This window comes from Silene latifolia, chromosome X, assembly GCF_048544455.1.
Source record: "Silene latifolia isolate original U9 population chromosome X, ASM4854445v1, whole genome shotgun sequence".
In the NCBI taxonomy this organism is placed as follows: Eukaryota; Viridiplantae; Streptophyta; class Magnoliopsida; order Caryophyllales; family Caryophyllaceae; genus Silene; species Silene latifolia.
In genome coordinates this window covers 271,809,558-271,881,646 of record NC_133537.1, presented here as the reverse complement: position 1 = coordinate 271,881,646, position 72,089 = coordinate 271,809,558, and the positions used below count along the sequence as shown (strand labels likewise).

At 37.7% G+C, this 72,089-nt stretch overlaps 2 protein-coding genes and 3 non-coding genes across 7 annotated transcripts; 3 read left to right on the top strand and 2 right to left on the bottom strand.

Moving 5' to 3' along the window:
- The first annotated feature begins 4,304 nt into the window (after nt 1–4,304).
- On the top strand, nt 4,305–4,411 carry LOC141624052 (small nucleolar RNA R71). Its single transcript, XR_012533863.1, has one exon. It is a non-coding gene; the product is annotated as a small nucleolar RNA R71 (small nucleolar RNA).
- A 12,011-nt stretch (nt 4,412–16,422) lies between these two features.
- On the top strand, nt 16,423–27,211 carry LOC141616767 (acyl-coenzyme A oxidase 3, peroxisomal-like). 3 transcript variants are annotated; one of them, XM_074433899.1, is made up of 14 exons: nt 16,445–16,624; nt 18,710–19,072; nt 22,341–22,458; nt 22,607–22,714; nt 22,816–22,988; nt 23,074–23,173; nt 23,329–23,403; nt 23,516–23,646; nt 23,957–24,092; nt 24,177–24,296; nt 24,578–24,724; nt 24,810–24,914; nt 25,722–25,823; nt 26,820–27,211. In XM_074433899.1, exons 1-14 carry the CDS (start codon nt 16,524–16,526, stop codon nt 27,066–27,068), a joined length of 2,028 nt encoding a protein of 675 aa, XP_074290000.1. In that variant the 5' UTR covers nt 16,445–16,523; the 3' UTR covers nt 27,069–27,211. The 3 variants fall into 3 exon arrangements, with proteins under 3 accessions (XP_074289998.1, XP_074290000.1, XP_074289999.1); XM_074433897.1 differs by lacking the exon at nt 18,710–19,072 and having other exon boundaries at nt 16,423–16,996; XM_074433898.1 differs by lacking the exon at nt 16,445–16,624 and having other exon boundaries at nt 18,312–19,072.
- A 2,326-nt stretch (nt 27,212–29,537) lies between these two features.
- On the top strand, nt 29,538–58,963 carry LOC141620104 (uncharacterized). The gene is made up of 10 exons (XM_074437060.1): nt 29,538–29,584; nt 29,683–29,845; nt 29,935–30,008; nt 31,975–32,088; nt 32,167–32,291; nt 32,374–32,455; nt 32,535–32,816; nt 32,903–33,023; nt 33,113–33,192; nt 58,684–58,963. Exons 1-10 carry the CDS (start codon nt 29,538–29,540, stop codon nt 58,961–58,963), a joined length of 1,368 nt encoding a protein of 455 aa, XP_074293161.1.
- LOC141624569 (small nucleolar RNA R71) lies at nt 38,111–38,217 on the bottom strand. Its single transcript, XR_012534375.1, has one exon. It is a non-coding gene; the product is annotated as a small nucleolar RNA R71 (small nucleolar RNA).
- LOC141625081 (small nucleolar RNA R71) lies at nt 52,193–52,301 on the bottom strand. The gene has a single exon (XR_012534877.1). It is a non-coding gene; the product is annotated as a small nucleolar RNA R71 (small nucleolar RNA).
- Nucleotides 58,964–72,089: the final 13,126 nt, after the last annotated feature.

Genomic DNA, 72,089 nt, shown 5'->3' with positions numbered 1-72,089 from the left:
CCTCTTTGTTGTTGAATAATATACTCGGTCTCCTCGGAGAGTGGAAGAAGGTAGTTCGGTCGGTGAACATTCAATCGGCAAATATTTGAAGGCAAGGTGAAGGATCTAGCTTCATTGGTTAACCACCCATATTTGGTGTCAATAGAATCCTGCTTGACCCACTTAAACTTGTGAATCATGGTGTCCATATCAATGAGATGGCCTCCTTTAATCGCCACATAAGTGTTGTCTTTGTTGAAATCCGGGTTAAAGTGTTTGGCCAAATGGCTAACTAGTCCTCCATTTACAATAAAAGCGGTGCCCTCTTTACCACAATCGACATTAAGCCATCTTTCAACCAAAAGTCTTAGAGCATTATATGGCTTGGTAAATTCCCTTCCTATGTTCAAGGCCGACTCAAGAAGAATACAATCGAGTTTGGTAAGATGATTAGTGCCATTTCTTGCTATCAAAGTATTCCCAATGACCTTATACCACACTCTAATGCCCGGATGGTGGAGTATAGAGCACGACAATCATGAAAACGCACAAATTTCTTTCCGGAAATTGCCTCCCAAAGAGGAGCGGGGTCATACTTTTCGGGGATCTTTGCATAATACGGGGTATCGCTAAGGCCTAAAATCTTGCCAAAAACATCATAAGTGATGCGTCTATTAACATTTGCAAGACGAAACTCGATGTGGGTTCTAGTCTCCACCCTTGTGACTTTCAAGGAACTCAAAAATTCCAAGGTGAGGTAGGGGTATGTCAATTCTTTCATGGTAAACAATTTACCCAATCCCATAGACTCAAAGAAGGTTTTGGTTTGTTCAAGAACACCCAACTTTGACAATGCATCTTCACAAATAAATTTTGTAGGCATAATGGTCTTCTTAGCAAAGTGAATGAATTTCTCCCTATGAGAGTCGGAAGTGAAAATTACCTCCGGATAATTGGATAATTGCTCAATGACCGGAGTTGTTGATGTTGTAGCTTCCATAGGGGGACCTTGTTGAACCTCCAACCTTGCCTTATGGACTACCAATGCCTTTGACACTTGTTTTTCTTGAAGAGCTAGTTGCCTTTTTGAAAGTGTCTTCTTTTGGGGTGCCTTGTTGCCTCCTTTAATTCTTGCCATTCTCCTTTACTTGAATACACCAAGGAAAGATTGAAATCTTCAATTTCTAAGGATTCCCAAATCGATTTAAGATGAAAGAATGTTATTTTGTATCTTAAAAATCGACTCAAAAGTTGAATATTTTGGTGTTTGAATCAATTGTTGTTGCAAAAGGAGTGATTGATTTTTGTTGTGAGGAAGTTTGGATTTGATTTTGTTGAATTTGGTTGAGGAAATTTGGTTTTTGGTGATGGAGAGGATGAGAGTTTTGGGGTTTTTGTGTTGTGGGTAGTGTTTGAATGTAGAATAGATGAAAATGAATAAGGGAATAGGGTTTAAGAGACCCGTTAATTTTGAAACAGCAGGGGAAGACGAGCGGCAGGGAGATCAGGACGCTCGGATTCTTCGCAAATAGGCTTCAGGAAAGGACGCCACAGGACGAGCGTCTTTCTGCGGAGACAAGCGGATTCTCTAATGTGAGACGAGGGTCTTTCTGGACGGACGCTCGGATTCTGTTCCAGGAGAAATTCTTAAAATGTTGCAGCAAAAAGACGAGCGGATTTTCCCAAAGACGAGCGTCCAGAGCCAGACGAGCGGCTTCTATGCTGAGACGCTCGGATTCCGTTACAGACCAGATTTTTGGAATTTTCAGCTCTACCAGACGAGCGGATTTCGCCTTAGACGCCCGGATTCCCTGAAGACGAACGGATTACCCTTTGAGCCGCTCGAATTCTTCCTTGACCACACGGATTCAGGTCCATCCGTGAGTACTGCATAACCCGTGTCATTTTCATTCTTCAAATTCCATGTTCTTCATTATAGGGGCACTACAAAGGCATGAATAGCCTAGGCAATTGCTATCCCCACACTAAGTTAAAGCACTACACATCAATAAAATCATAAGTCCCTCCCTCACTTCTCTCAAAAATGATGAATATCTTGATCAAGGCACAAAAATATAAATCCAAAAACGACAAAAATGCAATGTAAAAATTGAAATGCAAGCTAGGGAGTTAGGATATTTACAAATGGTGGTTTAGGGAGGACTCCACCAAACTCTCATCCTTAGTGAGATATCATGGGGGCATGTCCAAGGTGTTGTTGATGTTACTCAACACCTTGAAGAAGTAGTCGAAAACTTGCTCATTATCATGATAAAGATCTTGAATAGACCTTTGCACTTGTTGCTCTTCATGATGGTCTTGATCCGTAACATTACCAATATAGGGATTTAAAATCCCTTCGAACTCATCGTCCCAAAGACCGCAAACCTCGTCTACTTGGTCACTAAAAATCTCTTGAGTTGATAGAGACAACTATCCTTCTTTCTTGTTTTGGCCAATGAGGCCATCCTCTTCATTGTTGGATTTTGGTGAGCTTTTCAAGCTCTCTTTGTTGCTATTCCCTTGCTCATTGAATGGAGCATCATCAACTTTCTTTTTCCATTGGAATTCCGACTTCTTCCTATCATCCTTCCGGCTATAGTGATCAACCATAAAGCATGGTTCATGCAAACGGGGAGCTCTCATGGTCTTGTCAAGGTTGAAAGTTATGGTCTCATCTCCTACCTCTAGAGTAAGCTCTCCATGATTCACATCTATCACCGCACCCGCGGTGTGCAAGAAAGGACTTCCTAGGATGATCGGAATATTGGAGTCTTCTTCCCTGTCAACAATGACAAAGTCCACCGGGATGAAGAATTTGCCAATTGCCAATTCTCACGGGAACATCTTCCCATATCCCTAACGGTGTCTTCGTCGATCTATCGGCCATTTGGAGTGTGAAGTTGGTACATTTAAGCTCTCCCATCTCTAGTCTTTTACTAACCGAATACGGCATAACCCTCACACTAGCTCCTAGATCACATAAGGCCTTGTTAATCGTAGTGTCGCCAATGGTACACGGTATTGAGAAGTTTCCCGGATCTTTAAGTTTCGGAGGTGAACTCCCTTGAAGGATTGCACTACTCACCTTAGTGAAGGCGATAGTTTCAAGCTTCCGGATTGACTTCTTTTTCGTAAGGATATCCTTCATATACTTTGCATAGGCCGGCACGTGATTGATTAATTCCGTGAAAGGAATCGAGACTTCCAAATTCTTCAAAATTTCCATGAATTTTCCAAGTTGGTCATCAAACTTAGGCTTAGCTTGACGACTTGGAAAAGGAAGTCTAATCACAATGGGCTCCTTCTCCTTGGCCTTTTCTTCACTTTTCTTTGAAACTTCTTCTTGAATGAGGGGTTCTTTTTCCTTGGAGTTTTGCACAACTCCTTCTTTGTCACTAGCTTCCACAACTTCATCCTCAACTTGCTTCTTTGGTGCTTCATATCTTGTACCACTCCTCAAGTGAATGACACTAACCGTTTCATGTCTTGGGGGATTACCTTGAGGTGGTAATTGCCCCTTTTGTCTTTGAGAGTTTGAAGATGTTAGTTGGGTCAATTGAGTTTCCAACATTTTTGTGTGGGCTAGGATGTTGTTGATGATGATGTTTTTTGCTTGGCTATCTTTTTGCATTTGAGTGAAAAATTCTTGTTGATTCTTTTTCATTTGAAGGACCGCTTTTTGAACATCAAAACCTTGGTCATTTTGTTGATTGTATGGAGTTTGATTTTGGTAACCTTGGTTTTGGTTGTAAAAGGGTCTTTGATTTTGGTTTCTCGTGGGTGGTGGGGTGTATGTTGAAGGATTTTGAACATTTTGGCTTTTGTATGAGAGATTTGGGTGGAATTTGGTATTTTCATTGTAATAATTGGAATAAGGGGTACCACTCTTGTATGCTTGAAAAGCATTCACTTGCACACTAGTGCTCCGACATTCACTTTCGTCATGTCCCAAGGTTCCACAATTCTCACATATCCCACTTGGGGTTGATGAAGATGCCGTCATGGCATTGACATGTTGCTTTGGAGATTTTGAGGCTTCTTCAAGTTTAGCCATAGCCTTTTCAAACTTCAAGTTAATTGTATCAATGTGAGCACTAAGTTGAGCACCCAATTGAGTAATAGAGTCCACTTCATGCTTTCCTCCTCTAGTAGCCTTGCGAGGTCTACTATATTGTGAATTATGGACCGCCATTTCCTCAATCTTGTTCCAAGTTTGATTGTCGTCAACTTCGGTGAACATACCATTTGATCCCATGTTGAGAATGTTTCTTGAGTCTTCATAAAGACCGTTCCAAAATTGTTGAACCAAGAACCACTCGCTAAGTCCATGATGAGGACATGAGCGACAAGTTCCTTTAAATCGCTCCCAAGCTTCATACAAATATTCTTCATCTCTTTGCTTAAAACCCGTAATTTGAGCTCTTAGCATGTTATTCTTTTCCGGAGGGTAGAATTTTTTGTAGAAAGCTAGAGCCAACTTCTTCCAAGAGTCAATTCTAAGAGTAGCCTTATCGAGGCTCTTCAACCATTGTTTTGCGGTACCAATTAGAGAAAAAGGGAATAAGACCCATCGAATTTGGTCTTGAGTTACTCCGGTTTGTGAAATCGCATCGCAATAGTCACAAAAAGTCTCCATGTGAGAGTGAGGGTCTTCACTAGGCATCCCCCCAAATTGGCTTCTTTCGACTAATTGGATAAATGCGGATTTAGCAATGAAATTTCCGGTTAAGTGTTGTGGTGTAGGAGTACCATTGGGTAGGTTCTCCTCGGTTGGTACATAATGTGATGAAAATTTAGGCATTGTGGGTTGATTTTGTGGTTGATTTGGTGTTGGGTTCTCCTCACCTTCTCTTGCAAAAGGGTTGACGAACTCAAGAGAATGAATATATACAACCTCACCAATACCTCTCAAAGTGTTTTTAGCAAGTCTTCTATTGGTTGTCAAAGTCCTTTCAATTTCGTGATCAATGGGTAACAAGTTACCTTGTGATCTTCTAGACATGCAAAATATCAAACAACTTGAAAACAATTAGAACAAACCTTGAGGAGTTTTATTTCCCCAAGGCAAAGAAAGACACAACTAATAACAATCTAAGAAAATCAAATCAAGTTAACACCGTTCCCGGCAACGGCGCCATTTTTGGTCGGACTCACTTGGAGTTAATTTCGGTTACTTGTCGTTAGGAGCACCTAGACCAAAACAATATTTATATCTCCACAAACAACTCTACTATTAGTAAAGAGGTAAGTAAAGGTCGGATCCCAAGGGACGGGTATTGATGTAGGATTTTCGATTGTAAGTAGCGGTGTCTAGGGGTGTCACGATTTGGGTTAAGATAAGAAGATCACTAAACTAAATAGCAATAAAAGTAAACAAGCAAGATGATTAAAATAAGATGTAAATAATTGATTAAAAGCACTAGGGTGTCATGGGGTCATAGGGGATTCATGGGAATTGATCATACAAACATATTCTCAAATTATAAGCAAGCAATTATTGTTGTGATAGATCGAGTTGGTTTATATCTTACAATCCTAGGAAGGTTTGGGTCCCGGAGCCGAATCGATTTGATTGTACAACACCTACAAGTTGACTTAATCCTCCCTACTCAACTATATGCATGGTCTAATGAGACTCGAGTTGGTTTATATCTTACAAGTCTCATTGAAAAGGTAAGTGATGGGTAAAAAATGCAAGGATTCATAGGCTCGCATTTCATCAAACATAACATGTGCATAAGTTGAGATCACAACAAGCAAGCAAATAAATTATGAAAACATATTAAATTAAGCATGAATCATCCCCCATGTTGGTTTCCCCTAATTACCCATTAACCCTAGTTAAGGAAACTACTCACTCATTATCAAGTTTAACATGTTAACAAGGTTGTCAATCATATTAACAAAGCAAAACATGATGAATAAATGAAGATGATTAACAATAATTAAAAAGGGATTAAGAGAATTATACCTAATAATGATTCCAAAATAAAGCAAAGAATAATAGAAATACTTGATGAATGATTGGAAGGTTGTCAATCTCCCAATAATAACCCAAATAATCTTCAATTACCCAAGATAAAAGATGAACAAAAGAGAAATTAAGGAAATGAGATTTTGTATTAAGACTTGATTAGAAGTTGATTACAATATTAAAGAGAGATTAGAATGATATATTAACTACACTAAAGATTGATAAGAAGAACATGATAATATAATTAGACTAATGGGGTATTTATAGTGGGGATTAGGTGCACAAGTTAGGGTTTACTAAGGGCTTAAATGACGATTAAGTCCTTGAGGAATCGCTCCTCTCAGAAAAAGATGCGGGTCTACTTTTTGCCGGTCTTTCTAAAATATGCGCATCTTCATGGAGGGAGAAGAACACGTTGGGGCCTGTAACACAATCCGAGCGTCCAAGGTATCGGGACGAGCGGATTGCTGGGTGGCTGGACGAGCGAATTGGGGACTTGGACGCTCGGATTCTGGCAGCGGTTGGACGGGCGTCCCGAGGGTCAAGACGCTCGGATTCTGCCTCAGCTTCCTTTTTTTCTTCTTTTCTTCTTCCTTCTTCCAACAATCCTCCGGGATCTTGTCGGAGATGCAAAGATCTTTCCTCATCATTGCCCATCTACTACAATATGTACAAAGGCCTTCTAGTCTTGTCCTCTCTTTGATGCTTGGTCATTAGATTTGATCAATTTAGCTCTATTTTGCCATGCAAATGCAAGGTTTGCACTCCTTTCCTACCAAGGGAACAAAACCTCAAAGAATATGCAAAACAAAGGACTAAAGATAGTAAATGACTCAAATATGCACTAAAAAGCATGGGAACGAGGCTAATTCGGGGACTAAATATGCTCAAATATTGGTCACATCAGTTTCCAAAAATTAAGTTCCTCCTGGATATCCCCCAAATCAATATCAATCTCAGCAGTATGCTTACTATTCTCATAAAAGAAGAGACTCATCCCCAGTTGATTTTTAGATTTGGCAACATCTGCCCATTTCTTAGGTTTTTGCACATCAACACACCCAGAATGGTGCGCATGATCATCCAAGAAACCAGACCCTGGGTCTAGGGTATTGAGAGGCTTATCACAGATAGTAACAGCATTCATGCCCGGGGACAGTGGAGCATTGGGAGTTTTCTGGACATCAATGGTATCGTGAAATGAAAAAAAAATTACAGTGTAACGGCAATTTCAAGAAAATCACAGTGTAACAAGAATTTCAAAGAAATCACGCTTTAGCAACAGGTTCATCAGGAACCATACTAGTTCCAGAAAGAGCTACACTACTTGACTGAACGGGGCTACATGAAGCAGATTGATCACGTAGTGAAGGCGCTAAAGTACAAGTAGTAGCAGAGACAGAGGCAATTGGTACACCATTGTATTACCCGAAGTCCCTATCGAAGATACTCGTATTGTTTTAGATTGCGAACAAGAACAAGTTAATTTTCGATTAGAGGAATTAATGGCGTCGACAATTAAATCATTTAAGAGCAAAGAATTTCGACGCGGAGAATCTGGGTTTTTAGTAAGAGAATCAGGAATACACACCAATTCAGCATCATTAGAAGCGCCAGAAGCTGAGGAATCGAACGATGTCCTTGCTTTTGGAGGTCGTCCCCTACCCCGAGCCATAAAGCTTCGAGTTGCACAGTAATGGCGGTGGAATTTCAGAGAAAACGGTTATAGAGAGAGAAGCTTCTTCTCTCTAAACGGTTATTATTATTATTATTATTATTATTATTATTATTATTATTATTTTTATTATTTTTATTTTTATTATTATTATTATTATTATCGTTATTATTATTTTTATTATTGTTATTATTATTATTTCGTCTCAAGCCCAACTTGCTAAATACAATAAAATATTATTATTATATAATTATTAAATACAGAGTATTACAGTATTAAGGGGATTTATGGGATTTATGGCTAAAATATGAAAATAAAATAAGTAAAACATATAGTCTTACAGTTTATGATATTTATCGTAGAATATGTTACACATAAGAATATGGTAATCAAACTATTTTAGTAGATATATTTCTCTACAAAATATTGATGAATAACAATTATAAAGTAGTACCATCATTTCTATAGAATAAATAATAATTAATTTTAATCCCAATATTTAAGAATAACTAAACCTGTGGGGCCCAGTTTGCAGGTAGAGTAATTTGAGCTGTAAAATTTTGAGATTTCACCTACTTTTTTAAATTAGAGGAATGCTTTTAAATATAAAAGGTTTGTATGCAATTTTTTATGGTGGTGATTTTCGCAGTACACATCTTACTCATCATAGTATACTGTTGACAGTTATATCCTCTCATTTTCTTCCCCATTTTCCCTCTCTAACTTCTCTCTAAGTTATTCTCTCTAATTTCACACACTCCTCATTCTCCTCTAATACACCAACATTTAAATATATACTGCATCGATAAATTATGTTCCTCATTAAATCAATTACGTAAATTATATACAAACACATACTACTACATTAATTGAATATTTTTACAAAAACATCTATTTTATTGATAAACGTACTATGATGAGGAGAGTGGTTGGGTTCCTCAAAATAAATTGGCAGACTTTGTATGGGTGATTAATCCAATCAAGCTTCAAAAATAGGGTTCCTTTGTTCGGCACCTCGTTGCTCTCTCTGCAGAAGTAATCTCATTATTGTACTCTTCTAGCCCCTTGCAGTTCACCAACGAGGAATACAAAGCATTCGTTCGTGTGACGGAAAGGTAAGATACAAAAGTAATTTAAAAAAAATCAATTTGATTAGTAATAATGAATTAAATACATGCTTTTTAGTGGTTTAATCATTCATAATTAAGAAATCTGAATGATGTTGAAGGAGGTTAAGGATTGAAGAATTGAGAATTAAATCTGATGTTTTTTAGAGAAGGGTAGACAAATGGAAAGTATGGTGCAAAAAGTATTGTAATGAGTAAAAATTGTACTGCGAAAATAAATCACGATTTTTTAATGTATAAGTTATTTAGTCATTTGTTTATGCCAAAGATTGTTACTATAAATATTTAAATTACATTTGTGTACAAATTAGAATGTGGTATTCCCCCCTACTACTAAGAGAATTTTTAAAAATTCTCTTAATTTTCCCGCCTAAATAAAATATCCTCTTAATTGGCCCTTTTTTAGATACTCTAATTACTTTGATAAATGGGCTATAAATTGACAATCTTAAATAATATTTCCTTCCCTATTTTAAAACTACCTCAAATAACATTTTCTTTTCTATTCAATTTTATTATACTATCAAATTTTCTCTCTTTTTTTACTTACTGAAAATAACCGTGTCTTTTACAATTTCCCCACAAACAGAAAAGATGAAATACGTTCAATGTGAATATTAATTACGGAGTTGAAAAGATTTAACTTTATCACATTATAACGATTATAACCCTAATTAAATATATTGCGTTTCTAGAGTTCTATTTGCTCGATTGAAAAATTCAATACCTTTTGTTTTAAGAAAGTTGTCTGTTTCAAGACCGTTATTGTTCATGATTAAAGATTCGAACTTTCGACCACCTTAAATATTTGTTTGCCCTCTTTAAAATTATAATTTGTCCATACTCTTTTGTTGCGTTGCAAAAATAAATGTGTGAAGAATATGAATTTTCTAAACTTTTATTGTTCCTATTACTCCCGAGCTATCATTATTTGAATTCTCCGCATTATAATTGCAGTAATTCCTTTAACAGTGTCTTAACGTTAAATACAATTATGTAACTTTTATATTTTATTTTACTCTATAGATATGCCAAAACTTAAAATGCCGTGCATTTGCACGGGACCTACCCTAGTTATAGTATGAAATTAATTAGGGGATAAATATTAGATAGTAGATAGTAGAATGTAACTTAGGCGCAAAAGTTAGGCGGAAAAAATTTCAGCTTTGTTAATCTATATCTATATATCTATATATATTTATAAAAGAGACTTTTTTCGAGCGATTCTAAGCTGTCCACATCATCTTTTTTAATTTTAGGAAAGTATATTATAAGATCTTCCAAGATTATGATAAAGATACTATGTAATATTTTTAATATCAAAGCTATATTTTACATAAAAGAATTGTTTGACTACCAATCTAACCAAAAAGTATAATGCAAAACATTTAGAAGCTTGGATATTTGGATTGGTAGCGAAAAATGCTTTCATTTGAGTATAAAATTCGTATTATTTACTATTTTCTTCCTTCCATTGAATTGTTTACATTTACTTTTTGCACAAATATTTAAAAAATAGGGTATCTTTACTTTTCATATGTTTATTTACACAACTACTCTCATGTAAGCCTCTCATATTTTGGCACTCACCCATCGAAACCTTTAAGGTATAAAAGTAGACAAGAGTATGTGGATCATTTAATTGATCAAAAAATATTCCATATATAGAAACGTAGACAGTCAAGTGGAACGGGGTAAAATAGAAAACGTAAACAATTCAATGGTATGAATGAAGTATTATTATTTTCTCATATTTGAATTATGATAAAAGATGGTGTACTTCTTAATATGTTATTTGTCTCACATTGAAGAATTATGTAGGTGTGGTGAATATATATTACATATAAATAGTAGAATTATCCCACATTGGAAGATTACCATTAGGTGGGTGATCCTATGATTATAAATAGGAGTCATCTTTGAAAGTTAGGTATCAAGCAAAAATCTTTTGAGTCTCTTCAGTATCGTTTTAGAGAACTCTTAGGAATTTGTATTATTAAAAATTAATTAATTTAGGAAAGTATCCTAAATAATATTTTTGATATAAAAAATACAGTGGAAAATATTTTAATTATTATTATAATTAGAATATAATATATATTTTCTATATTATATTCAATATTTATAATTTTTATATAAAAATATTTACATTTCATTTGACAAAAAAGTATCGTAAAAAAAATTACGAAAATAATATAATTATATTGGTGGTAAAAAATGCTATCATTAGGGTATAAATTTCATATTATTTGCACATATTTTATTTATGATAAAAAAGAGAAAAAAAACGTACGAATATTAATAGATGGTATATAATTATAACATATATTAAAGTAACAATTGGCCATATTCGGAATTTGAGCTGGATGTTGAACCAGGTGCGAAAAAGATGGTGTATTTCTTAGTATGTTATTGTCCCACATTGAAAAATAATGCAGGTGTGGTAAATATTACATATAAATAGTAGAATTGTCCAACATCGAAAGATTAGCATAAGATGAAGTGATTCTATTTTTATAAATAGGAGACATAATTGGAACTTAGGTATCAACCCAAAATCATTTGAATCTCTTAAATGTCGTCTTAGAGAGCTCTTAAGATTTTGCATCACTCTCTCCACAATATGATACAATTTTCTATATTATATTCAAGTGACGATTTTTATAATTTTTATTTATATAAAAACTTATACATTTCATTTGGCAAAAAAATATCATAAAATAAATTATGAAAATTATATAATTAGATTCGTGGTAAAAAAAATGTTATCATTAGAATACAGGTTTTATATCATTTGCACATATTTTAATTATGATAAAAAAAACGTACAGTTATTAATTGATAGTATTGTATTTGTTGATTATTAAATCGGGTTGGATGTCGAATTAGGTCCGAAAAATATGATGTACTTTTAAATATATTATTTGTCCCACGATAAAAAATATTGTATGTATGATGAATATACTACGAATAAATAGTTGAATTGTCCCACATCAAAAAATTATCATAAGGTGAATTGTCCCATATCAAAAGATTATCGTAAAGTGGGGTGATCGTATGGTTATAAATAAGAGTCATCATTGGACCTTAAGTTCAACACAAAATCTTTTGAGTCTTTAAGTATTGTCATAATACAAACAATAACATACAATTCGTGGTTAAAAAAAATGCTAACATATCATTAGAGTATAGATTTCATATTATTTGCACATATTTTAATTATGATTAAAAAAAATAGAAAAAAAGATACAAATATTAATAGATACTCCCTCCATTTTTTAGTAATGTTCCCATTTATAAATGGCTCAACAACCAAGAAACAAAGGATTAAACCAAGTGGGCTAGTTTTTAGGAAGTAAAAGAAGGACTAATCAAGTGAGATTAAGTGATTAATTTATCCACCAAATTGCTTAACAAACTTATAACATTGTCGACATCTCCCACCGACCACCGCCATTATCAGCCATTATCAGCCGCCACCATCGACTTTATCTCCCACCACTTAACATCACCATCGACATCTCCACCATCTAACGCCACCATCACCGCCATTATCAGTCGCCACCATGGACATCTCCCACCACTTGACGACACCATGGACATCTCCCACCACCTCACGTCACCATCACCGCCCTTGGCGCCACCAACAAACCCTAAACAAACGAGAAATCCCCCAAAAAAACGAGATCTGAAAAGTACAACAACAGATCTGAAAAAAAAACGAGTATATGTTAATGGCGACGAGTGGGTGGTGTTGTTGGTGGTGGTTGGAGGACAGGAAGGGCGTCTTGTGAAGGTGTTGCGAAGGAGAAAGATGAGCAGGTGGTGGATTTGTGAGTTGACGGTTTAACTCACCGGAGTAGTGGCGGTGTCGCCTGAGATTAACTCGCCGGAGCAGTGGTGATGGAGTTGTCGGGTGGTGGGCTAATGTGACGAAAGGTGGTGAGAGAGATAGTAGATGAGAGGAGGGAGATAGATGAGGTAGAGTGAACACTGAGGAGTTAGTAAATATGGAGGAGTAACTAGAGTTAAGTAGGTGAGTTAAATTAGATATAAGATGGTTTAAGTGGGTTAAATGGGGTAAATGGGGTAAAATGTGTAAATATTAAAGTGGCATTAGGATAAAATGGTCATTTTAAATACCCATAAAAGGAAATAAAGCAAATGAGAACATTATAGTGGGTTGTCCCAAAATAGAAAATGAGAACATTATAGGAGAATGGAGGGAGTAGCATAGTATTTGCTCATTATTAAACCGGGTTTGATATCGAATTAGATGCGAAAAATATGGTGTACTTTTAAGTATATTATTTGTCCCAAATTGAAAAATAATGGTAGGTGTGATGAATATATTACCTATAAATAGTTGAATTATCCCACATCAAAAGATTATCATAAGGTGGGGTGATCTCACCAATACTATATATTAAATCCAGAAACCAAGTGATTTCAATGTAATTAAAGAAAATTATACAAATTAATTATACTATATAGTTTTAAATCAATAGCAGCGTGTGATGGACCCGATTAAGGGATCTCAATGCAATATTATATAGTTGGGTTAAATTAAATTATATAGAAGCTTGATAATTTTCCTAAACATGGTCAATTTCCTAAAAATAAAATAATTCACGGAAAATTCACGTGGTACCCTTGAACTTTACCATTTTGCGCGTGGTACCCAACTTTTTAAGTTTTTGCACATGATATCCTTGAGATTTGATTTTCAAGCACAACGTGCCCTTTTTATCGTTTTTAAAATTTTCAATTGAGCATAGATCATAGACCATAAATCGAAATTAGACTATTTTTTTTCAAATTGATTACGTCTTCAAGATCTAATCTATAAATTGATAAAATGAAAATGATTATTCGGAAATTTAAGATCGAAGATATACTCGTTTTGAGATTTTCGTTAAGAAAACCTATAAAATGTCAGTCGACAATTTTTTTCCTCAAATCATAGATTATGACGAAATAATCATTTTAGGAAAAAAAAATTGGCCGATTCTGAATTCCGGTCTAGGAGTTATGCGCAATTGAGTTTTTTCATAGCGACAAAAAAAGGCATGTTGTACATGAAAATCAAAGATAGAGGGTATCATGTACACAAACTTAAAAAGTTGGGTACCACGTACAAAATGACAAAGTTCGAGGGTACCACGTGAATTTTCCGAATAATTAATTAAGATGGTCAATTTCCTTAAAATAAAATAATTAATTAAGATGGTCAATTTCAAGGAGACTAAAAGAAAGAAAATGCCTGATAATTTTCCTAAATATTTATAGAAGACTAGAAGATGGTCAATTTTCTTAAAATAAAATAATTAATTAGTATAAACATGCACACTTATAGTATTAATTATTATCATCATAAAATTATATATTAAATTTAAAATCTATGCAATTTTATTAAACTTTATAGTTTATTAGATGTATAGAGATGTTAATTATTTAACATACAAAAATATAATAAGTAGGTTATAAATAATTCAAGTTAATTCCATAATATATAATATTGCATAATTCTTTCGATTTGATTTAATGCATATATGTAATATATTTATATAAATATATAATCCTCTTAAAATTGCATGCCTAAGTAGTGAAAGTAATTTCATCAGTAAAGAAAAGAATTGTAGTAACATTGGATATAATTACATGATAGTAATCACTCATTTGAATAGTAAAAGTAACAATATTATCAACGAGATTAGTGAGAGTGGTAGAAACAACAACGGGAGTAGTGAAATAATCAATATTAATGCGCCAATAGTGAAAGACAATAATTACGGCGAGAGTAGTGAAATTATCAATATTAATGCGGCAGTAGTGATAGTAGCAATAATTACGGCGGGAGTAGTGAAAGTAACAATGATTACATGCAAGTAGTGAAATGTTATTACTATTGTTTCATTAATAAGAGTAAAATATTAATAGCAGGAGCAGTGAATTTGTCTCAAAATTTATTTCATCGTAATTTTAGGATATGTTATAAAAAATATATTAATGATAAATTTATGGATTATGCAACTTTAAGTAATTTTATTAAATGAAAAAAAAAAAATTTAATGGTAAGTAGAGGAAGCCAGGGCGAAGCCGGGCACCAATATTAGTGACTATAAATAAGAGTATCATTGAAATTATGTATCAATCCAAAATCTTTCGAGTATTGTACGTCTTTGAGAGCTATTATAAGAGTTTGTGTTAACGATACACCTCAGCTACAACAATAACATGCAAATATTAAGTCTTACAAGTTACAACCATTTTTTTATTAACAAGTGTTTTATCTTTTATTTTATTTGAAAAAAATATTTTAATCATATGTAAACCAATAATTAAATATATAGTTTGACATTAAAACTAGGTTAATTACCCATTGCAAGGTGTCAAATTAGTCTTTTACATTTATATAGGGGATTCATATCACCTAACCCTCACAATTTCCCATAACCATTTTGCAACATTCCCCGCGTATTTATTTAATGGCTCCTCCCAATTTCCCACTTGGTCACATTCGAGTAAAGTATATTATAAGGACTTAAAGTATACCATAATATAGCGATAAGGACCTAAAGTACACAAGTTAATCACTAAGGACCCGAAAAGTAAACACCGTCAATTATTTAACAGAGTTTGGATAAAACTACAAAAATAACCCCTACTGTGAGTCCCCATCATTTTGCCGCTGAAATACGATTATCCCCTCCTAACTTTTAAGTTTTACCCACCCAATTATCCCCACCATTTTGCTCCCCTGCAAACTAGGCCATTCTCCCATATTTTTACCTGTGTTGCTTGTAGAATCTCGCAGGCATAAGGGATGTACTAACCGGCCAGTTATTTTTTGTTCCTTAGTTACTCCCTCCATTTAACTTTTATTATCTTACTTTTCCAATATATGTGAGAAGTATTATATTGAAGTGGGGTGATAAAAGTTGAATGGAAGGAGCATTAAATATTTTTACCAAACCTTTAATCGATTATAGCCGATAATGATTACAAGTTTCGCCAATTTATATGGTCTTCGTATCTTTTCAGTAGACTTTTGCTCGCAATCGGAAAAACCAACATTAACTTAGTACAAAAATTGGGACATGTATGTCAATTTATATGCAAATTCATGAGTTTTTTGTGTTGCCTTGAATTACATACATTACATTTAGTTTGTCTATGTAAAAAAATCATTTGTACAAATGTTAGGGGTTTACTATTTGAAAATTTTGGTGGACATTATAATTTTGTGAAGGTTGAAATAATCTTCGTGAAATGATAAAAAATATGGGGCAACGAGACGAGGGAACTTCGTGATGCAAAATGACTTTCGATACCAAGATACTAATGAGGCTTTTAATTGTTGATGAAGAAACATGTTGGGACATTACTTTTTTTTTTTTTTTTTTTTTTTGGGTTGAGTGTTGGTACATTATTCAATATTACATTTTGATTTTGTATCTGACTAGTTATTTTTATTTTTAATTTAATATGGTTTGCAATAAAGATATTAATGTAGGTTTACGTATTCTCGGGTCCTTAACTATTACATTTTGATATTTCGGATCCTTAACGATTAACTTTTGATACTTCGGATCCTTAACAATTAACTTTTGTACTTCGGATCCTTAAAGCTACATTTTAGTATACTTTAGGTCCTTAGAGTACACTTTACTCGGTCACATTCCTACTCCCTCATCTTTTCTCCCCAATTAAAAAAAATCAATTAAAATCCAACCTTGTACATATCTCTCTTTTTCAAAAAAAAATGGAGCGATATCTCCACCGCACCCAAATCATAACAAACCACCTCACGGCCACCACCACACCACCCACCGACGCCGCAATCACCGCCGCCGCGTGCATCTCATATATATCACCGGAACTAACCGAACCACCGTCATCTTTCGACACCGCCGAAATGCGCGCCCTTCTCGACGCGCACAACCTCGCAGACCGCGACTGGCTATACAACCTCATCATCAAAAGCTCCGATAATCTATTCAACGCCGCCGCACGCGGTGGCCGGACTTTCGTGTCGCCGGACTATAACCGGTCCATGGAGCAACAACGCGAGATTACGATGAGGAGGATTGAGTATTTGCGTGATCGCGGCGCGTTCAAGAATTGGCTTACTAGTGATACGGTTGAGGATGAGTTGAGGAAGATGGCGTTGAATGAGATTTTTGCTGTTTATGATCATTCTCTTGCTATTAAGCTTGGTGTTCATTTCTTCCTTTGGTACTTACGTCTCTCCTCTTTTAGTTCAATTTGTCCCAATTATTTGTTTACTTTTGTTGTTGGTTATGAGGATTATTTTATTCAAAAATGATCGCTACCATATATTTTTGAGCGGGGTGGTTGTCAACTTGTCATGGATAATTGTGGAGTGTGAGCTGGAATTTTAGTCGGCATTTCATCCGTGGCGGGCTTTGACGAGTTCTGTTACCGTGTTACGGTCATTTGTTTAGGTTAATCAAATTAGTGGACGAAGTTATAAGTGGTTACTTAATGACGAAGCAGGCACCTTCTAAGCGAATGCTATCCACTAAACTTATTATGTTTATTTTAATTTGTATTAAACGGGCTGGGTTACGGTTACACTTGGACAACCACCATAGATATCACTATGCTTTTACCTTCTAAGCGAATGCTATCCACTAAACTTATGATTGTTTTGGAAAATGTTTATAGTAAAAATTACGATGTTTATGATAGGTGCTTAAAAGTAAAAAGAATAACACTCCGTAATTGATTATGCTATACTTTGACAAATGGTATGATCTATTTGAATTAAGTACGGAGTAGTATATTATTATACTCCCTCCGTCCGGTCATTTGTTGTCCTTTTCCTTTTTTGGGTGTCTCAGTCATTTGTTATCCTTTCTATTTTAGGATGCTTTTAAATGTTGCAATGACTATACTACCCCTTGAAAATACTTTGGAGAGTCTGAAGGTTTTCCATTGGAACTAATGCACGGTGTGCAACATAGAGGCCTACAGAGGGAGGATTTGTTAGAAGCAATTCTGGTGGTTAGTTTATCCCTTTCTCTCTCAGATAGGAAAATACTTTGGAGGGCCCCACTTTTTTTAGAGAGCTAGTTTCCCGCTGGAACATTCACGAGTGGAGGGTTAAATTGGTATTTTTAGTGGTTTTTTTGGTCTTTGTGCCAAAATGAAAGGACAACAAATGACCGGGACGGAGGGAGTATCTTGACTAAACGGCCTGCAGAATACTTTGGAGAAATGTATATTTATTGTATATTACGTGCCTACTTGGTATGGTAGTCAGATTACTTACCCTTTAAATAACTACTTCATTTGATCGGTAATTTCAATGTTCGAGTTGTATGGGTCTAAGTATCTAGGAGATGGAATACTAGTTATAACCTCATAAATTCGATTGCTGCTCCATACATGGTCGGATGGTCCCCGATTGACCAGTAGTAAATTAATACCTCCTGCCCCCTACCAAACAATATGTCAAACATGTGGTAGCTACATTGTGTCGTTCAACCATTATAACTACGGAGTATATTTTAGGTTTTTTTGCGCTGACGAGTTCAAATTACAGTAGAGAGATTAGAAGACATCTGCAATAGCTACATAATTTATTGGAGATTAAAGTATTACTTCTAGTAAAGTAGTTTTTTTTTTGTAGCCAAAGGAATCATTCTTTTTTCTTTTCTTTTATTTGGGTACATAAAAGGACTTGTTTATTCAGTACATCTCCCTGTCAAACTTGAAAGGAAGTTAAATCTGTTGTACATCACCACCAACTACATGTTGCACCTACCTCCTTCAACATCCATGTATATTAGTAGCAGTATCCATCATTTTCTCTTCCGACTTCATCATCATCAACATCACTATTCACCACCGATCTTCGATTCTCTGACCCAAATTCTTACTCATTAATTGTCTTTCAGTTATGGGTTCTTCACCACGTTCTACTTACTCTGATCCCCACCTTGCTGAATCCATAACTTTTGACACCAAAGAAATGAGATCACTTCTTGACATGCACAATGTCGAGGACCGCGATTGGCTCTTTGATTTGATCTCCCAATCTAGTTTGTTTAATCCTAGGAAGGTAGGGAGTAGGGTGTTTGTATCCCCTGACTATAACCAGTCAATGGAACAACAGAGAGTTATGACAAGGAAGCGGTTGCGATACTTGATTGATCATGGGGTTTTTAAAGGGTGGATTACTGAGAAAGGAGCTGAAATTGAGCTGAAAAAGATTGCTTTTCATGATGTTGTTTCAGTTTATGATCACTCCCTTGCTGTTTTGGTGGGTGCTCAGTACTTCTTGTGGTAAGTTTTTAATATTAAATTCGATTGCATTGGTGGAAAGGAGTGTTTTGGTGTTGTGATCAATCCATTTTTTGGGATTCATTGTTGGGTTTTGTGCTCTTTAGTCATCCTGTTTAGTTGTTAGTGCTGAATGTTTGATTCAGAGTGTGAAAAAATTAGTGATCTTGAATTACTGGGCAGCTGGATGATGCCAACGGGCAATTTTTAGATCCAGTGAGATAATATAATAAGTGCGTAGCCATCTTTGTCCTTAATAGCCAAACACTGAGGAACTCGAGACTTGATTGTCTGAAATATTTCTAAGTTGGACCTTTTGGATGGAAATGAATGTTAGAACTTGGAATCAAATGTCTTCGTTTCCTTTTTGAAATCTGACCTCTCACAGTCTCACTTTTTTTTATGGGATTAGTACACTCTTTTTGTCGTCATCACCTTTAAAATTTAACCTTGTCTGCACCTTCTATCTCTTTCTCTGTGTGATGGTTATTTGTTTGATAAAGATGCTTTCCGAGTCTAAATGCTCTGACAGTCTCATGTCTCGACACCTGCCATCTCCCATTTTTCTTTGGGCATTGCCATGCTGTTAGGATGTGAGAGCAAGGCCTTGGTGACTCTCAGTAGTAGTAGTAGTAATAATAATAATAATAATAATAATAATAATAATAATAATAATAATAATAATAATAATAATAATAATAATTATTATTATTATTCTTTAGAACTGGAGACTATGGCACAACAGAACTAATTAGTCGATATGAGGTTTTTAGTAAACAAGGTTATCTAATTGTGATCATTCTTGTTGTCATGATGAGGGCTCATTTCTTCTTGTATTGATATTTATTTTATCTATATTTCAAACTAGTGTAGCTCCCGTGCTATAGCACGGTTTTTCTAGATGGAAATGTAAGAAAAATTAACAATTAAACTATTGGTATTTTTCTATTTTCAATTATACAACATATATTTATTGTGTACAAAATCAGAATATCATTAAAATGAATTAGGGGAGTAGTTAATTAGAGAAATATACTAAGTACTATAAGTAGTAGTTAGCGACGTAGGCGGAAAAAGTTTGAGATTTGTTATTTTTTTTAGTAAAAAGGGGATGTCACAAGTGATTCTCTAAAATAATAATTATTGCAAATTTAACAACTTTTAATTTATAATTTAATACTAACTTTATTTAATTTTAATGAAAAAATAATAATTATGAATTTAATAAAAAGATTAGAGTTATAATTATTAAAACATATTTATTGAAAAGATAATTTTATGATACTTATTTCCTAATTTAGGTAGATGCTTTTTGGAGGGAAAACTAAGAGAATTTTTATTCTCTTAGTAGTAGGGGGGATGAGAGCACGTTGAGTAGCTATCTTTTATTGCTGTCATTTAAGATACTCCAAGATTGCCATGCTGTTAGGATGTGAGAGCAAGGCCTGGGTGACTCTCAGTAATAATAATAATAATAATAATAATAATAATAATAATAATTATTATTATTATTCTTTAGAACTGGAGACTATGACACAACAGAACTAATTAGTCGATATGAGGTTTTTAGTAAACAAGGTTATGTAATTGTGATCATTCTTGCTGTCATGATGAGGGCTCATTTCTTCTTGTATTGATATTTATTTTATTTATATTTCAAATGAGAGACGTTGATTAGCTATCTTTTATTGCTGTCATTTAAGATACTCCAAGTGAGGCAATTGATTCTGTGATTCCAGCTTTTCTCCTATAGTCTGGTTGTTGGGCTGTTTCCTACTAGGCATCTATTCTATGCTCCAACGCTCTAGTATGGTTGACAGAGCATCTCGTCGTCCACCTCATTTATTTTTCCATTGATAGAGTAAGCCAAGCCATTGTAGTAGGAAGTATGTGATGTGACATGATAGCTTTCGAGTATAAATTGCCTGCTGGACCTCTACCTATGGTTATTGACATTTGAGGGAGTGCCAGTCACTGTTTATTATTTATATATCTTTGCTTTCTTGTTGTTACTGCCTTACTGAGGACTTTCAACTCATTTTGTTGCTTAGTGCAAACATTCAGACTGTGCTACCAAAAGATGCATTGTCTCTGTGCTGGTTATGGAAGGATAAAAATGCATGTAGCATGCTGTATGTATGGTCGGTTTTCCCGGTCCCAGGGGCTTGGAATTTACCGATCTTTAAATACTATGATCTGGCTCTGCTGTAATTAGTGATTAGTGAATGAGTTTGTTAGTTTGTATTTCATAATTTCGATCCTGGTAATGTTCCATGTTGATTTTATCTTTTGTCATCCTCTTCAATTTTCCAGACAGATGCATTCTGCCAGTGGGTTAGATTGTCAAGCCAAGTTATATCAGTTCACTGTCTGTCACGTTCTTTTTCCATTTGGTTGACTTTACTCGAGCCTTATAGGCCATAGCAAAGCTTAGCTTACATTTTCAAGTGTTAATGGGATTGTCCGTGAAGAATATTCTAGTGATTTAGAGTCAATTGAGGTTGAAAAGGTTGATGAGGGTCTCATTTGAATTTTACCAAAGGATATTGACTATGATGAATTACGATGTACTACATTTGTTTTTTTGGTAATCTTTTGAAACGAATAAACAAATTTTGTCTCGCAAGATAGCGTTTATAGAAAAGTGGGATAAGGAGCCTTGAAGACATCAAACTGCTAACACACATTTTTGAAGAACCTAGCCCGCCTTTCTAGTTTTTAGGAAAGATCGCAAAGTTACTACTTATCTGCATGCTGCAAGAAGACATGGGTCATGCTACAAGCTATGTTCTATTACAGCGCTGCTGATTAGATGTGCTGTTAATTATATTCATGAACATATTTGTCATATAACTCCTGAAATATCTCAGATTTGGTTCATGTGAGGGATGTAAGTGTGTGTTGATGAATCAGTTCATGTCCAACTTTTCCTTTGTGTCCTCGGTGTATACTATCATCCTCCCCAAAATACCTCCTCCTGATAACAAGGGAAAAGATAGTTGATTGAAGAAACTAAGTTAAAGCAGATACAAGACTCAGAATATTAGCAGTTCTCTTGAGAGTTGAGGGAAACATTTTAAGAAAAAGAACTGCTTTTGAATTGTATCTCTATATAGAGTAATGTGTCTAAGAAAAACTGAACAGCATACCTATCTTATCTGTTTTCCAGCTTTTGAATATCATTTGCGTGTTATCTTGACACAGGCTCTTGCATGCACACACTGGTTTGTTATCAGAAATTTATCCATCATCCGGTGCTGTTGAATTTCAGGGGTGGTGCAATTCAGTTTTTTGGCACAAAGCGTCATCATGACAAATGGTTGAAAGTTACCGAGGACTATGGGGTGAAAGGCTGCTTTGCTATGACTGAATTGGGACATGGAAGTAATGTAAGTGGATGCTGTTTGTGAGCTTCTTTTGGTAATCATTGTTGCTGCCACAGTTGGAATTCATTAAGGTGTTGGGGAGATGTTATCCTTCTCTGCAGTTTCTGTTGTCTAACATGTGTCTTCCCAATTTTCCTTTTGCTGATACTAGGTAAGAGGGATCGAAACAGTTACTACCTATGATCCTAATTCTGAAGAGTTTGTTATTAACACTCCTTGTGAATCAGCTCAGAAGTACTGGATTGGAGGAGCCGCTAATGTATGATCCTTTCATGTGCTTAGGTTTCTAGTTCACTTAAATTATCCGTTTCTTGCTGCTTTTTACCATATGCTTACTTTTGGTTTTGTTATGTTCCCAAGCATGCAACTCATACAATCGTTTTCTCACAACTCAACATTAATGGGAAAGAGCAAGGGGTCCATGCATTCATAGCACAAATCAGGGATGAAGATGGAAATGTCTGTCCAAATGTACGTATTGCTGACTGTGGACATAAGATTGGACTCAATGGTGTTGACAATGGGCGAATATGGTAATTAACGATGGTTTTATGATAAATAGCCCTGCTTTTAGTTTATCTAACTGATATCAAATTCTATATTTTGTTGTTTTTGTAGGTTTGATCATCTTCGCATCCCTAGGGAGAATTTATTAAATTCTGTTGCTGATGTTTCCCCTGATGGCCAATACCTCAGTGCAATAGACAATCCAGATCAGGTTCTTCTCTGGCTATTATCTGAAAGTATATTTATTGGCATTTTGTTGCTATTTTATTTCTCTTTTGTAGGCGCCTTTCTGAATAGCGATGTGTATGAAAATTTGATATAAACATTTGTCTAATTTAATGTTATGTTGGTGTTTCTTGTTCTCAGAGATTTGCTGCTTTCCTTGCCCCATTAACTTCGGGCCGTGTCAACATTGCAGTCAGCGCTCTTTACATAGCAAAGGTAACTAATGCAATGCCAGTCACTGCGATACTCAACTTGATTATTTTTTATTTTTTATTTTTTTTTGGTGAAACCGAAGGTGCATTTGTTAAACCTGTTCTTTTTTAAACAGGTGGGTTTAGCTACTGCTACAAGGTACTCATTGTCAAGACGGGCTTTCTCTCTCTCACCCAATGAGCCTGAAGTGCTATTGCTTGATTACCCAAGCCATCAGCGCCGGCTCTTGCCTCTTATTGCAAAGACGTAAGCCATCAGCTTCTTAGTATTTTCAACAGTAGGAAAGAGTTACATATGTTCGACCCCCTTGTCTCATCATGGAAGAGAAACTTTGGGGCAGTGAGTAATGCTGTTGACCTGCTTGAAGCTAAGCGCTCTTAAATTTCTCAACATCTTATTACCTTACTGCTCCAAGAGGCTCCTCCAAGTGGGGTTGATGTGGGATGCTTTAGACTTAACCAAAATGGAATGTTCATTTGCTACTCTAACTTAGCATAGTTGTGCAGTATATATGCAAAAACTTGGTAATTTGTTAACATATTGTTTTGCATGGCAGATATGCAATGAGTTTTGCAGGTAACTATTTGAAATCAATATATGTGAAACGGACACCTGAAACAAATAAGACTATTCATGTTGTTTCTAGCGCCCTTAAAGCTACTCTAACTTGGCATAACATGCGAACACTTCAGGTCAGCATCCTCAGTGAAGAGACGGAATTTTTGTATCTTGCTTTTCATGCTAAACTGATTGGTTCTTTAATTTGTTGTATGCAGGAGTGTCGGGAAGCCTGTGGAGGGCAAGGTCTGAAGACTGAAAATCGTGTGGGCCATTTGAAAGGCGAGTATGACGTTCAGTTGACTTTTGAAGGGGACAATAATGTACTCATGCAGCAGGTAGACGTTTTGTTACATCTGATTTTCTTAATGAATTGTTCTGCTATGTTATGGGCGTATCTCTCGTCCCGGGAAATTTTCCCAAAAATCTGGAAGGACTGGCAACAGTTGTTCTTGAACCAACATTTTTTTAAAATTAAGTGCGCGACAGGCCACCTTGTTAGTTTGTTTTTTTAATAAAAATTGCTTATGCTGTCAGTATAAATATCAATTATGTTGTTTCTTATATTATCATTAGGGTCTAGTTACTTAACTGAAGTGCATGTGTTATGTATCTATAGGTGAGCAAAGCCCTATTTGGGGAATGTATGGCATCGCAAAGATTGAAACGACCATTTAAAGGATTGTGGCTGGAGCACATGAACGGTCCTAGCCCTCTGATTCCGTCTCAGCTGACAAGTTCTGATTTAAGAAGTTGCCAATTACAGGTACTTGTTCAAGTGACATTAAAGTTATCTTCCTTTGATCATTTAATAAAATCGCAACAACTTATGTCCTGTTTTTCTGGTTCAGACTGATATATTCTACCTAAGAGAGAGAGATCTGCTAAATCGTTTTGTAGCAGAAGTTTCAGCACAACAAAAACAAGGGAGAAGTAAAGAGCAAGCTTTTGTTTTGGTGAGTTTCTCAGCTATCTTTGCTTCTTTTTCTGTGTGTGGGGTTTGCCATTGTTCTGTTGGAGATAATAGGTAAGTCAGAAAGGAATAATTATACATATCCCCGTTGACCCCTATTGAAAAGTGTATACGCAGCTTTATCCTCGTGTTATTAATTATAAATCACATTATCCCCGTTGACCCCTATTGAAAAGTGTTTTGAGTTGCTGTTACTTCATAAAAAAAATCAAGTTTTAATTAGTTCCTTCACTTTCACTGTATCATAATTTAGTACCAAGGAATAAGGAGTCTTTACAGAAATAATCATCAGGTGATGTGACCAAATGATGCGCCATAAATGCAATTTACAGAAGATTTGGTTTATCTGGCATGCTTAGAACTTTAGCTAGTTCATTTTTTTGTTAAATCGGCATCATTAATAGATGTGGTTTGCAAAGACATCAAGAGAAGTCTTGGGCATAAAAATGAAATACAGTCGTGGCAAGAAGAATGACATTGCTGTTGAAATTCTAATACAATCTTGTTATCATTGATCTTATTTTTAATATGACATGACCCCGTAAGAGACAGGAACGGTTGTGCTATGGTCCTCCTAAAAGAAAGGACGAATCCTTAGTAATACTAAACTGCAGATGTTATCAATTGTATACTAAACTGCAGATGTTATCAATTGTTCCTCCCATTAGATGTACTTCTCATCTAATAAATAAACTTTTTATGTATGGACAATTAGGCGTTTGACTTAAAAACTGAATTTCCTCTCTAGTGACCATGTACTAATGAAGAGATTTCTTGTTTTCATCATCAGACTTATCAGCTGGCAGAAGACTTGGGCAGAGCTTTTGCTGACAAGGCAATTTTGCTCACCTCTCTCGAGGCTGAAGCTAATGTTACTGCTGGACCCCTCAAGGTAAACAACTGGATTATGTTTATTAAGGTTGTTTTCTCATCATGTGGCAAATCTTTTTCTCTTCATAAACTTGGTTTTACTCCAGTAATTTTTGGGTAAGGCCTCCTCCAGTCCAAGGCTTCAACAGAGTTCAGACATGTTAAGTCACAAATTCCTCGACTATTGTGAAGTAGACACATAGAAGAGAGGAGTCTCTGTGCTGTTTCACCCTTATATTTATATTTGCAGACACACAGATACTTGTTTTGAAAGTCAAACGCCCTTCGAGTACACTGAAATTTTCCACGCAATTTTCTAAAGTGGCTGTTCTTTTATTATAATTTGTAAAGTAACAATCATTCAGAGCAATTTTCCACTCCATTTTCATCATCAGTTACTAGGAAACACTGGATTACAGCTACAACCGACTCCCCTTACCCCGCTATTTGTGTAGCCCTTGAAGCCTTGCGGTAATGTTGTATTATGGAACCAATTTTGAAGTTGGTTCAAAATTTTCCTAAGCTTGCTTTTCCACATTAGTTTTCATTTCTAGTGGAGGAAAGACCGAAAGAGTTCATGACTCACTATTCTTTTATTTCTTGATTATTGGAAATAGTGCAAAATGGTTTACAAGACTGGCAACTCCTCTTTTCTTCTATGGTAAAGTAACATATCGAGAATTGTGTTGAAACTCATGGTCTGTACCTTAATAACCCTCTCCCAACGTGATGTGGATAATAGATACGCTCATCTATACCTTATTGCTAAATTGGGCTTATGAAAGAGACTTTCAGAATTTGAATTTGAGACCTCGAGTTCATGAAGCCCTAATACTATCATAGAGAAATCTTGTGAATAAAAAAATTAAGATGGTGATTGTGAACCGTACAAATATTCGAGTATTTGTCCAGCATTTTTGTCCGTACGTTTTCTTGTGGCAAGTTTGATTACTGTCCTCTTGGACAAAGCAACGATGGTAACTAGTCTCTATTTAACAGCTTTCAACTTAACTTGCAGGAAGTCTTGGGCTTACTGCGAACATTATATGCTTTAATCATATTGGAAGAAGACGTGTCATTCCTCCGATACGGATACTTAACTGTTGAAAATGCCGCGGTTGTGAGGCAAGAAGTGATTAAGCTTTGCAGTGAACTGCGCCCACATGCTTTGGCATTGGTCAGCTCTTTTGGCATTCCAGACGCTTTCCTGAGCCCCTTGGCATTTGATTGGGTTGATGCAAATGCGTGGTCCTCTGTTCAAAGCTAATGAAGCTTGGTACAAATGTGTGACTATCATTTGTTGTATTTTATGTTGTTTGCTGCCTAATAATAAGTAGCTCTTAACACGAATGTACTCTCAATCTCATTTATATTGTCCCGGCCTGTCTTTAATACTACTAAACTTCGACCTTCAAATTTTTCTTTAACTGTACAATTATTACAACTTACTGATAGAAATAATTATTTTTCAAATCAAAAATAATAAATTTAACATTGTTACATACGGAGTATTTTGTAAAAACAAGTCGAAAGGGACAATATAAATGGATTGAAACCTGGAAGTAATATGTTGTAGAACTTTTTTGGCTGGCACATTCGGTCATTTATATTATAGCCTCACAGCGATGCTTAATGGGTAATAGTTCGACGATCATGAAACACTTGTTGACTTGTTTTCGCTGATATACTAATTCCGTATAAAGGGACTTGGACCCCACTATGCTAAATATTAGTTAAAGATTCTAAAATTGTCAACTCTAATTTGAGTAATCAATCAATACTATATATTAAATCCAAAAATTAAGGGACTTTCATGTAAGTAAAGAAAGTTATACAAATTAATTATACTAGTATTGGTGCCCGGCTTCGCCCGGGTTACCTCTACTTACCATTAATTTTTTTTTCCATTAAATAAAATTACTTTAAAGTTGCGCATAACCCATAAATTTATTGTTAATATATTTTTCTATGACATATCCTAAAATTACGTTGAAATTAATTTTGAGACAAATTCACTACTCCCGCTATTAATATTTTACTTTTATTAATGAAACAATAGTAATAACATTTCACTACTTGCCCGTAATCATTGTTACTTTCACTACTCCCGCCGTAATTATTACTGTCACTATTGCCGCATTAATATTGATAATTTCACTACTCCCGCCGTAATTATTGTTACTTTCACTATTGCCGCATTAATATTGATTATTTCACTACTCCTGTTGTTTCTACCACTTTCATTAATCTCGCTGCTATTCAAATGAGTGATTACTATCATATAACTATATCCAAGGTTACTACAATTCTTTTCTTTACTGACGAAATTACTTTTACTACTTAGGCATGCAATTTTAAGAGGTTTATATATTTATATAAATATATTACATATATGCATTAAGTCAAATCGAAAGAATTATGCAATCTAACTTGAATAATTAACATCTCTATACATCTAATAAACTATAAAATTTAATAAAATTGCATATATTTTAAATTTAATATATAATTTTATGATGATAATAAATAATACCATAAGTGTGCATGTTTATACTAATTAATTATTTTATTTTAAGGAAATTGATCATCTTCTAGTTTTCTATAAATATTTAGGAAAATTACCAAGCATCTTCTTTCTTTTAGTCTCCTTGAAATTGACCATCTTAATTAATTATTTTATTTTAAGGAAATTGACCATGTTTTAGTCTTTTACAAATGTTTAGGAAAATTACCAAGCTTCTATATAATTTAATTTTAACCCACACTATATAATATTTGCATTGAGATCTCTTAATCGGGTCCATCACACGGTGCTAGTGATTTAAAACCATATAGTATAATTAATATGTATAACTTTCTTTAATTACATTAAAGTCCTTTGGTTTCTGGAATTAATATATAGTATTGATTATATAGTTTTAAATCACTAGCACCGTGTGATGGATCCGATTAAAGGACTTCAATTCAATACAAATATTATATATTTTTTTTTGGTGAAATGTGAATTATATTAATAATTATCAAAGAAATTACACCATACATTTTGATCAATTTCCAACAAACTACTCAAACAACTGAAAACCCTCCAAACCCATCCATATCACTCATCTAGCACAAACATTTATCCTTAATCCAAACAAGAGTACTAGTCCTCTGCTTATCAAAATCCTCTCTTTGTAATCTCCATCGAATGGAGGACTGAATATGGGCAAGTACTGCCTCAGGCCGCTTCACAACCAGGTCTTCCCTACACTTGTTTCTAACTTCCCAGATGCAATAAATCAAACTACAAATATTATATAGTTTGGGTTTAAAGACTAATAATATAAAGATGCTTTGATACATATTTAAGGAAATCACATTGAAATCATTAAAGTATATAATATAATATAAAATTAATTTACAACTTTTGGTAATTTCCTAAATATTTAGAGAAGAAGAGAATATGGTTAATTACCATAAAATAAATTAATACATCATAGATGATATAACCATAGAGAACTACTATACATTTAATTATAATTGAAATCCTTCCCCTGCACTTTCCTAAAAAGTTCAGTTATAGAATTAGAAAATAGGAAATCTAGTAACACTATATAAGAAATTAAACATCATTGAGACTATTCATTCAAATAGATCTTCATAGAACGTCAATACGCAATACTCTTCTCCATCTTTGATCAAATCCCCATTCACGTTTTAAAATCGTAACACCTGCAAACTCAACATATTGAAGATGTCAGCTAATCTTGGAGAGCATATGGCCAACACAAACAAGAAAAGGTATCTTATAATAATTAAATTTTACTATTCGTTCTTTCCATGTGATATAGGCAGTTCAATTCAAGCATAAATTTGTTCGCCTTTTTTATACTAAACAGGCCAAGGGAATCGCTAGATATATCAAAATATGACCTTATAACAGATTTAGCAAAAAACAAGCAAGATTGGAAATTAAAAGTAAGGGTGGTTAGAATGTGGGACAATATAACTTGGTTAAAGAAGTTTTTCATGGGAATTGACGTTATACTTGCTGATGAAACGGTAAGTAACCTATCAACATTTATTATTCTATAAAACTACCATATCAACTATATATTATACAAAAAAACTGACAGCAACGTGTGATACAGGGAAACGCTATTCAAGCTTCAATCAATAGGGATGATGCCCCACATTATAAAGAGAAGCTGAAAGAAGGCCACATGTATTTAATCAAGAACTTTGAAGTGAAAGATAATAAACCAACCACTACTACAAATTTAGGCAACTACAACGCCCCTTTAACAACGATTATTCACGAAAATCACAATAGACGTTGTAGAATGTATGGCGCGAATTTTACTAAAATCAATTACAACGGGTATAGTTATAAAAACCGTTGTTATTATTTTTAACAACGGGTCACACATGCGGAACCGTTGTTAATAATTTGGCGCAAAATTGGCGCAAAGTTAGTGAAAAGTAATCACAACGGTTACTTTTGAAACCCGTTGTTAAAACATATTTGACAACGGGTGTTTTTTACAACCGTTGTTAAAACATATTTCACAACGGTTGTTGTTTAATAACCGTTGTCAATACCTTCCATACTATAAACCACACAACACAAGTCTGCTGCAACCACAAAACACAACCCTTAATACACAAACACAAACACAAAGCACAAACAAACACAAAACACATACACACTCTCTTTCTCTCTTTCTCTATTTCTCTCTTTCTCATCGTCGCTTTATCTTCTCGCCGTCATTGTGATTTCATCGTCTATTTACGTTACGTATTTATCGGGTAAATCTCGCCACATCATCATCGTCATTATTTTCTTTTTCTATTTATTTCTTTTGCATATATGTGTTTTTATCGACCATTATGTTATTTGTTTAAGTATTGTTCGCATAATTAGTTACTAAAACAATGAAGAAGCAAGATGAAGAAGTAAGATAAACATAATTAATATATATATATATATATTTATAAATACATAAATTAAAAAAAAAAATTACATATGTAAAAATGCAATTCTTATATTTTCATGGAGGATCTTATTGTGCTCTATCGTATCCATCCTCTCCTCCTTGGCTATTTGGAGGTTCCGTTCGGCGATTGCTATATCGTCATATAGCCGCAATCTATCTTTCTTTGCTCCGTCAAGCCATCTTCTTTGGCGTGCTTCGATGCGGATCGAGCTTCCGCAAGGTAGCTTCTGAAACTTTCCTCAATATGGAGGAACCGGCGGATGAAGTTGTTGTTGTTCTCGATCATGGTAAGAGTCTTTAGGATGAAATCATTCATTTTCTTAGAGTTTTTGAGTTTGATTTGAAAGATTAAGTAGAGTTTGTTTTAACGATTAGAGTTTGGAGATGAATATATGAGATAATGGAAATGTTAGTTGAGATATGCAATGTATTTATACTAAGCAATGTGTGGGTTGAGTTAATTGCTTTTTAATTAATATATATGTTAGGAAGTTGTGCCATAATCATCATCATCTCTCTCAATAATGTTGCTTCAAATCCTATTACTAACCCTTCTCATTCCATATTATCCGTTCATATGTACGGTGAATGTCGGTAATAATGCATGCATTGGAATTCTAACAGTAGTAATTATGCATGCATCTAGTAATATTTAATTTTTTTTTTTATTTTTTAAGAACAAACAACAACGGTTATTTTAAAACAACCCGTTGTCTTTAGTTATAACAACGGTTTTGTATATTACAACCCGTTGTTATAACTTTCCCCCCAAAATTGAGTCACACTTTCCACAACGGGTTTTTATACATAAAACCGTGGTTAATAGTTTTAACAACGGTTTCCTTAAGTAAACCAACCGTTGTTAAAACCTTCTACAACGGACGCTTTAACAACGTCCGCTTTTTTATATAACAACGGTTTTTGACCGTTGTTATAGCCTGTATCTGTAGTAGTGAACATATAGATGTGTCGCAAACAATCTCATAATAAATTTTATATTCGCAACGTTTGTCCAACCTTTAGAAGAAGAGGTAAGGGTCCCGCAATAAGTTTTTGACCTGACTCCCTACAACACAATCAAGCTTCGTGCTGATAAGGAAATTCAACCAACAGGTATTGTTATCGACATTTGACTATTCTTATCGACATTTGACTATGCTACTTATTATATAATAAAATTCGTTTTTGCTAAAGATTACTTTGTGCGGTAGATGTTATTGGTAGATTGAAGAAACCTGGAAAATTGGAAGAAATATGGGGGAGAAAGGGGAAGGTTCTCAGAAGGGTCATTGACATTGAACTTAACAGGTAAGTTTTACAATTTAAAATAATACATTGTGATAAACAGATTAGTTGTTGTAACTCACAGATATAAATTTTGTGCAGTGGAGATGTATTGAACATAACTCTTTGGTCCAATGTTGCCAAAATCTTCAGTGACCACCTTAACTTCGACACTACAAAAACGAATGTGGTCATACTAACGTCTCTCACAACGAAGACTTTTAACGGTATTACAAAGCTTTGTTATTTATAGCTATCTTATTTTCAAGACAAAATAGGCACACAAATTGAAAAATATGTCTACTGCAGGAAATATTACAATGGGTTCAACAGATCAAACTAGAATATATGGAGATATCAACCTGCCTCAGATAAAAGAGTATATTGAAGGGTAACTAATATTCTCTTTAGCACACTTTTAAACTACGTACTAAAAAATAAACCCCTAAACTATTATCTTACGCACACAGGATTGATACTGCCAATTCGAATTTTGAGTTAGACACCTATGGTGCTTCTGAGGACATAGAAAATCCACTCACATTGACAATAAAAGAACTTACCGAGTTGATATATGCTAGCAATGTTGCTGATGGGACAAAGGTCATATGCAAATCGACTATCACCAGAATCAATACGACAAGGCCTTGGTACTTCACTTCTTGCCCAAGCTGTCGCAAGAAGTTAATATATGAAGACGGAGAAAAAATATGCCGATTTTGTAAAAATCCAGCAGATATCCCGATCACAAGGTAAGAAACATGTTGTTCTTCCTATTAATTAAAGTAAAGCTTAACATACGAATATATGATACATCTATTTATCATCAACTATATAGGTACAGAGTGGAATTCGAGGTTGAAGATCACACGGGCAACAACACATTTGTGTTGTTAGACAGATTGGCTGAGAGTCTTATACAAGTACCAGTTACTACGTTTTTGAGCGACAACAGTGAGGTATATAACAAACACTTTAAAAATTTTGAAATACCTAAATGTTTAAATAAATGAAATTACTAATTACTCATACATTAAACTATTATCAGGACGGAATACCTGAATTACTCCCGGAGCCCATTGGGAAATTGGTCGGAGAAACCCATGTCTTTGAAGTTAAGCTTAACAAGTACAACCTGATAGACAAAAAGGAAGGATTCACTGTGACACCCCATATACTAAGGAGCCTTACTAAGACCTTCCCTAGCATATAAGGACATCACCATCTCGGTTGCCCGAGGAAAGTAATCATCAAAGGTCAATAAAAGAACGTTAAACTGTTTTACAAGTGTTACAACCAAACTGTTAAAAGAAAAATACAACTCATCACTATATACTACTTCCTGTCATAACTCGTGAGGACTCATCCCAGCCCGGACTCCAGCAACCATCCAAGACGACACCTTCTAAGACTGACTGCTCACCATAAGGGATCATGACAGACACAACAAACAAACAGACAACTACACAAGGACAGTAACTGTGATAAGACACAATAAGAATAACCAACTAGTAACAGCCACAACCAAACACACACACAACCACAACCACTCAAACCGATCATCGTCACCGACTGTCCACTGGACCAGTCCTGCCAGTGGGGGACCGCATTCGTTCCCACCTAAGCCCCGCTCATCATACCGAGCGATAACCCTATCCCATTAATGTGCACATCCCCTCCCGTGGCAGGTTCCACAGAGGGCAAAACTAGGGCGTGAAGCCACTCCCGCAAGTGACTCCACTCAGCCGAGGACGCACCTCGAGAACCAGAGACAAACAATCACAGACAGCTGCAACACAAAACAACCGACATCCAGCATACACCATCCAACTACCATTTATACTCAACTATACGACCACAACAACAATACAACAACAACACAGCAACCGACATACTAGACATTCAACAGAAACTGAGTAGGTGAACCTACCTTTAAGCGACCGCAACGATTCCATGTCCATACACGCAATACCCAGCAATCAAGCAACATCTATACGCAATAATACAATCATCTATCACTACCATTCTAACCCTAACTGAAAACACAAAGACACGGATGATGATGACGACGTACCTACATGAGGAAATCTGGCAAAGGACCGCTACCTGACTCAAGCTACGCACTCCTATGGCATAAGGACCTTAAAAGGCTCCCATGGAAGGTATTTGGTGAAGGGAAGAGGAAGGGACGACATCTAGGTTTAGAAGAAAGAGGCGGAAATGATATGCGATTTTAGGAAAACACGATTATAAACCCTCGTTGGAAAGACGCTACTGGATCGAGTAACTAACGGCCCTACTCGATCGAGTATCCGAGCTACTCGATCGAGTAGCCTCTACTCTATCGAGTACCACCCACAACTCAAGACACAAGATAACTTTGGCACGTATTCCTAAGGACCATTACTGCTCCCAAGGTCAGTCAATGCTGGTCAACGGGTTCCTAAAAGGGTGGTATTACAGTCTTCCCCCCTTAAAAAGAACTTCGTCCCCGAAGTTCAACTCACCCTTCCCCAACATACCAGATACAGAAACAAGATCGACGACACCACTCTTCCGACATAGGTCACTACTCCCCAGAAATACTATCCCTCATGTCATCATCATCAACTGTCTAACACACCATACATACCGACTTCTACAACCTACCACTTGAAGTACCAACCTCCCAACATGGACCAACACAACCAACGACTACACTGCTGTTCACTACTCTTAGCCACGCACCAAGAGACTATACTTTTACTAGTACGCGACTATCAACACGAAACATGTCACATAACACAACTATGTTACCCAACGGTTCTATTCCAACGCATGACATCATAACTCTCTCTCTATGACCGTCTTTTCATAGCACATTATTCAACTTCAACATACAAATTACTCAACAAACCATACAAATTACTCAACAAACCATGAAAACAATTATAGCGTCGTGTCAGAAATGTAACAGAAATACTAGAAAACGTTATAAACAAATAACAAAATGATTGTAATATCGACCTTTTTATTTTGCGACATTACTCTTCCCCTCAAAAAGGAACTTCGTCCCCGAAGTTCACCACCGAATTATTACCCACATTACAAGAACTTACCTCTTGACATTTATCCAACAAATATAATTCCTTGTTGACATTACTCATTAGTCATACAAACATTAATTCATAAAATCATTTGCAACTTTATTCGAATAATTAGCAACAGTCACGAATGCATGCATGTATCAATTGTATATGGGAAATACGCGAATTCAGTGAAATATAACTAGTCTATTCGATCATAAATAAGGTAGGCTACTAAGCTAGTAGACTTGAGGATGTAAAATGAATGTAATGAGAACCAACTACTACTCGTACTATTCGTCACGAATCTGCATTCAAAATCCAAGCACGACTTCCAACAAATCAAATTAGCGGTTCAAACATATTACTAATCATCAACAACCATGTTAAACACCAAAACATATATGATATTAATATTAAGGCAATTTTAATTATCGAAATCTTCCTGTAACAGTACTACTCGATTGAGTATATATGGTACTCGATCGAGCTGACCCTACTCGATCGAGTAGTGATGTGACCATAATTGGCGCATATTTAGCCCCCGAATTAGCCTTGTTTCCATGCTTTTTAGTGCTTATTTGAGTCATTTCTTATCTTTAGTTCTTTGTTTTGCATATTCTTTGAGATTTTGATCCCTTGGTAGGAAAGAAGTAAGAATCTTGCATTTTCATGGCAAAACGAGACTAAATTGATCAAATTCAATGACCAAGCATCAAGGAGAGACAAGATTAGAAGGCCTTTGTACATATCATAGTAGAAGAGCAATGTTGAGGAAAGATCCTTGAGTCCCCAAGGAAATCCCCAAGGAATTTATGAAGAAAAGGGAAGAAAAGAAGAAGTTACTATGCTTTGATCGACAATCCGAGCGGATTGCCGAAGAATCCGCCCGTCCGGCCTGCCTCGCACAATCCGAGCGTCCCGGCTGAATCCGCTCGGATTCCCCCTCAACAATCCGACCGGATTCCCAGAATCCGCTCGGATTCCACCGCCCAAATCCGGCCGTCCCGACCTTATTCCGCCCGGATTTCTTCACAGCACGGATTGTCTTCTTCAAGCTACGAAAAGAGAAGCCCTTCTCTCAGAAAATATCGGGTCCTCCTTGCTCAACTTAAAAAGTGTAATTACTAGTTTAGCCCTTAGTTAACCCTAATGCATCCTCCCTAATTTTCACTATAAATACCCCATTAGGCTAATTAGAGGAGCATGTTCTTCTTATCAATAATTAGTGTAGTTAATATCAATCAAATCTCTCTTCAATATTGTAATCAAATATTAATCAAGTTTTAATCCAAGTTTTAGTTCTTTAATCTCTCTTTTGTTCATCCTTTATTTTGGGTAATTGAAGATTATTTGGGTTATTATTGGGAGATTGACAACCTCTCAATCTAGCATTCAAGTACTTCTATTATTCTTGCTTTATTATTGGAATCATTAGTAGGTATAATCTCTTAATCCCTTTTTAATTATTGTTAATTACTTTCATTTATTCATCATGTTTCATATTGTTAGTATGATTGACAACCTTGCTAGCATGATCAACATGATAATGAGTGAGTAGTCTCTTAGCTAGGGTTAATGGGTGATTAGGGGAAACCAACATGGGGAATGATTCATGCTTAAATTAATATGCTTTCATGTTTTATTTGCTTGCTTGTTTTGATCTCAACTCATGCACATGTTATATTTGATGAAATGCTAAGCCTATGAATCCTTGCATTTACTATCATCTCCTATCCTTTCAATGAGACTTGTAAGACATAACCCAACTCGAGTCTCATTAGACCATGCATGTTGTTGAGTAGGGAAGATTAAGTCGACTTGTAGGTGTTGTACAATCTAATCGATTCGGCTCCGGGACCCAAACTTTCCTAGGATTGTAAGATATAACCCAACTCAATCCATCACAACAATAATTGCTTGCTTATAATTTGAGAACATGTTTGTATGATCATATCCCATGATTCCCCTATGATCCCATGACACCCTAGTGCCTTTAATCAATTGTTTACACCCCTTTTTATTCATCTTGCTTGTTTATTTTCATTGTTATTCTAGTTTAGTAACCTTCTACATCAACCCAATTTGTGACACCCCTCAGACACCACTAGTTACAATAGAAATCTCATTTCAACTCCCGTCCCTTGGGATCCGACCTTTACTTGCCTCTTTACTAATTGTAGAGTTGCTTGTTAAGCTATAAATTGTGTTTTGATTCGACCGTGACCAACGACCACATCTTAATTTGTGAACACTTAGCGGGATCGCATCAAAAAATGGCGCCGTTGCCGGGGACGGTGTTTGTTTGACTTAGATTTCCTTTTTGTTATTAGTTGTGTCTTTCTTCGCCTTGAGGAAGTAAAACCCCTCAAGGTTTGTTCTAATTGTTTTTGAGTTGTTTGATATTTTGCATGTCTAGAAGGTTACAAAGTGATTTGTTACCTTTTGACCGTGAAATCGAAAGAACCTTGACGAACAATAGGAGACTTGTTAGGAGAAATTTGAGAGGTGTTGGTGAAGTTGTTCAACCCACTAGTGAGTTTGTCAATCCTTTCGCAATAGAAGGAGAAGAAAACCCATTACACAATACCCCACAAAATCCACCTACAATGCCAAAATTCTCGTCACACTCCGTACCCACCGAGGAGAATCTACCAAATGGTACTCCTACACCGCAACATCTCACCGGAAATTTTATTGCCAAGTCCGCCTTCATCCAACTAGTTGAGAGGAGCCAATTCGGGGGAATGCCTAGTGAGGACCCTCATTCTTATATGGAAACCTTTTGCGATTATTGTGATGCTATCTCTCAAACGGGCGTGACTCAAGACCAAATTAGATGGGTCTTATTTCCTTTTTCCTTAATCGGCACCGCAAAGCAATGGTTGAAGGGCCTTGATAAGGCCACCCTTGGAATAGATTCTTGGAAGAAGTTAGCTCTAGCTTTCTACAAAAAATTCTACCCACCGGAAAAGACCAACATGCTAAGAGCTCAAATTACGGGTTTTAAGCAAAGGGACGAAGAGTCTTTGTATGAAGCTTGGGAGCGGTTTAAAGGTATTTGTCGCTCATGTCCTCACCATGGACTTAGCGAATGGTTTTTGGTACAACAATTTTGGAATGGTTTATATGAAGATTCTAGGAACATTCTCAATATGGGATCAAATGGAATGTTCACCGAAGTTGATGACAATCAAACATGGAACAAGATTGAGGAAATGGCGGTCCATAACTCACAATATAGTAGACCTCGCAAGGCTACTAGAGGAGGAAAGCATGAAGTGGACTCCGTTACTCAATTGGGTGCTCAACTTAGTGCTCATATCGATACAATCAACTTGAAGTTTGAACAAGCTATGGCTAGACTTGAGGAAAACTCAAAATCATCGAAGCATCATGTCAATGCCATGACGGCATCCTCATTAATCCCAAGTGGGATATGTGAGAATTGTGGAACTTTGGGTCATGACCAAGGTGAATGTAGGGGAACAAATGAACAAGTGAATGCTTTCCAAGCATATAAAAGTGGTACCCCTTATTCCAACTTTTACAATGAAAACACCAAGTTCCATCCAAATCTCTCATACAAAAGCCAAAATGTTCAAAACCCTCAAACAACATACACTCCACCACCCATGAGAAACCAAAATCAAAGACCCTTTTACAATAAAAACCAAGGTTACCAAAATAAAAACCCATACAATCACCAAAATGACCAAGGTTTTGATGTCCAAAAAGCGGTCCTCCAAATGCAAAAGAATCAACAAGAATTTTTCACTCAAATGCAAAAAGATAGCCAAGCAAAAGAAACCACCATCAACAACATTCTAGCTCACACCAAGATGTTGGAAACACAATTGACTCAACTAGCATCTTCAAGCTCACAAAGACAAAAGGGGCAATTACCACCTCAAAGTAATCCCCCTAGACATGAAACGGTTAGTGCCATTCACTTGAGAAGTGGTACAAGGTATGAAGCACCGAAGAAGCAAGTTGAGGATGAAGTTGTGGAAGCTAGTGAAAAGGAAGAAATTGTGCAAAACTCCAAAGATGGAGAATCATCAAAAGAAGAAAGTTCAAAGAAAAATGAAGACAAGGCCAAAGAGAAGGAGCCCATTGTGATTAGACTTCCTTTTCCAAGTCGTCAAGCCAAGCCCAAATTTGATGATCAACTTGGAAAGTTCATGGAAATTGTGAAGAATTTAGAAGTCTCAATTCCTTTCACGGAATTAATCAATCACGTTCTGGCCTATGCGAAGTACATGAAAGATATCCTCACAAAGAAGAAGTCGATCCGGAAACTTGAGACTATCGCCTTTACTAAGGTGAGTAGTGCAATACTTCAAGGGAGTTCACCTCCAAAGTTAAAGGATCCGGGAAGCTTCTCAATACCGTGTACCATTGGCGACACGACGATCAACAAAGCCTTATGTGATCTAGGGGCTAGTGTGAGTGTTATGCCATACTCGGTAAGTAAAAGGTTGGGAATGAGAGAGCTTAAATGCACCAACATCACACTCCAAATGGCCGATAGATCGACGAAGACACCGTTAGGGATATGGGAAGATGTCCCCGTGCGAATTGGGAAGTTTTTCATCCCGGTGGACTTTGTCATTGTTGATATGGAGGAAGATTCCAACATTCCAATCATCCTAGGAAGACCTTTCCTACACACCGCCGGTGCGGTGATTGATGTGAAACATGGAGAGCTCACTCTAGAAGTGGGAGATGAAAGCATAACTTTCAATCTTGACAAGACTATGAGAGCTCCTCGTTTGCATGAACCATGTTTCATGATTGATCATTATAGCCGAAAAGATGAAAGGAAGAAATCGGAACTCCAATGGAGGAAGAAAATTGAAGATGCTCCATTCAAAGAGCAAGTGAATAGTGACAAGGAGAGCTTGCAAAGCTCATCAAAATCAACCAAGGAAGAAGAGGATGGCCTCATTGGCCAAGAGAAGAAATTGGGAGAGTTGTCTCCATCTAAGCAAGAGATTTTCAATGATCAACTCAATGAAGTTTGTGGTCTTTGGGACGACGAATTTGAAGGGATTTTTAATCCCTACATTGGACATGCCATCGATCATGATCAACAACAAGGGCCACGGTCTATTGAGGACCTCTACCATGATAATGAACAAGCTTTTGATTACTTCTTCAAGGTGTTGAGCAACATCAACAACACCTTGAACATGCCCCCTTGACATCTCATCAAGAATGAGAGTTTGGTGGAGTCCTCCCTAAACCACCACTTGTAAATATTTCTAACTCCCTAACTTACATTTCAATTCTTGTATTGCATTTTTGTCATTTTTGGATTTGTATTTACTTTGATCAAAATAATTGTCATGCTTGAGAGAAGTGAGGGAGGGACTAACAATTTCAATTGATGTGTAGTGCTTTACCTTAGTGTGGGGATGACAATTGCCTAGGCTATCTATGCCTTAGTAGTGCCCCCACAATGAAGAACACAAGACTTGAAGAAAGAATGAAAGAATGATAAAGGGAATGCGTGCACGGGTGGAATCGAATCCGTGTACATAGGGAAGAATCCGAGCGGATTCCCAAGAATCCGCCCGTCTTATGCAATCCGAGCGTCCTGCGAAAAGACGCCCGTCTTGAATCGAGCTGAATTTTGAAATTTTCTTGATCATTAAAGAATCCGAGCGGATTCCCGAAAATCCGCCCGTCTTGAAGAATCCGTCCGTCCAGGGAAAAAGACGCCCGTCTTTGCAACGAGGAAAACAAGCAAATTTCTCTCGGGCCAAATCCGTCCGTCTTTGAAGAAATCCGCCCGTCCCGTGTTCAGCAAATCCGAGCGGATTGTACCAAATCCGCCCGTCTTTAGGCGAGTTTTTGCAAAGGTAGAAGAAGCAGAATCCGCACGGATTGAGCCTAATCCGCACGGATTGCCTCTGCAGTTTTGAAATTTTCGGCCTCTTTAAAACCCCTCCCACCTTCATTCATTCATTCATTCATTCATAAACACTACCCACAACATCAAAACCCTCATCCTCTCCATCATAAAAACAAAAACCCTCAACAACATTCACAAAAACAAATCAAACCATCCTTCCAACAACAAATTAATCACTCCATCTTCAACAAAAATCAAAACCAAGAACAAAATCTTCAACCTTTGAGTCGATTTTTGTTTTCATAAAGGCAAAGCCTTTCACCTTCAAATCGATTTGGGCATACTACAAATTGAAGATTTTTCACTCTTTTCTTGGTTAAGCTCATCAATGGCAAGGACTATGGGTGCAACAAAGGCAACAAAGGCACCAAAGGCTAAGGCACTCTCACAAAGGCAAAAGGCTCTTCAAACAAAGAAAGCTTTGGCTATGGTGGTGGCAACACCAAACTTGGAAGTGCAACAACAACAACAACCTTCTATGGGACCATCAACATCTTCTACTCCGGTAATTAATCAACTTTTGCATTATCCGGAGGTAACTTTTATTTCCGATACCCATAGAAATACCTTTGTCAAGTTTGCTATGAAATCATTACAATCCACCAAATTCATATGTGAAGATACCTTGGAAAAATTGGGTGTTCTTGAACAAACAAAAGCCTTTTTCAAAGCCATGGGGTTGAAGAAATTGTTTGAAACAAAGGAATTGACATACCCCTCCCTTGTCTTGGAATTTTTAAGTTCTTTGAAAGTCACCAAAGTTGAGAATAGAGAAAATCTCGAGTTTCGTCTAGCTAATGTTAGTAGACGCATTACCTTTACGGAATTAGGTGAAATTTTGGGTCTTAGTGATGAATCGAGTTATCTTAAGCATTATGGAAAGTATGACCCCGAGCCTCTTTGGGAAGCAATCTCCGGGAAGAAATTTGAGGATTTTCATGCATGTCGTGCTCTTTTGGTCCATCATCCGGGCATAAGAGTATGGCACAAGGTTGTGGGAAATACCATAATTGCTAGGAAAGACACCAATCATTTCACAAGACTCGATTTTATTCTCCTTGAATCGGCTTTGAATATCGGAAGAATTCACACCAAGCCTTACAATTCTTTGAGGCTATTGGTTGATAGATGGCTTAATGTTGATAATGGGAAGAAGGGCACGACCGTTATTGTCAATGGCGGCCTAGTCACGGTCCTAGCTAAGCACTTTGATCCTAATTTCAATAAGGACAAGAAGTACAAAGCAAAGGAAGGTGGCCATCTTATTGATATGCATATTATGATTCACAAGTTCAAGTGGGTTGCCCATAACCCCCTTGACACTAAGTATGGATGGCTAACTAGTGAAGCTAGATCGTTCACCTTGCCCTTGGAGATTTGTCGCCTAAGCGTCCACCGGACCAATTATCTACTTCCCCTTTCCGAAGAAGCCGAGTATATCATTCAACAACAAAAGGGTGATATTGAAACCCCCTCCTCTTCCATTGTCATACCACCTTACCCCTTTGAGTATGAAGAGTTCAAGCCGGAAGGAATTGAAATTGGGAAAGACTATGTGACTCTTCTCATGCAAGCAATGCACAAGCAAGCCCATGAAGATCGGAAAAATGCGTATTTGGCTCAATATCCACCCCTCCTACATCTAGCTAGGCAAGGACTCCTTGATCCATCTTGTCCTTTGCCTAGTTGGGCGGATAGAGAAGTCTTATTTCCGGGTGCATCTAGGGACGTGGTGGGAGACAATGAGGTTGTTGGAAATGATGAAGAAGTTGATGATAATATTGAGGAAGATGCGAGTGAAGATGGAGAAAGAAATGGTGAAGATGATGATGAGCAAGATGAGGAAGAAAGTGAATAAGCAAATGACAAGGAAAGTGGCAATGTGTCCACTTCCCATGAGGGAAGTGGTGATGATGATAGCATGATGGAAGACTAGCAAGCCTTGGAGACTCCTACACTCCCATGGTTTGTCTATATCTCTTTGTATTTTATTTTATTTTGATCATTGTTGGTTTAGTCCTAGCAACATCAAAGGACTCACACCTCGGTACCATTGAGGTGTTCTTATTTTATTGTTCCCATTTGTAAAATCCAAAATGACAAACTAGTTTCATGCATAGCATAGTGTGTGCATGAACTATACCCATCCTTTGACATTAGCAATAGTGTCTCACTCGGTTTGGGGAAGTTAATGCATACGCAACGGGAGGTAATCTAAATTATCCTCTTCGTCATAACAAAAACCATGCATCATGTAGTGTAGCTTAGTATAGAATTGCATTTAGTATAGAAATCATGCATCATCTTTGCATAATTTCCATCATTTTGGCCATTGAGGACAATGCTCATATTAGTGTGGGGATGGGAATTCTAACATTTAACTCTTATTCAAAAACATAAAAATTGAAAAATTTCAAAAATCATAAAAATTGAAAAAATTGAAAACCCAAAAACAAGTTCATTTCCTTTGTATATATTGTCTTGTATATATTGTGTTTGTTTTATCCTTGTTCACATTGATTGACTACGCCACATCCGAGACATGAGGATATTGAAGACCGCATGGTATGATCTTTCCAATCTCCTTTTTCCTCTTTATGTTAATGACTATGTGGCTTTATTTTGATTGATGCGGTATAATAATGTGAATCTAGGACTTGCATTTAGTTTATATGTCATATTAGTTGGTAGAATCATATGCATTAGGATGTTTATATGTTAGTTGCATCATGGCATGTAGTTTACATGTTAGAAAATTTTGCGAAACCGTCTACTTGGGAAGCTTGACAAATGTATATAGGCCCTAGTAGATGCCTTTTGTTCTTAAGACTTTGCTTGTTAGAATGCTTGTAAAACACCCTAGGATGTGTCATGCTAGTATCCTTTGACCCATGGTTTAAGGCCGAGTCAAGAGTACCTTGTGGTGTGATAACTCCTTGGCTACCGTTTATTCCAAGGTGACCCTTGAAACCATGCAACCATCATTCATCCATGTTCTACCATACATTTTGTCAACAAAAGGGAATGGGCACAAAAACAAATCAATTTGAGTTCAATGAAATGAAAAATGAAAGAAAGTTTGCAAAATGCATCAAAAGAAAAGAGGAGCAAAAATAGAACTCCTAAGCTTCAAATACAAGGCACCCTCGTTAATAATTGGGGTGACTTTGAAAATGTTCAAAAAGAAATGCAAAAAAGTTGTCAAGTATTGAAATGCCAAAAATCAAAAAGAAATGGCAAAGAAAGTGTTCTCAAATGTCAAATGCCACAAGAAATTGGGGGGAAAAACAAAAACAAAAGCAAACTCCCAAAAGTGAAACTCAAAATATCTATTGATCCCTTTATCCATCATATCCATTTTTGTGCATGGTAGAGAGGGGACGACCCTTCTTCTTGTCTAGGCAAGAGGGGGAATTCCGCGATCCTCCAGTGTTTATAACACCATAGGGAGTCTACTCTTGACAAAAGCATTTAACGATTGAGGACAAAGGTACCCTAGCTTGACACAACTTGGAGGTGATTTATTGGTATCCTTCTAGGCTTAGTAGTTTGAACAAATTGCATCTATGAAGGATTGTGTACCCTTGAATTGCTTCCCTTGTAGATAATTTCCGCCACTTAGATGAGGAAAGTGGCTATTCTTTTTGTAGATGCATCCATTATGTGTTTTTGTGTGATTAATGTTTGGATGTGTCGCCATTTTGGCAAGACCCACCTTGCCTTGCAAGAAGGCATCCTACCTCATGGTTGTCTTGTTGTGAGTTGAAGGGGCGGAGTGAGACCCGCTAATTGTCTCATATCGGCTATATTATTAGTGTAGGTTAGTATTGGTCCTAGTCTTTGTCACCTCTTTACTCGGGACGAGCAAAGGTTCGGTTTGGGGATATTTGATGTGACCATAATTGGCGCATATTTAGCCTCCGAATTAGCCTTGTTTCCATGCTTTTTAGTGCTTATTTGGGTCATTTCTTATCTTTAGTTCTTTGTTTTGCATATTCTTAGAGATTTTGATCCCTTGGTAGGAAAGAAGTAAGAATCTTGCATTTTCATGGCAAAACGAGACTAAATTGATCAAATTCAATGACCAAGCATCAAGGAGAGACAAGATTAGAAGGCCTTTGTACATATCATAGTAGAAGAGCAATGTTGAGGAAAGATCCTTGAGTCCCCAAGGAAATCCCCAAGGAATTTATGAAGAAAAGGGAAGAAAAGAAGAAGTTACTATGTCGATCGACAATCCGAGCGGATTGCCAAAGAAATCCGCCCGTCCGGCCTCTCGCACAATCCGAGCGTCCCCAGCTGAATCCGCTCGGATTTCCCCTCAACAATCCGTCCGGATTCCCCAGAATCCGCTCGGATTCCACCGCCAAATCCGGCCGTCCCGACCTTATTCCGCCCGGATTTCTTCACAAAGACGGATTGTCTTCTTCAAGCTACGAAAAGAGAAGCCCTTCTCTCGAAAAATATCGGGTCCTCCTTGCTCAACTTAAAAAGTGTAATTACTAGTTTAGCCCTTAGTTAACCCTAATGCATCCTCCCTAATTTTCACTATAAATACCCCATTAGGCTAATTAGAGGAGCATGTTCTTCTTATCAATAATTAGTGTAGTTAATATCAATCAAATCTCTCTTCAATATTGTAATCAAATATTAATCAAGTTTTAATCCAAGTTTTAGTTCTTTAATCTCTCTTTTGTTCATCCTTTATTTTGGGTAATTGAAGATTATTTGGGTTATTATTGGGAGATTGACAACCTCTCAATCTAGCATTCAAGTACTTCTATTATTCTTGCTTTATTATTGGAATCATTAGTAGGTATAATCTCTTAATCCCTTTTTAATTATTGTTAATTACTTTCATTTATTCATCATGTTTCATATTGTTAGTATGATTGACAACCTTGCTAGCATGATCAACATGATAATGAGTGAGTAGTCTCTTAGCTAGGGTTAATGGGTGATTAGGGGAAACCAACATGGGGAATGATTCATGCTTAAATTAATATGCTTTCATGTTTTATTTGCTTGCTTGTTTTGATCTCAACTCATGCACATGTTATATTTGATGAAATGCTAAGCCTATGAATCCTTGCATTTACTATCATCTCCTATCCTTTCAATGAGACTTGTAAGACATAACCCAACTCGAGTCTCATTAGACCATGCATGTTGTTGAGTAGGGAAGATTAAGTCGACTTGTAGGTGTTGTACAATCTAATCGATTCGGCTCCGGGACCCAAACTTTCCTAGGATTGTAAGATATAACCCAACTCAATCCATCACAACAATAATTGCTTGCTTATAATTTGAGAACATGTTTGTATGATCATATCCCATGATTCCCCTATGATCCCATGACACCCTAGTGCCTTTAATCAATTGTTTACACCCCTTTTTATTCATCTTGCTTGTTTATTTTCATTGTTATTCTAGTTTAGTAACCTTCTACATCAACCCAATTTGTGACACCCCTTAGAAACCACTAGTTACAATAGAAATCTCATTTCAACTCCCGTCCCTTGGGATCCGACCTTTACTTGCCTCTTTACTAATTGTAGAGTTGCTTGTTAAGCTATAAATTGTGTTTTGATTCGACCGTGACCAACGACCACATCTTAATTTGTGAACACTTAGCGGGATCGCATCAAGTAGCCTAAGATCAGAATGCTTTTTACCTACCATACCTGCAGCTACTCGATCGAGTGAGGGGCACTCGGTCGAGTGGCCACAGGTCAAAACTCCTCGAAATCTTCTTGTTTCAACACAAAACGAATATATATATATACGCGAGTCGGGATGATAACCCGACCCCAAGTCCCACAAACAAGTCTTAACACAGCAAGTACGGCCTTATGGCCAACATACAACCAAACCTGATAAGTACGAAGAGCGAAAGTCCAAACAACGCAAACTAATATCCAACGCAACCATGAACAAAGATAAGAAAAAGGAGTATCACTCCTGATGCTGCTGCTCATCCATCATCTCATCTCCATCACCACCCGAGGTACATGCCCCTGAAGCCCCAAGACCCGCACCATCCCCTGCTCCAACCTCTGGACTCTCAAACCATGGGGTCAAACCGCCAAAAGCAAAGGACTGTGGTGTCCCCCACGCGGACATGTCCGCCCCGTAAGAGTGGAAAACTCCACTGTAGTCCCCAACTCGGCTCCACCACACTGGATGTGGTCCCTCGGTCCCAATACCCTGAGTATATGCCATCTCGTGCATGTTCCGGAGCGTCAAAGTAGAGGACACTCTCTCGGCTAAGTAGCTTGAACGTGTCTCTAGGGTATCGAGGTAGGGATAGCAAGGAAATGGGTGCTGCGGTGGTGCTGCTGGCCGTGGTCGGGTCTCAGCCGTCCTCTCCCTCACCCGACGTGGTCCTCTCCCCAACCTGGGTCTATCCTCCACCGCTCTCACATTCTCCCCCTTTCTCGGCTCGGGCATAACCTGAAGGCTCGTATCATCAATGAAGTATGTCTGTGTCGGACGAGGTGCATCCTCATCCTCCACCTCATCAGAATCAACCGCATCCAAAGGCTCAGTCGCTGGTGTGACACCCTCATTCATTGCGGAAAAGTAAACACGTAATTCTAGAATAAAACTGCATGGATATGTTTGTAATAGGTTCATTTGGGTAAAAACCTGTAATTTTTAAAACCTGAACCTGTTATAAAGATATCCAAATTGAAAGGTGTCAAAACATACAAGGTCTAAATAGAAGTTTCATAACATAACCATCGCTAAAGTCGCTAATAGCAAAGTTATACAACCAAATTTAAAGAGGGAGACATATGTCCCTAAAATGTATGTGACATAAAAACTCGTATAAGAGTCTCTATAAATAAAACCAAATCTAAGTAAGTCCCAAGGTTACTTTGCTCGCTAGCTCGTCCATGAACCCCATATAAGCATCACCATATCTGTCGATCGCATTTTATACAAATACGAAAGCCACAGTCAGTGGGGAGTAACTCCGAGTTCTCCCAGCCACGAAATGTCATAATTAATATAACATGTAAACATAAGAATATGAATATGAATAACACATAGCCTTAGCATATAGATGCTATACAATCGTGCTTATCATGTGAACAACAATATAACAACACATAGTCCTAGCATGTGAATACTAGACCGACTCATACTACACTATCATGTGAATCACATAACATCCAGGAATCCAAACTCTATCAACCATAGCCGGCTTGCATCTCACCTTCTATGATTCATAGAATCATCAAACAAGAAAGGACAATATATCTAGAGACAGGCATAAGTTCTTAGTACAAATCAATAGTCACTCAGAACTCGAGTCTATACCACGAGGTAAGGTAAACACCCTAGTCCTAAACTTGCGCAGACCTAGCGACATGCGGAAAACTACCGCATCCAAGACCCATGATAACAACACATGAGTACCCCTAAGGAGTCCACCAAAGGGTTGGCTAGTACTTAAGCTGACTACATACTTCTAAGAGTACGTCAGGAAGTCATACCCTAACTTGGATATAAACCCACCAAGCTAAGACACAAAGGCTATTAAGCGGTGAACATACACTCATCAAAGACTATAAGGGCCTATCTATGACGATGGTCTAAGATACCAACACCACACAAGACAAGTAGGACACCTACTTAACCATAAGAGGGGCAAAGAGTCCAAACTTGCACACACAAATGATCATACACACCCTAGCATATGAAAGGCTACGCAAGAGCATATTCAGCTGACAATCCAACAATATCTCCAATATCAATAATAATCCAAATTCCAGCTAACCAACAGTACCATAATCCATGAGAACAAGCTAAAATGGCAAAAAGGCAACAAGACTCAAGCATAAGGCATCCAAAGCATCCAACAACCAACATGTGAAATGATAATTACAAATATCAAGGCATAACATAAAACATCCAATAACAACCAATCTCACCTCAAAGACAAACCCTCGACCCGAGTCCCGCGACGGGTCATCGGTCAAATCGAGGCTGACCGGTTTAAACCTAGTTTGACCAAACTCGTTCGGTCAATCTGGCCCAACTCAGAGTCTTGGCCTACTTTGGCCCAAATCACAAAATTCATCACAGTATCATTCTCATGCCATTTCCAATTTCTATCATGTGAAAAACTATCACCATAAGGAAATATATTCCAACTTACAAAATATCCAATTCAATTAAATTCTCGCATAATAATGATTACCCACATGCCAAAAATACCAAAATACATAAATACGCAAACAAAAGACACAAAACATCAAACAATAGACCCAAGACCCAACCCAAAGTGACGGGTCAAAGTTCGGGCCGGACCCACCGGGCCTGCCGAGCCTGCCGCGCCCTTTTACGGGCTGTTTTGGGCGGTTTTTCCGCCCCTTTTCCCTTTTTCCTACCAAAATCCGTTTCAAGCTCAATTTAATACCGTCTCAAGCAACAATCAACAATACCCATTTCGTTTCAATACTCAAGTATATGAAATAATCACAAATTAGTAAACTTTAACCACACAAGTCATGTGAAAAACGAAACTAACACACTATCAATCACCTAAACACTTAACAAACAACAAACACAACATCTATGTGACATTAAATCATTGAGTAACTCAGAATAGTTACCTTAAGCTAGCAAAGAGACAAGTAATAACTTGAGAAAGCTTTTAAAACCCAAAATTACTCTTCATCTTCAACCACATATGAGTCACCTAACTCATCTTCAAATTCTTCACCTATAAGAACAACAAAAACACAATTATTAAGCTTAAATTCGAAACCCTAAAAAGATAAGACCCGAAACAAAATTGGGGGAAATGAAAATAAAGCTTACTAGTAGATGAGGATTGAAGAGAGAATTCCAAATATATAAGTTTTATGCAAATTGGTGGAGAAATGAAGGATTTATGGTGGTTTTAGGGATTGTAAGGAGGTTATTTTGAGAGAAATTTGGTGTTTGAGAGAAGGAAGAGAGAGAGTGAATTATGGAGGAAATGAAAATTGAAAGATGAGGCAAATAAAGGGGGGGGGGGGGGGGGTCCAAATGGCATGGGAAGGGTTGTCAATTGTTTACATTTTGGGTTTGCTTCGACGGTAATTAGAAATATTCGTTGAACGCGATTTCCGAAAATATTAAAGTTTTTAAACACGATTTTACTAAAAGATTAAGTACTCATATGCCCAATATCCAAACTCGTTCACCCGACGACCATAAGAAATGGGAAAATCCCAATATTACGACTTTTATCAGAAATCTATTTTATCAAAGTAAAAGGGTTAAATATAGTTTAAATTACTTTTAAACATTTCTAAACTATCAAAAGTGATTACATTACTTCAAACTAAAATAAAATTATATTTTATCAAATTATTATTGATACGTGCATATTCTATACACTTTATCTGTGGTTTTGGCACGTGTTTCTATGCATAATTGTTAGCTTAAGGCTACTATTTCTCCCGAAATAGTTTACTTTGCATTTTCTATGATTTATTGTAGGAATGAGTGGAAGTAAGCTAAATCAAGCCTAATTCGTCCTCCGGAGGCAACTTCAAGGAAGCCCAGAAGAAGGAGAGTCGTACTCACTCACCTCGGGATGCGTGCATTGGAGTGAGGAGCTGTTTTTGAAGAAAAGAAGTGTTTCTACACAGCACCATCAGTCGATCGACTATGCTGTAAGGTCGATCGACCACTGAAGCTCATCAGACGCTACTGTTCCGCATTAACCAGTCGATCGACCACGCTGACCGGTCGATCTTTCAGTATCTTTTTATCAGTAGAACGCAGCAACTTTTAGGTTATGTTTTTCATTATTGCAAAACTCAGTTTTTAGATCTAGCTTGGCAGACGGAAACCTATAGGTTTTCGATACTTTGTTCTTGAATTCAGTTAGTAAGTTTTTATGCAATTCCTTTCTTCTTTAAATTCTTGTTGTTTCAATTCTTGTTTTATCAATTTAATTCCAGAAATTCATCTCTTGTTCCTTGTTTTTTATTTAGATTCAATCATGTCAATCTTGTTCTTTGTTATCAATTTAGCAATTGTTTTAGTTTTAGTTATGCGTAGCTAATTGTTTTGATTGGGAATGAGGTGAACCATGGCATAAATTAGGATTGTTTGTTAGCATGAATTCTACCATTTGGATTTTGTCGTCTGTTGATATGCCCTTTTTGCTAGATTGAAAGATTAGTAATTAGAACTATCATTAGATTGGAATTTCTCTTGAGTGAAAGCTTTGAGAAATTCCGGGGAATTAGAAGACCACAAGGTTAATTTGAGCATAGATCGAAAAGCTTGCTTAAACTCCCTGAGACCGTATTTTAGGAGTTCCGCTACCTTATTGTCCTGACCATTGCCGTGGTGAACCGAATTTCCCGATCCCCTTTTTATCTTGTTGAGAAATTTCATTTAGCACTTAGTCAATTTAGTCAACCAATCTCAAAACCCCCCAATTAATTGTTACTTTATTAGACTGAAAAATAGCAAACAAAATCAACCTTGTCTCTCTGTGGTTCGACCCTTACTATCACTAGCTATAGTTTTAGTTTGGAATTATAAATTTAATTTTGATACAAAACGACGGTATCAAATTTTGGCGCCGTTGCCGGGGAGACGGTGTAATACTGTTTGCTTTATTTTAGTTTATTTTTCTTGTCTCAAGGAACTTTTGTTCCTTGAGGCCGTTGCTTACCTTTGCTTCTAATTTTGCTTTTGCACAGTTAGAAGACAGGTTTTTGAGAGGAAGACTTGAGTACTCTCATTTTGGCAATTATGGCTACAATATTTGATAATCTACAGCCAAAGGAACACCATATTCCAAAGGGGCACCAGTTACCTACCCCTACTACGGGTAGCTTCGAATTTCGTTCCTCTTATATTGATTTAGTGGAGCGAAATCAGTTTGCTGGTTTACCAAATGAGGACCCCTTGAAGCATATGGAGATTTTCATAGACTACTGCTGTTCCATACCTATACCAGCTGGGGTGACTCAGGATGAAGTAAAGGGGTTGATGTTCTTATACTCCTTGAAGGATTCAGCGCGAGATTGGTACCGCTACCTTGATAGGGTAGCAACTGGAGTCACGGACTGGACATCTCTAGCATTAGCCTTCTACAAGAAGTACTTCCCACTTTCAAAGACTGACGCCTTGAGAAGTAAAATCACAAGTTTCCAGCAAGGAGCCGATGAGGATTTTTGTGAAGCATGGGGACGTTTCAAAAGTTTGGTCCGAGCTGTCCCTCACCATGGCTTCCAAAGAATGGTATCTTTGCAACCTATTTTATAATGCTCTATATGATGATTATAAGGTCATCCCGGATGCGAGATGCTAATGGCGGTTCCAAAACAATACCGGTCAGAATAAAGGTTGGAACACTATTGAGGAGATGGCGGTCCATAGAGCCGAGTTTGGAAGTTCACGTGGAAAGTCACGAAAGCAAAGTGATGAAATGAGTGCCGTTGTGACACTTATAACTTCTATTACTGCCCGTCTCGAGAAGCTCGAGATTTCTGAAGCTTCCAAGGAGAAAGTTGAAATACCTGTTCAAAACTCAGATGAGATCGAGAAGTTGAGAGAGATGGTCCAACTCCTTTTGGTTCAAGTGGCGAATATGGAAGCAGTCGGGATTGGGTCCTCAAAGAATTTTGTGAAGCAATTGGAGAATATGGAGGCTAAGCAAGTTGCTAATTCTTCAAGCAAATGTGAAGGGCCGGTTGAGACGATTAATGCCATTAATCTCAGAAGTGGCTTCTCTTATGAAAGTCCCGACGAGCCAAAGGAAGACTCGGAAAATGATGAAGAAGCTCGTTTAAATTCTCGTGCAAAACGAGCTCAATTGCCGATTTCCGTCGATCGACCAACATTGTCGATCGATCGATCAAGTGTCGAGATAAAATAGTTTCGATCGAAACTATTCACACCAAAGACATCGATCGATGATCGACCAACATAGTCAGTCGATCGACTGGATTACCTGACGAAATCAATTCTGAACAGGAACTGTTCACGCCCAGCCAAGTTGGTCGATCGACCACTCATATCAGTCGATCGACCGAACTCCGAGCGGATGCAAATCCGTCAACTAGTTCGCATGATTCTTCACTCATTGATGATTTGACGGGGTTTTAAACTTACGGAGCCAAGGTTACTGATCCTACGGCCGTGTTGCGATCCCGTATCCGAGCGTTTGAAGGCTACTAAGCCGAGCGTAAGTTTGGTAAGTTTCTGAGATGGTCCGAATCTCGAGGTAACGGTTCCTTTCACTGATCTAATTACCCAGGTACCCTCTTACGCTAAATTTATGAAAGATATTTTAAATCGTAAGAGAAATTTTCGTGATGATGGTAATGTTGCTTTTGTGGAATGCTGAGGAGCCAAATGCTTTGGTAGCCTCAATGGAGAGCTACGAGCTCAATGAGGAAGAAGATGAGATGCTTTTGAGTCTGGCCAACGATAACTTGGTCAACACTTGCTACACCATTGAAGCTGATTCTGTCTATGCTGTAGAGGTAAAGGTACCAGAGCGTAAGCCACTTCCTCCTAATCTTAAGTATGTTTTTCTAGATGATACGGAGCAGTACCCAGCTATTGTTAGCTCTAAGCTTAATGATAACCAACTGTCTGCTTTGATGTGTGTGCTTAAGAAAAACAGGAAGGCTTTGGGTTACTCTTTGGATGACATTAAGGGCATCAGCCCTGATGTTTGTATGCACAGGATAGAGTTGGAAGAAGGCCACAAGCCTTACAGATGTGGTCAACGCAAGTTGAACCCAAAGATGCAGGAAGTTGTTATGGCTGAGGTGATGAAACTACTCGATGCAGGTATTATTTATACAGTCGGCAACTCCAAGTTGGTTAGCCCAGTTCAGGTAGTCCCGAAGAAAGGAGGGACTACCGTGGTTAAAAATGATAAAAATGAATTAATACCAACTCGAGTAGTGACAGGGTGGCGGATGTGCATTGATTATAGACAGTTGAATGCCGCCACCAAGAAAGACCACTTCGCCCTCCCTTTTGTTGACCAAATGACTGAAAGACTTGCTTCTAACAAATTTTTCTGTTTTCTAGACGGATATTCAGGGTTCTTTCAGATCCATATTCATCCGGATGATCAGAGTAAGACCACTTTTACCTGTCCACAGGGTGTTTTTGCATACCGTAGAATGCCTTTTGGATTGTGTAACGCCCCTGCTACCTTTCAGAGGTGCATGATGGGGATCTTTTCAGATTATATAGAGAATATTATGGAAGTATTCATGGATGATTTCTCAGTTTATGGTAGTGACTTTGATCGTTGTTTAGCTAACCTTGATAAATTCATGCAGCGTTGTATAGATGTTAATCTTGTTTTAAACTGGGAAAAGTGTCAGTTTATGGTCAATGAGGGAGTTGTATTAGGGCATCTGATTTCTGATAAAGGTATACATGTTGACAAGGCAAAGGTGTAGGTGATTGAGCAATTACCTCCTCCCGTGAATGTTAAAGGAGTGAGGAGTTTCCTTGGTCACGCTGGTTTTTACCGGCGTTTCATTAAGGATTTTTCAAAAATTGCTAAACCAGTTACACATTTGCTCCTTAAGGATGCTGTCTTTGAATTTACTGATGAGTGCCTTACCACTTTTAACAGGTTAAAGGAGGCCCTAGTTTCTGCGCCAATCATTCAGCCGCCTGATTGGGACCTCCCATTTGAGATCATGTGTGATGCCAGCGATTATGCGGTCGGTGCAGTTTTGGGACAGCGGAAGAACAAAGCTTTGAATGCCATATATTATGCGAGCGAACTCTGGATGAGGCTCAAATTAATTATTTTACCACTGAGAAGGAGTTTTTAGCTGTAGTTTTTGCCTTAGACAAGTTTCGGTCTTATTTGTTGGGTTCTAAGGTTATTGTTTATACTGACCATGTAGCGTTGAAGACTCTCTTTATTAAGAAAGATGCGAAGCCGAGGCTTTTGAGGTGGATACTCCTTTTGCAGGAGTTTGATTTGGAGATCAAAGACAAGAAAGGAGCTGAGAATGTGGTGGCTGACCACCTATCTCGTCCGCAGCTGACAGAAAGGGAGGATTCGTTGCCTATTAATGATTCTTTTCCTGATGAGAGTCATTAGCTATTACTACTTCAGGGTCTTATCCACCTCCGTGGTTTGCTTGATTTTGCTAACTTTCTTTGTGACAGGGTAGGATACCACCCGAGCTTTCATGGCGTGAAGAAGAAAGCGGTTCGCCTATGATGCTAGACAATATTTTTGGGATGATCCTTATGTTTTTAAGGAATGCGCAGACGGTCTCATCCGGAGATGCGTACCTCAATGGGAGGTGAAGGATATCCTAGAGGCTTGCCACTCTTACGCTTATGGTGGTCATCACAATCCGTCCAGATCGTAGCTAAGGTACTCCAACCTGGTTTCTATTGGCCAACTTTGCATGCAGTTATCGCAATTTTGTTCTTGAGTGTGATGCTTGTCAAAGATCGGGGAATATTTCCAAGAGACATGAGATGCCACAGGTAGGCATTCTTGAGGTTGAGATTTTCGATGTCTGGGGCATTGACTATCAAGGAATTTTTCCGAGCAGTCAAGGTAATAAATATATCCTCGTAGCTGTAGATTATGTATCCAAATGGGTGGAAGCTATTGCTACTCCCCATTGCGATGCAAAGGCCGTGATTAAACTGTTTAAAAAGATTATTTTCCCTCGTTTTGGTGTCCCTCGGGTTGTCATTAGTGATGGGGGAATGCATTTTAAAGAAAAATAACTTAGTGCTTTATTGACTAAATTCGGTGTCCAACATCGTAGAGGTTTGGGGTATCATCCCCAAACTAGTGGTCAGGTTGAGGTTTCTAACAGAGAATTGAAAGAAGTCTTAGCTAAAGTTGTTTCTAAATCACGGAAAGATTGGAGTCTTAAGTTAGATGATGTCTTATGGGCTTATAGAACTGCGTTTAAGACGCCAATCGGGATGTCACCATACCGATTGATTTATGGTAAGACATGTCATTTACCTGTTGAGTTAGAGCGTAAGTCTTGGTGGGCTATTTGTGATTTGAATTTGGATCCTAACCTCTCTCGTGAGAAACGCATGACACAAATTGAATGAGCTAGAGGAATTTAGGCTGCTGGCCTATGACAATGCAAGGATCTACAAGGAGAAAACAAAGCGCTGGCACGACAAGAGAATCATCAAGCGCGAGTTCCATATTGGCGATAAGGTACTCCTTTTTAATGCTCGTATCCGTTTATTTCCTGGTAAGCTGAAATCCAGGTGGACTGGCCCTTACACGGTCACAGCAGTCACAAAGTTCGGATCAGTTGAATTGGAGACCTCTGATGGACAAAGGTTCAAGGTTAATGGCCAATATATGAAGCATTATCATGGATCAGATGCATATGTTGGGAAAGTCGAGGTATTGTACTTCGACCCGTTATCGGATGATGCAAAGTGAGGTAAAAAGGTCGTGCGGGACCTCTTAAACCAACGCTCACTGGGAGGCAACCCAGGTTGTAATTAACTGTAATTTAGGAACTTTATTTCGTTTTTTCATTTAATTTGCATTTTGAGTTTTTTTTTGTATTCTTTAATTTCTTTTAATTTGCAATTTCTTGGTTTGGGAATATGCGCACCTTCGATAATTTTTGCAGGCATTTATTTTATGCAAAGTGCGTAATGGTTTACTGGAGTTTGTGAGAGGAAGACAGGAAGTTATGATGGCAAAATGAATTTTGACGAATTAAAGTCCGATTGCCAGCTCTAGCAGTCGATCGACTAAGTGGTTCAGTCGATCGACTGAAGCGGAGAAAGCGAAGCTTACGTGCGGAGAAAATTGGTCGATCGACTGGGTCAATGAGTCGATCGACCAATTCACGAGACTCCAGAAGCTGTTAAATGACAGACCGGTCGATCGACCGAGAAGAGTGGTCGATCGACCACTCCGCGGGAGCAGATTACAACTAAAAGGGAAGTTTCACTCTTTCACTCCTTCACTTTCACAAACACATAAACTCTTAAGCAAACCCTAAGTTTCCTCCTCCTTCTCGCGATTTTCACCTAAAATCCCACTCTTGCACTCGTTTTGCTTGCTTTAATCTTCAAAGTTTCTTCAAGGTATGTCTCTAATCTCATTTCCATGCTCTATTTTCGATTTTATTGTGGTTTTTATGCGAAATTTTCGAAGTTATATGCATTTGAGATGGAAAAATCGATTTGGGGAAATCGATTTTTGGGATTGATTTCTTGTCTTTTCTATGCTTTAATCGCTTATTCTACCCTTTCCCCCTTTATTTTCAAAGCAAATAAGCAGCTAGGATGTGTTTAAAGCTGTTTCCCCCAATTTTTTCGAAACCCTAATTTGCATTTCAGTTTTGATTGTGATTCGGGTTTTCTTCAATTCACATTGTTAGGGGATTCTTGTTGCTAACGAGTTGTTTGCAGGTAACACCGATGACAAAAGGAAAGGAGCACATGTACGAGGGACAATCGAGCCAAGGAGCTCCCAAGCGGCCACGCGGACCGCCACTGGTGATACAGGCTACTACGGATAGTCTACCTGACTATCCGCAGGTTATCTTTGCTACTTCTACGCAACGTGCTAAGTTTTCTCTTTTTGTTTCGAAAATGAAAGTTACAGCTACCCGATTTCTCCATAAAGATACTTTGGAGAAATTAGGTCACATTATGGTCGGTTGTGTCCCTGCTAAATGGGACGGGTATGACAGGTTTAGTGGACATGGCTGAGTTCACGTATTATGTTTTGACCCTTGAATTCTTTTCGTCTTTTGCTTTTGACTCGAAAGCTTTCGTGGCTGATAAGACCAAACCTTGCATTTCCTTTCGACTTTTCAATGTCAACTATTCTCTGACATTGGCTGATTTTGCTGGTTTTCTGGGTCTTTATTTCGAGGGCAGAACCTCGGACACCTCTGATACTCATTGAGTCATGTGGTCTTGTATCAGTGACTTTTACGGGTCTAAAAGGACGGGCACTTCCGTCCATTTGCCCCCTCTTCGTTATTTTCTACGGCTAATGGGTAATACCATTTTTGGCCGTAAAGAGTCTAATAATGTGAATAATATTGAGCTTTCGATCTTGGCGGGCTATCTGAACGTTGAACGTCAGACAGCCCGTATCTATAACATTGCCTACTTGACTGCCACTCACTTTCAGACTGTAAGTGAGGGCACCTTGACCACCATTGCTTGTGGTGGGTTGGTGACACGTATCGCCAACCGCCTTGTTTTACTTTTCCCTCGACAGGAGGACCCCATCGACCCTGACGTACGTTTCATGGACCTTCCTTACGCGAGGGCTGTCTATTGGGTTGATAGACAGATGCGGTGGAAGATAGATTCTTTCATCTGTGACCGCATCCCTGTCACTGGCTACCCTCCTGTCCTACCCCTTACCACTGTTGAGGGGGCAGCTCGGCCGCCCTTACCTAGCTACAAGCTTCCTCTGGTGGCGGCCACTGCTACTGCTAGCACCTCGAGGAGAGCTCGTGCCTCCACTGGACATGCACCCTCTTCCTCCACTCCTGTTCCCACTGGCTACCCGGCCACTTTGCGACCACCTACTCCTTTGGTTGTCCCTCCGGTCATGGACCAGAGGGCAATGTCACGTGTCTTGGGTGATTTGTGCAGGAGCTTTGACCAATACAGGCTAGACACGGCTCTAGACCTCTACCCGGTTTACGAGGAGTTAGCCCGGGGAGGGATGCTCCCACAGGGTGACTGGACTCACCCTTCCTACTTTGTCCCTCCTGTGGGCGGCTACCCTCAGCCTGCCAGGAGACCCCCTCCCACTACCACTGCTGGTGCCTCCACTTCCAGGAGAGCCACTGCCGCTGCTGCTGAGGCGGACGAGGGGAGCGACTCGGGGTCCGGAGTGGACAGTGACTCTGATTACGATGGTGGAGATTAGATGCTGGTGACCTCCCCGTTTTGGCTGGTTTGGGGAGGTCGTATTTTGTGAGTTTCTTCCTTTCTTTATTTGCTTCCTTTTATTTTATTATACTTTTATTCTCCCATTTTTTCTGCTGGTGATTTGCTGCTGGGCACAATGAGGGCATTGTGCGTTTTGGTTTGGGGAGGGTATTTGCATATGCCTTTTGTTTTGCATCTGCATTTGTTTTTATTGCATTTCAGTCACATGTTTATTGCATTTTAGTTTGCATTTGTTTTTCAATTCAAAAAAAAAATAAAATAAAAAATATCACGTTTACTTTTGCATATAGTTGAGTCGGATTGGAGTTATTAATGATGATTTTGCACTATTAGTCAAATATGCCATTCCATGCCCTTTTCACAGCTGTTTAGCGAGAATTATAAGTGATTTCTCAAATTTTGTTATGGAATTCATTTCGGGTAATTAGACTTGACTCATTACTTTTGGCAAACTACTTATACTGTCTGAGATATAGAGCCTATAACTGGTGACATTCATGACCGGTTAATTTAGGATTGAGAGTAGTACTCCCTTCATTTCATGTTTTGCACGTGTATGAGTTTTGATTGCTTATTGCCTATACGCATTGGTTTGTGGTCGGTATTGCATGTTTTGAGAACTATTGCATCCTCCCCCTTTCTCGTTTTACCCCATTAACTTCACTATAAGCCATAACTGCCAGTTGCCCTCAACTACATCCCATACTTAGCCTACCATTGTGCCAAGCTAGGAAGTAGTAGAGGAATTTTTATCGGATTAGAAGCGGTTTTGGTTCGTTTGTACTGATGGAGTGAGTATTGATGAGAAGTGAAGGGGTTGTGTCTTTTTGATGGGAAAGAAAGAAAGAAATTTAGAAAAAAAAAAGAGAAAGAGATGTGTTTACCTTGGCAGAGAGCACTGGAATGTGCAGGGTGGTCGATCGACTGCCATCACTGGTCGATCGACCACCAGTTCAGAAGTTGAAAAAAAAAAATGAAAATGAAAGAAAAGAAAAAGATTAAAACAGAAAGAAGAAGAAAAAAGAGGAGTCTTGAAAATAATAAGGTTTTGGTTGAATAAGAACGCGCCTCATTTGCTTATTTCATGAATTGGAGGCGTTTGTCTTGGGATTTTGTGATGCCTAGTCTTTTAAAGGCATGGTTTATATGTTGAGTTGGAGGAAGGGATACGGTTTCTGATGGTTGTATAGGTACTAGCTTGGCTCTTACCTTCACTTTTTCCATAATTGTTTTGCCCTTCTTTTTCCCCACTTAACCTCACATATCCAAATCTTGCAATAGTTCGGCATGTGATAGTCCTTGACGGTGGTTGTGCGTATGTACGGTAGCTAGAATCATTATTCATGCTAGTCAAGCATACATGTTTTGTCGGTCGCAGTCTAGGTGAGAGACTATATTTTTCTTCCCTCTCTTTTACATATAATCTTACCAATTGCTTTGCTGAGAGAAGAGTGACCCGGGAGAGTCCGAATGTATGAGTCTTGCAAGGTCGAACGCCTGATTTAATTCTATGATATGCATAAATTTGTTCACTTGATTTAAGCTTTGCAGTAGTTGATTATGTGCATTAAACGGTTTGGCATTGGCTTGTAGTTAGCTCTGAGATATACTCCTTTCCATTTAGTTTTTATACGGGTCATAGTGCTTGCTTGGGGACAAGCAAGGTTTGGTTTGGGGAGATTTGATACGTGCATATTCTATACACTTTATCTGTGGTTTTGGCACGTGTTTCTATGCATAATTGTTAGCTTAAGGCTACTATTTCTCCCGAAACGGTTTACTTTGCATTTTCTATGATTTATTGTAGGAATGAGTGGAAGTAAGCTAAATCAAGCCTAATTCGTCCTCCGGAGGCAACTTCAAGGAAGCCCAGAAGAAGGAGAGTCGTACTCACTCACCTCGGGATGCGTGCATTGGAGTGAGGAGCTGTTTTTGAAGAAAAGAAGTGTTTCTACACAGCACCATCAGTCGATTGACTATGCTGTAAGGTCGATCGACCACTGAAGCTCATCCGACGCTACTGTTCCGCATTAATCAGTCGATCGACCACGCTGACCGGTCGATCGACCAGTTTTCGAGCTGATACTTATTTCTTCGTGTTAGACTTTTAAAAGCCCAACTTGTAATTAACTTTCAGTATCTTTTTATCAGTAGAACGCAACAACTTTTAGGTTATGTTTTTCATTATCGCAAAACTCAGTTTTTAGATCTAGCTTGGCAGACGGAAACCTATAGGTTTTCGATACTTTGTTCTTGAATTCAGTTAGTAAGTTTTTATGCAATTCCTTTCTTCTTTAAATTCTTGTTGTTTCAATTCTTGTTTTATCAATTTAATTCCAGAAATTCATCTCTTGTTCCTTGTCTTTTATTTAGATTCAATCATGTCAATCTTTTTCTTTGTTATCAATTTAGCAATTGTTTTAGTTTTAGTTATGCGTAGCTAATTGTTTTGATTGGGAATGAGGTGAACCATGGCATAAATTAGGATTGTTTGTTAGCATGAATTCTACCATTTGGATTTTGTCGTCTGTTGATATGCCCTTTTTGCTAGATTGAAAGATTAGTAATTAGAACTATCATTAGATTGGAATTTCTCTTGAGTGAAAGCTTTGAGAAATTCCGGGGAATTAGAAGACCGCAAGGTTAATTTGAGCATAGATCGAAAAGCTTGCTTAAACCCCCTGAGACCGTATTTTAGGAGTTCCGCTACCTTATTGTCCTGACCATTGCCGTGGTGAACCGAATTTCCCGATCCCCTTTTTATCTTGTTGAGAAATTTCATTTAGCACTTAGTCAATTTAGTCAACCAATCTCAAAACCCCCCAATTAATTGTTACTTTATTAGACTGAAAAATAGCAAACAAAATCAACCTTGTCTCTCTGTGGTTCGACCCTTACTATCACTAGCTATAGTTTTAGTTTGGAATTATAAATTTAATTTTGATACAAAACGACGGTATCAATTATTATTTCAAATAAATTAATATTAAATTAAAATGGATTAAAATATTACTTTTAAAATATAATAAAGGTCTTCAAATTTACGGGGTGTTACAATCATCCCTCCTTTTAAGAAGTTTCGTCCCCGAAACTTAGAAGAAGGAACATTGTATATATGTAGGTCTTTCTCTTTAAATCAATTAATCAACATCATCAAAACATGAACTTATGAAAATATACGTGTCCTTTCAATGGAACGGAAATATCCTCGTCGGTCGCCCGAGAATACCAACATTCCAAATCAGAACAAAAATACATTTTTACGCCAACAACTGAGAAAACTAATTATCGGACGTCTCCAATAACGAGCCTTAACACTCATTGACGTTAAAACCAGTGGGAAAACATTAAAACATTTTCAAAAACCTTTCGTTCGAAACTCTTCAATAAGGATAATGACTCCAATAATCATGACTAAACTCTAACTACGGCTCTTATACAACTAAGCAATGACTACTAACGCGGAGAATATTCCAGGGAAGGAGAGGAACACTCGAAAGGATAGCTAAAACTCACAAGGATTAGATAAAGGAACGGAAAGTACCTCACGAGAAGAGTTCAGGATATTTAGCTAACATAGAAGATTCAGGCTCCTAAGTTCCTTCTTCGACATTTCCACAACGCCAAAGGATACGAACTAGGGGCACCACTTTTTTTCTAAGTTGCTTGTTTGCCCTTTCGAGGATTCGGCTCGGCCTTTCTTCCAAAGCCAAGTTAGGTTCCAAATATGGAATTTCTTCTTGAATAACATGGCTCGGATCACTAATGTACTTCCTCAACTGAGATACATGGAAGACATTATGAACCTTGCTCAAATTCGGGGACAACTCTAAACGGTAAGCAACGGGACCAATCTTCTCAAGCACACGGAAAGGTCCAATGTATTTGGGACTCAGCTTTCCTTTCACACCAAAACGTTTCACCCCTTTCATAGGTGACACCTTATGGAATACTCGATCATCAACCTCAAAGGCAAGTGGTCGACGACGGGCATCAGCATACGATTTCTGTCGGTCTTGAGCGACTTTCATACGCTCTCGAATGACCTGAACCTGATTGATGGTCTCAGTCACCAAATCGGGTCCCAACACATGAGCATCTTGGACTTGATCCCAACAAACCGGACTACGGCACTTCCTACCATACAAAGCTTCATAAGGTGACATCTTGATAGAAGTATGATAGCTATTGTTGTAGGAGAATTCAACAAGAGGTAAGCACTTCTCCCAAGAAGTGTGGAAGTCTAAAGCACAAGCACGGAGGAGGTCCTCTAAAGTCTGGATAGTCCTCTCAGTCTGTCCATCTATAGCGGCATGAAAAGCGGTACTCATCAGTAGCTTACTACCCATGGCTTCTTGCAAAGCGATCCGAAACGGGAACGAGAATCTCGGGTCACGATCTGAAACTATATCCTTAGGCACTCCATGGTAGCGTACTATCTCCTTCACGTAGGCACCAGCTAGGACATCTAATCTCCATGTCTCCTTGATAGGTTTAAACCTAGCACATTTGGTCAATCGATCTACAACCACCCAAACCGCATCTTTTCCGCTAGCAGTCTTAGGTAAAGCCATCACAAAGTCCATGGAGATGGACTCCCATTTCCAAAGGGGAACATCCAAAGGTTGTAGCAAACCCCGGGTTTCGATGCTCAATCTTCACCTTCGACGGTAAGACACTTGCTAACATACTCTAGGACATCAATCTTCATCCTAGGCCACCAAAACTGTAATCTCAAGTCTTTATACATCTTGTCACCACCAGGATGAATAGAGTAAGGAGAAAGGTGAGCTTCATCAAGGATCTTCTTCCTCAACTCGGCTACTCTCGGAACATACATCCTACCTTGGTAAAGAAGGTATCCATCACTATCCACCACACAATCCTTAGCTTGCCCAAGTTGGATTTTTGCTTGAATGGACTTGAAAGTAGCATCCTCAGGTAGGCACGTACGGATCTCACGGTAAAAGTCGGGTTCTGCGCTCAAGGCACTAAGATAGTCAAAGCCCTTCCCAACAAGGCTTATCCCTAACTTTTGAAATTCCGTGGTAAGTTCATCAGGTAACACACGGATAGTGCTCAAAGAGTGACTAGTCTTCCTACTCAAAGCATCGGCCACCACATTTGCTTTCCCTTCATGATAAATCAACTCGGCATCATAATCATTCACCAATCTAGCCATCTTCTTTGCCTCATATTCAATTCTTTCTGGGTAAAGATACACCTCAAACTCTTATGATCGGTATAAATGCGGCAATGAACTCCAATAAGGTAATACCTCCATGTCTTCAAGGCATGTACCACGACGGCTAATTCAAGATCATGAGCAAGATGAAGCGAGGAAAGGAGGTATGAACGGTAACGCTTATGGTCAAAGAAGTAAGGAAATTAGACAACAAGGAAACGCCAGGTACTCAAATCTCACACAACAACATCAACCTAAGCGGTTCCGAAAACTTCTTAGCAACAAAACTTATAACCACATCACTCCCAAGGATTTCCTCAAAACGCTCATGTTACTTCATCCTAATCTATTCCCTGAAACAGGGTACTCCACTATAAGTGTGATTTCACCACTCCAAATCCTCAAACATCCACAAACAACTTCCACAAGATCAAGGTCAAAGTTCCAACAAAGCTATACTCATATCCAACTAGTGTCAACCATGGGTTTCTCAAAATAGTAAAATCCTCAATCAAAGATCCGAATACCAAGCTATTAATTCCCAGAAAGGGTTCCTCAAATATTCCACCATTCAATTCCATCTATTTAAAGTCAAGTACCAAGCACTAGTATCCCAAGACATGTCTCACTACACTTCCCAAGGCTCTCAAATCCCAAACCTAGACAACAAAGCCAAGTTCTATAGCCTTAGTAACAAACGCAACTCACACTTGACAACACAAAATCCACCAATCAAGAATACTCACTTTATTAAGGATCTAGGTCTAAGAATCATTAAGTATGTCTCATCACACTACCTAGGTCTTTCTAACATCACAACCTCTCAAAACCAGGGTTATGGGTTAACCACAAACAATCTCCTCAAAAGTCAAATTCTCCAACCAAGGCCAACATTCCTCAAAAGAAAGAGTACTATAAAAAGGCGTTAAGGGAAGATAAGCAAGGGACAAAACACAAGTTGGGAGGGTACAAGAGTCACTCTTAAGGAAAGAAAAGAGAGTTTAGAAGAAGAAGCAAGCATTAAGAAGTAAAGAGTAAGGCAAGGTACACAAAGATGGAGGGATAACTTCGAGGAAGAAGAAGCATTCTTCACAAGTTGAACAAATCTCCAATGCCCGACGATAGGCACCAAATCTTGATCACGACACGGGTAAGCTCACGGTCATTGATCCAAGGGTACAAAAATGATTGACAATCAACAAACATGTTAGAACTTAACAAGGAGCAAACACACTACAGACTACCACCTTAGGTCCTTAAGTCTACCCATCCTACCCATCTCTCAAGTTTATTATTTTAAGGTCAAGTTATTTTTATCGGGGGTGCACAAACGTGCGTCGGGAGCAAATATGCTCTGATACCAACTGTGACACCCTCATTCATTGCGGAAAAGTAAACACGTAATTCTAGAATAAAACTGCATGGATATGTTTGTAATAGGTTCATTTGGGTAAAAACCTGTAATTTTTAAAACCTGAACCTGTTATAAAGATATCCAAATTGAAAGGTGTCAAAACATACAAGGTCCAAATAGAAGTTTCATAACATAACCATCGCTAAGTCGCGAATAGCAAAGTTATACAACCAAATGTAAAGAGGGAGACATATGTCCCTAAAATGTATGTGACATAAAAACTCGTATAAGAGTCTCTACAAATAAAACCAAATCTAAGTAAGTCCCAAGGTTACTTTGCTCGCTAGCTCGTCCATGAACCCCATATAAGCATCACCATACACCTGTCGATCGCATTTTATACAAATACGAAAGCCACGATCGGTGGGGAGTAACTCCGAGTTCTCCCGACCACGAAATGTCATAATTAATATAACATGTAAACATAAGAATATGAATATGAATAACACATAGCCTTAGCATATAGATGCTAGACAATCGTGCTTATCATGTGAACAACAATATAACAACACATAGTCCTAGCATGTGAATACTAGACCGACTCATACTACACTATCATGTGAATCACATAACATCCAGGAATCCAAACTCTATCAACCATAGCCGGCTTGCATCTCACCTTCTATGATTCATAGAATCATCAAACAAGAAAGGACAATATATCTAGATACGGGCATAAGTTCTTAGTACACGGTCAATAGTCACTCAGAACTCGAGTCTATACCACGAGGTAAGGTAAACACCCTAGTCCTAAACCTGCGCAGACCTAGCGACATGCGGAAAACTACCGCATCCAAGACCCATGATAACAACACATGAGTACCCCTAAGGAGTCCACCAAAGGGTTGGCTAGTACTTAAGCTGACTACATACTTCTAAGAGTACGTCAGGAAGTCATACCCTAACTTGGATATAAACCCACCAAGCTAAGACACAAAGGCTATTAAGCGGTGAACATACACTCGTCAAAGACTATAAGGGCCTATCTATGACGATGGTCTAAGATACCAACACCACACAAGACAAGTAGGACACCCACTTAACCATAAGAGGGGCAAAGAGTCCAAACTTGCACACACAAATGATCATACACACCCTAGCATATGAAAGGCTACGCAAGAGCATATTCAGCTGACAATCCAACAATATCTCCAATATCAATAATAATCCAAATTCCAGCTAACCAACAGTATCATAATCCATGAGAACAAGCTAAAATGGCAAAGAGGCAACAAGACTCAAGCATAAGGCATCCAAAGCATCCAACAACCAACATGTGAAATGATAATTACAAATATCAAGGCATAACATAAAACATCCAATAACAACCAATCTCACCTCAAAGACAAACCCTCGACCCGAGTCCCGCGATGGGTCATCGGTCAAATCGAGGCTGACCGGTTTAAACCTAGTTTGACCAAACTCGTTCGGTCAATCTGGCCCAGCTCAGAGTCTTGGCCTACTTTGGCCCAAATCACAAAATTCATCACAATATCATTCTCATGCCATTTCCAATTTCTATCATGTGAAAAACTATCATCATAAGGAAATATATTCCAACTTACAAAATATCCAATTCAATTAAATTCTCGCATAATAATGATTACCCACATGCCAAAAATACCAAAATACATAAATACGCAAACAAAAGACACAAAACATCAAACAATAGACCCAAGACCCGACCCAAAGTGACGGGTCAAAGTCCGGGCCGGACCCACCGGGCCTGCCAGGCCTGCCACGCCCTTTTACGGGCTGTTTTGGGCGGTTTTTCCGCCCCTTTTCCCTTTTTCCTACCAAAATCCGTTTCAAGCTCAATTTAATACCGTCTCAAGCAACAATCAACAATACCCATTTCGTTTCAATACTCAAGTATATGAAATAATCACAAATTAGTAAACTTTAACCACACAAGTCATGTGAAAAACGAAACTAACACACTATCAATCACCTAAACACTTAACAAACAACAAACACAACATCTATGTGACATTAAATCGTCGAGTAACTCGGAATAGTTACCTTAAGCTAGCAAAGAGACAAGTAATAACTTGAGAAAGCTTCTAAAACCTAAAATTACTCTTCATCTTCAACCACATATGAGTCACCTAACTCATCTTCAAATTCTTCACCTATAAGAACAACAAAAACACAATTATTAAGCTTAAATTCGAAACCCTAAAAAGATAAGACCCGAAACGAAATTGGGGGAAATGAAAATAAAGCTTACTAGTAGATGAGGATTGAAGAGAGGATTCCAAATATATAAGTTTTATGCAAATTGGTGGAGAAATGAAGGATTTATGGTGGTTTTAGGGATTGTAAGGAGGTTATTTTGAGAGGAATTTGGTGTTTGAGAGAAGGAAGAGAGAGAGTGAATTATGGAGGAAATGAAAATTGAAAGAGGAGGCAAATAGAGGGAGGGGGGGGGTCCAAATGACATGGGAAGGGTTGTCAATTGTTTACGTTTTGGGTTTGCTTCGACGGTAATTAGAAATATTCGTCGAACGCGATTTCCGAGAATATTAAAGTTTTTAAACACGATTTTACTAAAAGATTAAGTACTCATATGCCCAATATCCAAACTCGTTCACCCAACGACCGTAAGAATGGGAAGGGTTGTCAATTGTTTACGTTTTGGGTTTGCTTCGACGGTAATTAGAAATATTCGTCGAACGCGATTTCCGAGAATATTAAAGTTTTTAAACACGATTTTACTAAAAGATTAAGTACTCATATGCCCAATATCCAAACTCGTTCACCCAACGACCGTAAGAAATGGGAAAATCCCAATATTACGACTTTTATCAGAAATCTATTTTATCAAAGTAAAAGGGTTAAATATAGTTTAAATTACTTTTAAACATTTCTAAACTATCAAAAGTGATTACATTACTTCAAACTAAAATAAAATTATATTTTATCAAATTATTATTATTTCAAATAAATTAATATTAAATTAAAATGGATTAAAATATTACTTTTAAAATATAATAAAGGTCTTCAAATTTACGGGGTGTTACAGCTGGGAGGTGCTCAGGAGCCGGTATCCTCATCCATCTCATACCCCACACCCTCCATGCTAGGCTACCATCTGCCAAGGTTCTCAACCATTTCAGGTCGAGGTAGTAATCTCTGTCCATGGTAGGCACCGGGGTGGCTAAGGGAACGTACTCAGAGGAAGCCTCAAAGGAGGTTAGCTTTTCAGCTAACTGAGTGGCAAAAACACCACAACTCAAGTACCGAGTGGTAGAAGAAGCCATCAAAGCAAGGCTGGCACAGACCATGGCAGGAGCATTAAAGACCACCTTCTCGGTCCGCTCCGGGTTAAGATAAGCCATCAAAAGCAATAACTCGTGAGAGTTTAACTTACTCATATCAGGCCTCTCATAAAGAAGATTCGATATGGAACGGAGAAAGATCTTCAAAGTAACATGTTGCACATCATTAATCAACATGTTGCTGGCGGTGGGAGCTGATTTTCCGGTAAGGCAAGGTATAAGGCGGCAAACCCCGCACTCAGCTGGAATGTCACGGAGAGATCCCTTGGGAGGCTTAGCCAACCCAAGGTGAGAAGCAAAAAGGTCCATGGTTAGAACAAAACTCGTGTTCATAAGATGGAACTGGACAGACTGCTCAGTCGGCTCGTATTTAAACGAGCTCATGAACTCCAAGGTCAGAAAAGCATAGGAATGTTTCCGCAAACGGTACAACCCAGTGAATCCTAAGGTCTCAAAAACATGACGGACATCCATCTCAATCCCCAGGTCCTCTAGAAGAGTGGTGTCCACACAGCGAGTGGGTCTCATCTTTCGTTTCTGTAAAGCTACAAACCTCTCCCTCTGTTTGTAGTCCACAAAGACTACCGAAGGATACTCTGGTACAGCGGGTACTACTGGTCCACTACCCTCCCCAACTTCGGGCTGAGAAGCCCTTCCCCTCTTACTTTGTCGGGTTCCCAAGTTTAGTCTCGGCATCTGTTTCAGCATATAATTTAAGTACACACATATAGGCACCAAAGCATGTTGTTTACACAAATTAAACATTGAATAAATCCTCTATGTACACACTATCACCAACAATTTCCCAATTTATACATAAAATTCAGTTTATTGCATCTCAGTCGGTATCCACAGCTGTGAAAATTTTAGCATAATTAACATGAATCACTCAACTACTACAACTTTCAACACATGGCTTAAATACAACCACATATATACTTGGGATCATGTAAAACATTCATGTACATTTATAGAAAAGAGCAACTAAGTACACATTATCGCAAACAATTTCCCAAAATACAAGTAAAACTCAAATTTTCAAAGTTCAGACGATCTTTATAGCTGTGAGAATTTTATCAAAATCACCATGAATTAACCCATCTATTACACTTTCTATGATTCCTATATTCAAATTGCATCATGCACAACACAAGATCCCAATCACATGAGACGATTTTCAATTTGAGGCACTTTTAAGACGTAGTTTTAAGGCAAATTTTGGGGTGAAAACCACAAAAATCAACTTCTAACATGATATATATAACATATATTACTCAAATTTCATCCTATAACATGTAAAAGACACCTAAAAATCAATTTGATTTCACAAACCCTAGAAAATTCGTCCCCAAATCTTGCAATTTCTATTCAATTTTTAGCACAATAAACAACAACAATCATAAAAGGGAAGCATGTGGATCATATTACAACAATTACAAGCAACTTTTCCTCCATATAAATCGAAGTTTCAGATTATTCTACCATTCCAATAGTTTCTAAGTGATGAAAACATTAAAATAGGAAAGAAATTCATACCTTAATCAATTAGGAATTGCAAGAACGAATCAAAGCTATGAAAACTACCCAAATTAATCACCACAAACACAAGATACAAGAGTTTTAGGAAGGTTTAGGAGATTAGGGTTATGAAAGATGAAGAGGGAATAATGGTCGGGGATCTAAATCTTTCGGTTACTTGTCGTTAGGAGCACCTAGACCAAAACACAATTTATAACTTCACAAACAATTCTACAATTAGTAAAGAGGCAAGTAAAGGTCGGATCCCAAGGGACGGGAATTGAGATGAGGTTTCTATTGCAACTAGTGGTGTCTTAGGGGTGTCACAATTGGGGTTTGATGTAGAAGGTCACTATACTAAGTAGCAATGAAAGTAAACAAGCAAGATGAATTAAAAGGGATGTAAACAATTGATAAAAGGCACTAGGGTGTCATGGGGTCATAAGGGATTCATGGGAATTGATCATACAAACATATTCTCAAGTTATAAGCAAGCAATTATTGTTGTGATGGATCGAGTTGGTTTATATCTTACAATCCTAGGAAAGTTTGGGTCCCGGAGCCGAATCGATTAGATTGTACAACACCTACAAGTCGACTTAATCTTCCATACTCAACAATATGCATGGTCTAATGAGACTCGAGTTGGTTTATGTCTTACAAGTCTCATTGAAAAGATAGGTGATGGGTAAAAATGCAAGGATTCATAAGCTCACATTTCATCAAACATAACATGTGCATAAGTTGAGATCACAACAAGCAAGCAAATAAACTATGAAAGCATATTAATTTAAGCATGAATCATTCCCCATATTGGTTTCCCCTAATTACCCATTAACCCTAGCTAAGGAACTACTCACTCATTATCATGTTGAACATGCTAGCAAGGTTGTCAATCATACCAACAAAGTGAAACATGATGAATAAATGAAAGTGATTAACAATAATTAAAGAGGGATTAAGAGAATTATACCTACTAATGATTCCAATAATAAAGCAAAGAATAAAAGAAGTACTTGAATGCTTGATTGAGAGGTTGTCAATCTCCCAATAATAACCCAAATAATCTTCAATTACCCAAAATAAAGGATGAACAAGAGAGAGATTAAAGAAATAAAACTTGTATTAAAACTTGATTAATTGTTGATTACAAGATTAAAGAGAGATTTGATTGATATTAACTACTCTAAAGATTGCTAAGAAGAACATGCTCTTCTAATTAGACTAATGGGGTATTTATAGTGGGGATTAGGTGGATGAATTAGGGTTAACTAAGGGCTTAAATGACGATTAAGTCCCTTGTTGAGGAAACGCCGGTCTTTTTGGAAAGACTCCGGTCTCTAGGGAGACTCCGGTCTCTAGAAGAAGATGTGCATCCTTCCTTGAAGCTTGAAGAAGACAAAATGGATCTGCCTGGGAATCCGGGCGTCTTTAGCACGGGACGGGCGGATTTGATGGTTTCTGCCTGGGCGTCTTGTGGTGAAGACGCACGGATTGTGGTGGTGGAGACAGGCGTCTTCTGGGGAAGACGCACGGATTGCTGGGCAGTCTTGTTTCTTCTTCTTTTCTTCCTTTTTCTTCATAAAATCCTTGGGGATTTCCTCGGGGATGCAAGGATATTTTCTCATCATTGCCCATCTACTATAGTATGTACAAAGGCCTTCTAATCTTGTCTCTCCTTGATGCTTGGTCATTGAATTCAATC

Bases quoted from the DNA above. Each gene is read 5' to 3' on its own strand.
- LOC141620104 (XM_074437060.1), top strand. From the start codon at position 29,538: ATGTCAGCTAATCTTGGAGAGCATATGGCCAACACAAACAAGAAAAG. The intron at 29,846-29,934 runs GTAAGTAACCTA...CGTGTGATACAG, and splicing joins TTATACTTGCTGATGAAACG to GGAAACGCTATTCAAGCTTC. The intron at 32,817-32,902 runs GTAAGAAACATG...TCAACTATATAG, and splicing joins GCAGATATCCCGATCACAAG to GTACAGAGTGGAATTCGAGG.
- LOC141616767 (XM_074433897.1), top strand. From the start codon at position 16,524: ATGGAGCGATATCTCCACCGCACCCAAATCATAACAAACCACCTCACG. The intron at 23,647-23,956 runs GTAAGCCATCAG...TTTGCATGGCAG, and splicing joins TTGCCTCTTATTGCAAAGAC to ATATGCAATGAGTTTTGCAG. The intron at 24,725-24,809 runs GTACTTGTTCAA...TTTCTGGTTCAG, and splicing joins TAAGAAGTTGCCAATTACAG to ACTGATATATTCTACCTAAG.